The following is a 72089-nucleotide window of genomic DNA, read 5'->3' as shown; positions in this document are numbered from 1 at the left end:
AAGAGGTTAAGAATGAATGTCCTTACAGTATGAAAATAGTTCAATTAAACAGTATTTCAGTTGTTCAGTCAGTACAGTCATATGTGGTACACCCATTAGCATAACAGTACAGTAAGCAGTAGGTCTTAAAAGACCGAACAGTAATGATGGCCATCAGTCAGTAAACAGTAGTAGTTCCAACAAGGGAACCGACAGAGATTTCTGTCACAGTAACAGTAAACAGTAGGTGCTAAGGATGCCACAATACAGTTCAGAATATAGGACATACATTCATTCAGTTAACAGTATCAGTTCAGAAAACAGTATAGTTCAGTTGCTCAGAAGATAATCATTTGTGAACATATCTTTACACAATCGTTACTCACAGAGTTCTGGGTTACAGAAAGCTAGAGCGTGCCTCCCCAGTCGCCAACCCTACACAGTTAATAGATTGAACACACTAAGCTACACAGCTGGGAAAGATAGTAACTTAACCCCTAATGCCTCGGTGTGTTCTACATCTATATCCTCAGTAAGATGCCTTAAACTAGGCCTAAGAATGCCTAGAATGGGATGGGGATGCAAAGATGTACTCAAAAAGCAGTTTCAGAAGTTTCAGAAAAACAGAGTCCCGCTCGAGCGCAGGTTTACCCGCTCGAGCGGACATGCAACAAAGGTACACGCTTGAGCGTCAATTCTCCCGCTCGAGCGTACTATAAAAGTACTGGATGGGTGAAATCTCCGCTCGACGGGCGCTCGACGCCCGCTCGATCGTGAGACACATGCCTCCGCTCGAGCGCCCAATCCTACGCTCGAGCGGATTGTAAAACAGTGCAGAGAAATACTGGATGCTTGGATTCCACGCTCGAGCGTCACTATCCCCGCTCGAGCGGAAGTGCAAAATCTGGGAATTCCAGATTGCACCTCCAAGCCAAAACCAGGTTCAAATGCATCAAAACCGATCCTCTTGGGCTGAATTTCCTGGAAAACTCTTATAAACTCATAGTAAAACATGATTCAAAGCTCAATTTGAGAAATCAAAGCCCAAGGGTGTTTAATTCAACTCAATTTCAACCAATTTTCATGAACAATGAGAGTATGGAAACATGCATGAATTCAAACCAATTCAAAGCTTCAATTTCATGCTCCAGTGAGCCAAATCTTTCAAAAACATGATGAGTTCATGGTCTTTTGTAAAAATATGGGCATGCATGCACAATTTGATGATAGATAACTTCAAAACTTCAAAATAAAGGCATGCATGCATGAGCTAGGCTCCAATTCAACATATATGGACCAATTCAAGGCTCAAATCACTAGAGGCTCAAAAACTAAGCATGAACAAGTTTAAATACAGTAATAGAAGGTTAAATTCTCTTACCTAAGTCTAGTATTCAAGGCAAGGAAGCTCAACTATGCAAATCTCCTACAAATTCTTCAAGTTTCTAAGCAAATTGTGAAGAACTCAAGCTTTCTCTCCCTCTCTCCCTCTTAAGTCGGCAAGAGCAAGGAAATGGCTGAACAAAATGTTGCCTACGTGTCTAATCAGGCTCAAATATATTGTATTGAGTGGGCCACTAAGGGTTAGTTTAGTAAATAGGGCCAACTTAAGCAATTGATCAATATTTAATCTAATTTAATCATACCTAATCAAGTTTTCAGACAAATACACCATAAAATCACATTAATTATGAGGATCATAAAACATCAATCAATTCCTGGTTCGGCCGCCGATAAGGCCTTCAATTAGCAGTTTAAACATAAAACGTGAACAGATCAAGTAAACAATCAAACAGATAGAATACAGATTAACACACATACTCAGTCAATTCAGTTCCAGTTTTCAGTCAGTCAGTTCAGTACTTTAATCAGTTCAATTATCAGTCATAATCAGTTCAGTTTGACGGTAATCAATGTTTATCGGTAAGCAGTGATGAGGGTTATTACACCTGTCGACCTTGACGTCAAAGAAGACAACTGCAACGAAGAGACTCGTGATAAGAATCACGAAGGAAAGAACGTCAGCCAGGAGGGCGGCGTACCGAAGAAATTAGATCAGAGCGGGTATTATAACGAGGACGACCTCCAAGTATGGAAAGAAAGATGCCTACGGAGGGACGATGAGGTAAAGACCATGGTGAACAAATTGGCGGACCTACAAACAATGGTCAATTTCATGATGTAGAATAACGTCATGCAGCCACCGTTCCCACTACAAGATATGCCGATTCTAGCGGCAAAGGAGGATGCCAGAAAAGAGGGACAGAAAACAGTCCCTACAGTCCCCCAGCACACCAGGACTGAAAAACACTATCACCGACCTTCAAGGGAGGTCGGGCGAGGAGAGTCAAGAAGGGAAGAATTGAGGAGGACGCATTGCACCAAGGAAGCCGACCTCAAAGAACATCAGCATGTTCAAGGGCAGGAGTTGTGCTTCGACGCAACCAATGGAAGGAAGTCCAAAAGGACCCATAATGAAACTGGGAATAGTGCACCGAAAAGGCTGAAGTCAGGAGATAATTGAGCTCCCGGACGAACCAAAGAGGATCTAGGGGATCACCTGCAGAGGAAGCAACAAGATGCCGAGGTAACCTCCCCGGTCAAGCCGAGAACGCCGTTCTCAGTACAATTGGACAAATTCGAAGCCCCGAAGAGGTTTAACATGCCGAGATTCCAGATCTACGACAGTAAGTTGGATCCCAACTTTCACGTCGGTTTGTACCTGAACTTAATGGCATTGTACACCGGGAACAAGCCGTTGCTCTGCAAGGTGTTCCCCTCATCCTTCGGAGAAATTGCATCAAACTGGTTTCACAAGTTGCCGAAAGGAACTGTGAAAACCTGGGAAGGCCTGGCCGAGATATTTGTGGCCAGGTTCGTGACAAACAAGCTACAACCATTGAGGGTAGACGCCTTAATAGCCCTGAAGATCGGCGAGGATGAAAGCCTTAGGGCCTATGCCAAAAGGTATTATGAGGTATTCAACCGAATACTAGGATGCAACCAAGAGGTGGCGGTCGTGTCGTTTAAAAACGGCTTGAAGGATGACTGCCTACTTCGAAAATCACTGGCAAAGACATTGTCGAAAAGCATGGAGGAGCTGATGGCCAGGATAGAAAAGTATGCCAGAACCGAGAAGGACACGCCAGGGCCAAAGGCGTCCAAACAAGAGAAGAGAAATAGTTCGCCGAAGCGAAGCCGAGATAACAATGGATACGAGAAGACAAGAGCTTAGCCCAAGTGAGCAGATCCCGAATTCTAGATCTCGAATCCCAGATCCCAGAAGACAAGATCTCGGCCTAAATGATTAAGTCCGAGAAGAGAAGAGCTTGGCCTGAGTTAAAGAATTTTTATATAAGGTCCACAAAGGAGTATGTGGAAGCCATGCAGGGGGCAGATCCCTTGCCCATAGAGCAATATCGTAGGGATTCTTTTGGCCTTACATGCAAAAGGAAGCTGAAGCCTATGTAAAAAAAACATGAAAATGCTTTGAAATCCACTTGCAACGTGCGATAGAACAACAATTCGGCCGGGGCCATACCAGCAACAACTTGTTAGGGCTTACAACAAGAAGGCCAGCCCAAGAGAGTTCAAAGTTAGGGACCTCAGCTTGAGAAAGGTTGCCGGCAATGGGGCATAACGGCTGAAGCAATAATAAAGTGCTAGTTTGATTTTTGAAATCTGTGCAATAGGACCGATCAGTCCTATGACGATGTATCTGATTGAAACATGACGAATGACCTAGACTTATTATATAGCAGAGTAGAAACTTTACTTGCATATAATAAAGTTGAACTAAGTTGTGTTAACCTGGACTTGTCATATCGGCAAAATCAGACATAGATTGGAGCTAAGTGCCTTAGTAAAGAGACCAAGGTTAATAACCTCGGCCAATCTTTGTTCAAATCTTATATCGGCGACAAGGTCAAAGCCACGTGCCTAATGAGAACCCAAGTGGAACTTAAGTTCACATTAGGGGGCAAAAGGTTGAAGAATTATGCTTGGGAGTTGGAATTTCACAAGCTAAGATTGGTTTAGTTTTTGAAATTAAAATTTACAAGTTGAAGTTAAACCGAGGACGTGTTTAACACTTGTTGAAATTGAAATTTACAAGTTGAAGTTAAATCGATGTCATGTTTAACGCTTGTTGAAATTTAAGTTTACAAGTTGAAGTTAAACTGAGGACGTGTTTAACACTTGTTGAAAATAAAATTTGCAAGTTGAAGTTAAACCGAGGACGTGTTTAACACTTGTTGAAATTTAAGTTTACAAGTTGAAGTTAAACTGAGGACGTGTTTAACATTTATTGAAATTGAAATTTACAAGTTGAAGTTAAAACCGATGTCACGTTTAACGCTTGTTGAAATTTAAGTTTACAAGTTGAAGTTAAACTGAGGACGTGTGTAGACGTGCCCTTGGGCCTCGTGCTACAGTTCAGACTCGATTTGTGTCGATTCTTAATCTGATCTCACAATGTGCAATGTGAGATTGATAAATCACCAAAGAGTCCAAATCCGGCAAATAGTTTTGGAAAACAGATTTTTGTAAAGAAGTGCCAAACATGGACTGCTTTGCCAGATACAGAGTCGCCACCCAAATATTTTATTTTGGGAGAATTTAGGAAACCCTGACTCGTTGCCTAAGGCCACGTGTCCGTCATCACCAAAGTTGCCTCGGCTCGGGAACTTTGGTACAATTGGGGAAGGTCAGCTATGAGCATCCCCGCTCGCCCGATCAAAGATCGGCCTCTACTAACCATGATATCGAGTTTTGAAAACGTTATGTGGTCTTATTCCGGTTTATTAGCCTAGAATTACTATGTGATGCGCACAGCATAACAAGTATAGACTGAGTCGCCTGAATTGGGACAAAGCATCGCATATCCGTTTGTTTGGAAATCGGTTTGAAATTTGCTACTCGCAAGTAGGCTAAAACATGGATTTCGACGAGTTGTTCCAACTCAAACAATCTAACCTTCACCCACAGGCATTCAGGCAGATATATCGCATAAGCATATAGCCTCATGGTAAGCATGCTAATATGGCAACACTCACACACATGCAAGATGCTAAAGCATAAGAGCTTACCTAGTACTCCAAGCCAAAACAGAAACTAGTTAGTAATCAAATGCATGATCCTAGTTCATGTTAAGATGACTAATGCAACACATACATAATGCAACTAGAATGGGCTCGGCTAATCTAAGAATGACATGTGAAATGCGACAACTTGATACACATATTCAAGTTGGAATGGAAATACTATGTAGTTAGTATGATGCGCCGAGCCCGGTGCGTGCAAGACTGATGAATGATGCACGCATGCATAGCATAAGATATGCTAAATTAAACATGCCCTAAACTAACCATCGAAAGCTAGTAAATAAAAGGGAAGAAAGACGTGGGGTTGGAAGACATACACACACTCACGCACACTTAATACACAATTGCCCTCTCTTGGAGGGTCCGAATAAATAATACAGATTTAACTAATTAACTAGCTGACTAACTAACTAATTAATTACAAAACTTTTAATTAATCAACAAATTAATTACAGAAAGAAGGTGGCCGCAGCCCCGCCTCGGAATGCGTGGATGATGCATGCTCAATCCGCCTTGCCTGAAAACCCGATACCATGCCACTGTTGCCTCTGTTTACATTGCCTCACCCTCTGAAAATTATGAAAGTCCCCAGAACTGCCTTGAGCTTCCTTCTGAGTGCTGTGGAGTGCCACCGGCCAGAACAAAAGGTCACCGGCCATGGGAACAGGCTTATCGACCAAAGATGGTGTCATCGGCTGGACACTGCTGGCCGGTCGGCACTAGAGATGGCCGGTCGGCCATTTATTCCTGCAGAATCCTGCAGTTGACAGCAGCAGAGGGCAAGCAGTGTATGGCATGGAATTTTCAAGCAAATGTGTGCATGACCACTCTTCCAATCATGTTATGGATTCAAGGGAGTGTGGCCCTTGGTACTCGAGCCACCAATCACGCATTCCAATGCATGATGGCCTAAGATACCAAGTTTGCCAATCAATGTAAATGCATGCAACAAAACAAATGAGTGCCAATGCCCTGTCATGTTGAGATCAAGGGCATTGGCAACCGAGGATTGAAATGTGTTTCGTCACTTCAAGTACGAACACTTCTCAATCCTCATACTTGGTTTGACACCCCAAACCAAGCAAAATGTAATGCGACGTATGCCATATACAATGAAAAGTAATGCACCTAACGCAATGCCATGCTACCCATTCATGCAAGCTAAACATGAACATATCAAGCATGCAACAAGACTATGTGATGCAACTAACTAAACAATATGCAAACATGCAAACAAGACATAATGCAAGCATGCAACTAATGGAATGCAACATGTAACATGCTAAGTATGCAACTATATACAAGGGTGGTCTTAAACTGAAATGGGAGGCCTCAGCCACACCCCAAAACAGTGACCAAAAGTGCCAAAAATGATGGACAAGTGCTCATGCAAACATGCACACCAATGAGCCAAAAACCCAAGCATGGAAGGCTACTCTCAAGAACACTCAAAGGTGATATACATGGACATTAAACGCTCATGTTAAACTCTGAAAAGCATGCTAAAAATGATGCCAAAACATGCTAGGGGATGAGTGTAAGATAGAAGGCATTCAAGGGCACGAAAGAGGGCATTACTCAACACCTACCGCAAGCAAACATGGCATGAACTTTTCAATACAAAACAAAGTTTTAGCATGCAAAAAGGACCTCCAAAACCCATTGATATGGCAGCTAAGGGACACAAACCAAGAGGCATGCATTTAAGACCTATTTCAAGGCATAAAAGAACAACACTTCAAGGCATGAAAGAGATGATGAATGCAAGCATACAAGCATGGATTAGGGACTGAAATGGCATGAGAAATGATTCCAAATCACTAAAACAACCCGACTCAAGCATGCTCATGACTCACACACTAAAGGCTCACACAAAATACAAAGAGGTTATACCAAGCATGGCAAATATGATCAAATCAGTGCCTAACAGACCTCAAGCATGATGAAATATGACCAAGAACTTCACAAAGTTAGGCAAGAACATGCATGCATGATGGTCTTAAAGGCAAGATGCATTTCTAGGCAAAGAGGAAGAATGCAAAGCAAGTATATTATGCATGCAAAGGGGCATAAATCCGACCAAAAATAGAGATGTAATATGACCCAATAACACCCAAAAACCTCTGAAATGATGCCAAAAGCAACTAAGCATACATGCTACCCTTATGAGTCAAAAATGCAAATAAAAGAGAGACAAAGGGAGAGGGGTGTCCCTCCCCTATGCAAGACCTCAAACCCTCTTCATCACCACTGAAAATCCACTGGATTTCAGTGGTGAGAAGGCCAAAACACAATAGTATTCAAAGCTTAACAAAGAGAGCACAAAAAGAGCCAAACAAGGCCTAAGAGGGGGAGGTCGACCCCAAACAACAAAATGACCTTAATGAAAGATCTTAAGCATGCAAATACAAGACTTTTTCAAGTTATACACAAAGTCTAAAACAACATGCAAAGTGGGTTAAAAACTAATGCAAGATTGGAGAATATAAAGCAAATAGTGTTACCCTTGAAGAACACTTGAAGAACAGCAACCTCAGCCTCTTCCTTATGATTAAAACTAGCTCAAAACTCCAAGAACAACCTCTCAACACCTCCCAAGTCGAAGTATGGTGTAATAGTAGGTGTTCTAGTGCAAAACTAAGAACAAACTACACTTTTGGCTCTCTAACACACACAAATGAAGAGAGAGAGTGAGATATAGAGAGAGAAGGCGTATATATCAGATATATATGTATTCGGTCTGGTTTTTTTGTTCAACCTCACAAAGGAGAGGGAAGGTCTCCTTATATAGAGCAAGATGGAGGCTTAAGCTTCCAAGAGAAGCTATCAAAAGGGGTCAATGCTTCATAAAGAAGCTAAGGCAAAGGGGCCAAGGCTTCCTTAGAAAGCTGAGATAGGTGTCCAAGCTTCTTGAGGAAGCTAAGACAAAGGTCCAAGCTTCCCCAAGAAGCTAGACCAAAAGGGTGCAAAGGGTGCAAATTCCTTCACACGGCTGTATGGAGGACAAGTCCGTGCACTCCAGCTGGCACAGCTGGTATGCACCATGCCTCAAAAAGGCAAAAAGGAGGTATCGGCCAGAAAAGGAGTCAATCGACCAAATAAATGGTTGATCGACTCACACAAAGAGCCGATACACCAACATAAGTGCCGACTGACCAAACATTTGGTCGGTAGCAAAATGGCAAGGCCGGTGGCATCATGCCATGGCCGGTGGGTTTCAGGGACGGCTAGCATGCCTCTTCCCACCCTCAGAAGTACAAAATACAAGTCCTTGGTGCAAAACCAAGCACAAAACAGGCAAGTTAAGAGATCTTGAGGCAAGGCGCGCGACCGAGACCTCCAGGAACTCAAAACGAACACGAACATGGATGATCATCGAGTGTTCAAACGATGACGTCCAAGTCTTGAGGACGGTCAAAAATGGGGTGTCTACAATGTGTTTAACACTTGTTGAAAATAAAATTTACAAGTTGAAGTTAAACCGAGGACGTGTTTAACACTTGTTGAAATTTAAGTTTACAAGTTGAAGTTAAACCGAGGACGTGTTTAACACTTGTTGAAATTAAAATTTACAAGTTGAAGTTAAACCGAGGACGTGTTTAACACTTGTTGAAATTGAAATTTACAAGTTGAAGTTAAACCGAGGTCACGTTTAACGCTTGTTGAAATTTAAGTTTACAAGTTGAAGTTAACCGAGGTTATGTTAAAAGAAGATTGGTTTAATACTTGTTGAAATTTTGAGAAAAATTTACAAGTTAAGAAAAGGTTATGTTGAAAGAAATATCTACATACTTGCCGAGATTACCATGTTGCCAAGACTTGGAAGAAATTTGAAGACAGAAGTCTTGCTAAAAGTGAAGTATCGAGTTGTAAATAACACTTGTGAAAATATTGTAAAACATATTTTCAAGTGTTAAGCCGAGGCTGAGATAAACCGATTAGTGGGTACAACCGAGGTGTTACACCCCGAGGAGATTGCACAGCTAAGGTGTATTTTGAAGACATGCAAATTATTTTAAGTATAGAAGCATACAAAAGTAAAAAGAAGACATATACAACCACGTTGAAAGAAGAAATTAAAAAATGTATTCAGAAAATGAAAGAAGGCACTTCAGCTTAACATTGAAGAGTGACTGTTTAGATTACAAAAAGGCCGGTGTGAAGTACGCTAGTGTCAGACGGTGGTAGTAAGCAAAGAAGTGCAACGAAAGCCTCATCGGAGAGAGAGAGTGAAACTGGTTGCAGAAAGCTTCGCAAAAGCAACAATGGAGGATTTAAGAGAGAAAGTTTGAACAAAAATAAAGATGCAGAAGCAAAAAGACGGAGAGAGAGTTGATTTTGATCAAAAGCATGAAATGGCGGCAAAATGGCAATTATGGTGCCATGGACGACGTGCTTGTCAGACGACGCATGGAAAAGTGATGCGACTTGATGGCGCGTATCAGGTACGGTCTGGTAGGGGAAAGACATGTGGTAAAAACGGTTGAAATATTGTGCGTGCTAGCTCATACGCGTGCTGGAACTCTTGGAGTTCTTGATTCAATGAAGCAAATACCTCGGCTAGGAGGATGGTTTCGGCTAAGAAACTTGAACGAACTTGGTCGTTGGTTCTAAGGCATAGATGAAAGCAGACTATAGGTCTTGGTCATATTGAGTCGACGAGTTCTGACTTCGGTAATAGATGATGAAGCGAGCTTAGCTGACGTGCTAAATGGAAGAAATGATATAGGTTCCATCACCTCAGGATGCCAAGGTAATAGAACCTAGGGGGCAGTTGTGGGAACATAATTTTTGAATGACAACACGTGGCCGAGGTGACACCGAAGTGTCAGTCGAGGTGTCACGTGTCCTGGTCATGATGCCGAGATGATCTCAGCTAGGCCAAGGTTATCTGCGAGGATACCGAAATCCGAGATAAGCAGATAAAGGACAAGAGTCCTAGATTTGGAGAAGACTTCAGTTTGGGTAAAGATAAGACTCTTAGAGAGTTTATCCTAATCCTAGTGGGAGTCCAAGATTAGCAGTAATCCTAAGTCCATTGAAGCTAGGCTTCTATTGGGATTACGTAAGTGTTGGCTATAAAAGAGAGGGACCCCCATGGGTCTAAGGTATGTTTTTTATGCTCTGTCTAGTGAGTTAAGCACTGTACGGGGAGCAAATATTCAGACAAGCCCGTACTCCTTTTTTCCAGGCTCCTGTCTGTCCGATCGACCTGCGAGCATAACAGCGGTGAGCTACCCGGCGGTGTGTGGCCGGAAAACCCTTCTGACGATCAAGTTAGCACACACACACACACAGGGATAGATAGAGATGAGAGAGTTGAGTGTAAGTGTATATCTCACCAAATGTTCATCTATCTCTGTATAGGGGGCGCAGATTCGCTTATATACCTTCTGCGCCCCAAATCTACTCCCATTAGTCTGTCGACACGTGGTGCTGCTATCCCATCTGTCAGCACAAATCTAGCTGATCATCACCTAACCAAACTGCCAGCCCCCACTACCGGGATCTTGGCAATCGGGCTGCATTATCTTGGCTGCCAACGGCCGTGTTGCACAACAAGCTTGAGTGCTCCGCTCGCCGAGCTCAACGACGACCGAGCTCGGTTGCATTCTGACATAGTCGAGTTGAAACTGGTCGAGCTAATAAACCGAAGACCTTTCCAGCCGGGCTGGAAGCGCAAACCATAGGAACAGGACCGACTTCCATTATCTCGGCCAAATTACCCAATTAGCTCGGTTCTCACATAAACAAGCCAAGTAGCTTGGTCCTAGCATGGTCTTGGGCCATTACCGAGCACAACCTTCTCCGGCTAAGCCCAAGCTACCACGGCCCACAACATGTTCGGCCCATAATCTGCCCGGTCATTACCACAGCCCAATCCAGCTCATAAATTTCCCTCTCAATTGCCCCTTAATTCCGTCCGCGCAAGCGTGACTGGGATTACCTATTCTGACCGGGGTAACTCTTCTTCGGTCCTCAGTTTGCAAGACGGTGACTGGGCTAGTTGACATGCATGTCTTCAAAACTTGCCCAGTCGACACCTCGATTTGCCATCCCGTCTCTTCAGTACTGACGCCGCCGTCAATAGGGACACGTGTCGTGCCTGGATTGGCCTCGAGCAGCCAACCATCACATCCCTTCATATTCAAATTTGGGCGACTTTTTCACCTCCATAAACATGCCATATCCTTCTTCATTCTCCTCTTACTGACCTTTCTTCCTCCTCGTCGATCCACAGCTCCTGTGCCCTTCCTTTCTTGCCATTCCTGAGTTCGTGTCCGAAGGAGAAGCTTCTGCCCTTAACTGGTAAGTCCTTTGGGCCCTTTTTTGCTATTTTCACTTGGTATTTCACATTCTAGGGCACAAAATCCATAGGTTTTAGGATATATCCCTCACTTGCCCCTATTCTCTTCGTTGTTCTTCAATCCCAGTGACGAACACATGAACACATGAAGATCTGGAGCGGACCGGGCTCCAGGTCTTCTTTTGATCCCAAAAAACATTGAGACCGAGCAACTTACAAGTTTGCCAAAACCTTAGTAGAAACCGAGGTAGACAGAGGACTAGGCCGCTCAACCGGGCTAACAACTGGTCTGTTTAAGCGACCGAGCTCCTTGGTTTACCTTTGCGTCCGAGGTGGTCTGGCACTCTTCATGACCGAGCTAAAGTCAAGCTCGTTTTGCGCGACCGCGCTTCCACTTACACTTGCCATCCTTTTCCTGCAGAGTCCAAGGGGACCACAGACCAAATACCGAGGCTTTCAAAGACCGAGCAGCCATCAAACACCAGTCTGTGCCAAACCACTTCAGCCGAGCTAAACCAACCAGCGACACATGGGGCGCTACCACTTCCTTGTTGACACTCCGGCCGCCTTGGCCGTATTCTGGGAAGAGTATGGTATCCCGACTGACGTTCAATTAGAGCTCGGCGCCTTAGACATTAACCCTTGGGGTAGATTAGACCAATGCCCCTTCACCGTGCTATCCATCATTGAAGGAGGCCTCCGCTTCCCGGTCAACCCATTGATGACCGAATTCTTGCGTCGCACCGGGCTAGCACCCACACAAGTCTCAACAAACACATACCGAATAATCAACAGGATCCATGAGCTGAACAACCGGCTTGGAACCAACTTAGGTTTAGCCGAGATACTCCGCCAATATACCTTTAGGCACACAAGCGGTGGTCTCGCCTATTACTTAAAGATTAGACCGGGCAAAGAAAAGATAGTGACTGGCACCCCGGACAAGGACTTGCACGACGACGACTTTTTCTGGGTGTCCGGCAACTATGAAACAGCCGACGTACCGGGCTGGTTCATTAGCAAGAACTTCGGTTCCATATGTAAGCCGTGCTAACTTGCTCGGTCGATTGCCTTTCTTCACTATTCTATACTTATATTTTTCTTCTTTTCTTTGCAGCGATCGAAGCCTTGCTAGCTAACTATCACTACCCCAATGAAGCAGCCATCAGGATCGTGCTCTGTTACCGCAACCGGGACTGGCACGACCTCCTTGGTTACACACCTACATACCGGTATTCAGCTCCACGCTGGAGTAAGGTCACAGACTTTCTCCGCGCTCCATCTGATCCTCCAGATCCTATACTTCCTGACATTCCATTCATCCGTCTGACCGAAGCAGAAGAGATGGCCAAGAGAAGCTGTATCAAGAACCTGATCACCACCACCTCCACCGAGATACCGAGCGTCACAACCCGCTCTCCTGCTGCCGGGCAAGCCAGCGGAACCGTGGTTGCGTTGGCGTCTCCCGCCGCCAGCCAATTAAGCCAAGACACCGGCCGGGCTGGCAAAAGGCCTCGTGCAGACCCTTCTGCCGAGCTAGTAGCAAAGCTCAATACCGAGCAACCGGCCGTCACTATTGATCCAACACCTGCATGGAGGCCGCAGCTCAAACACCGGGGCAAGGAGATCCCGGCAACAGCTTCTGTCAAAGGCGACAAGGAGCATCTGCTCGCCTTCGACCTCACAAAAGCTCTCCTTCTACCGAGCGACGTGGTTGGCAGCGACCATGTGCCAGACACCCGGTTGGTGAAATCCTCGGTCAAGTCCATGACCAGGGTAAGTATCCTAAACTTTTACTCAAAATTTTGCAAGTGTTAGTTCTGTTTCCTTTCTAATCAAACTCTCTTCTTGCAGGCCATCCAGAAACAGCACTTGGTCATGGAGCACATTCACCGACTCCGGCAGAAGGCAATTGACTTTGCCAGCCAAGTTCAAAGCCTCCAAGCCGAGCTCGGGAGAGCCCAATCTTCACTGTAAATAGCCAACACTGACAACATCCGGCTGCTCGGCCAGCTTAGCTCTGCCGAGAAAGAGAGAGACGCGCTCCACGCCGAGCTTGATGTGCTGAAACAATCAAGGGAGAAGGAGCTGGAGGATGCCAATAATGCCGGCTTCAAGGAGGCCGAGGTGAACTACACAAAGCAGGTCCATGCCACCCAAGACATCTACTTTAAGGCGGGCTGGAAGACTGCTTGTGAACAGCTCGGCCAAGGACCTAGGACCGACGTGTTTGCCTCTCCGCCAGCTGTCTTCTTGCCGACGTATCTCGTGCCATATGCCAACGACGTCTTCAGCGCGTTGCAGGCTGAAGCCGAAGAAGAAGGCGCAGAAGAGAATCGCCAAGAGCAGCCGGCCAAACGGAAACCGGTGTCCAAGACCAAACACCAACGGTCAACCTAGAGGCAAGCGGGGATGAATTCACTGACCTTTCCCCCTAGCTTAGTTTTCTTTTGTCTTCTTTCTTTTGTGTCTGAACGTGTAACCGGCTATCTGCCCCCTCTTGTAGTTATTTTGCACATCAATGAAAAATTTCAATTTCCATCAAGTGTTTGCACGGTCTTCAAGCTAAATAACTTCAACCGAACAAAATACCTCGGCAAAACTAATCATCTTGTTTAACTTATTTAACCAGAAAAGACATCCCAGTTTCAATCATAAAGTTGAGTAAATCATCAACTGTTTTAACCGGAACAATACATCTCGATTTAAATATAAAAGTTGAGCAAATCATCAACTCAGTCAGTCGGAATAAAGCTCCATGAAAGTGGAATAAATAATCAACCTAGTCAACCGGAGTAAACATCTCGGTTGAAATCTCAAAGTTGAGCAAAACATAAACTCATTCAACCGGAGTAAATATCTCGGTTGAGAATCTCAAAGTTGAGCAAAACATCAACTCATTCAACCGGAGTAAACATCTCGGTTGAGAATCTCAAAGTTGAGCAAAACATCAACTCGTTCAACCAGAGTAAACATCTCGGTTGAGAATCTCAAAGTTGAGCAAAGCATCAACTCATTCAACCGGAGTAAACATCTCGGTTGAGAATCTCAAAGTTGAGCAAGACATCAACTCATTCAATCGGAGTAAACATCTCGGTTGAGAATCTTAAAGTTGAGCAAGACATCAACTCGTTCAATTGGAGTAAACATCTCGGCTGAGAATCTCAAAGTCGAGCAAAATATCAACTCATTCAACCGGAGTAAAACATCTCGGTTGAAATCTCAAAGTTGAGCAAGACATCAACTCGTTCAACCGAAGTAAAACATCTTGGTTGAGAATCTCAAAGTTGAGCAAAACATCAACTCCTTCAACTGGAGTAAACATCTCGATTGAGAATCTCAAAGTTGAGCAAGACATCAACTCATTCAACCGGAGTAAAAATCTCGGTTGAGAATTTCAATATTAAAAAGCAACAATCAGAATGCTAAGGCAAAGATGAGACACTTCTATATATTGACAAAAAGAATATTACATTCTGAAGTGTAAGGCAAAAAATTTCTTTGCACAAAAAGAAAACAAAAGCTAAAAATAGTACAGCTTGAGGTTGGCCGCATTCCATGGCCGGGGTATTCCTCTTCCCTCCAGTCCTCCAAGTGGTTTGCCCCCTTGCTTGCCAGACCGGTGATCTTGTAGGGTCCTTTCCAGTTTGCCCCTAGCTTGCCTTCACCTGGCACCACGGTATTGCCCATGACCTTCCTTAAGACCCAGTCACCTACTTTGAACGGTCTGGGGTGCACTGTTTTGTTGTATTTTCTTGAAAGCTCTTGTTGGTAGGTGGCCACATGGATGGGAGCCTTTTCCCGGCGTTCTTCCACTAGGTCCAATTCCAGGGCAATGGCTTCAGCGTTCAGCTCGGGCTCAAAACTTTCACTTCTGAGGGTGGGTATACCAACTTCCAAAGGGATGACCGCCTCCATGCCATATGCCAAGGCAAAAGGAGTTTCCCCGGTTGATTGGCGCGGGGTAGTTCGATATGCCCAAAGGACACTTGGGAGTTCCTCGGCCCATTTGCCTTTGGCTTTCTCAAGCCTTTTCTTCAACCCATCAAGAATGGTCTTATTTGATGCTTTGGCTTGACCATTAGATTGCGGGTAAGCCGGGGTAGAATTGTAGAATTCAATCTTCAAGTCTTCACAAAATCCTCTGAACAGGCGGCCGTCAAATTGGGTGCCATTATCCGAGATTAGAATTTTGGGGACGCCAAGCCGCGTTACCATATTCTGCCAGACAAACCGTTTGACGTCTTTCTCCTTGATTGTCGCCAAAGGCTCAGCTTCAACCCATTTGGTGAAGTAGTCTGTGGCCGCGATGAAGAACTTCCGGTTGCCTGGCGCCGTTGGGAGTGGCCCCACTATATCTAGCCCCCATATCGCAAAGGGCCAAGGGCTGGTGAGGGGAAGAAGTTCCCTGGCCGGCTGGTGGATTTGGTGGGCAAACTTCTGGCACTTCTCACATTTGCGAACATACTTCTGCGCGTTTGCTTGCATGCACGGCCACCAATATCCTTGCGATATAGCCCGGTAGGCCAGAGATCTGCCCCCTATTTGACTGCCACAGATGCCTTCGTGAATTTCGTACAGGAAGGCTTCCACGCTGTTTGGGTGCACACACTTTAAATAGGGTCCAGTGAAAGACTTCTTGTATAAAGCACCTGATGGAGAGAGCCAAAACCGCTCTGACTTCACCCGGACTTTATGTGCTTCCTTTTTGTCGGCTGGAAGGGTTCGTTCTCTGAGAAAGAGGATAATAGGGTCCATCTAAGAAGGACCTAACTCGGTGCAGAGTACTTCTATCTGCCCGGTTTCCTCAATGCTGGGCCTTGGTAGGAACTCAATCAGGAGAGGGCTGGGAGATGTGTTGTCGACCATGGAAGCAAGGCCGGCTAATTCGTCTGCGCGGCCGTTTTCTTCACGGCCAATCTGTTGGACCCTTATCGCCTGGAATCGCTTGATGTGGTCTCTGACCAGAGCTTGGTACTTCGTCATTCTATCATCCTTTGCTTCATAAACCCCAGAAATTTGGTTAACCACAAGCTGGGAATCACTGTAAACCATTAGCTCGGATGCTTGCATCTGAAGCGCGCTCTTAAGCCCTGCTAAAAGTGCCTCGTACTCAGCCTCATTGTTTGATGCAGGGAATCCAAGGGTGATAGAGTGTTCGATGGTCAGTCCGTCTGGCGAAATCAGAACGATGCCCAGCCCGACACTGTGGCAGTTAGAAGCCCCATCAACAAAAAGTTTCCACATTTCCCCCACAAAGAGCTTCCAACATTCTGAAGGGTCCTGGGAGGCTTGAAGATTGATGTTACTACGGTAGATCGGCTATTCGGCTTCAGGTTCAATACTGATCGGTTCCACTTCCTCTCCTCCTTGGTGATGCGGCACCAAACAGAACAGGTTGGTCAGTGATACCCAACTCCGTCGTCGCATCGCCGGGCGGAAGTGTCGTACTAGCTGAAGGTTCTTCGGCGGGGGCGCGCAATGTCCGCGTCGCCAACATCGCCAAGCTGTGTTATTTCGGCCGAGCCTGCATTCACCTCCTCATCTGCCGTGACAATATCCACCGGGCATACCGGATGAGTTCCAAGTGAGAATTCAGTAACGAAGTCGGACAATGTCTGGGCTTTTATGGCAGTGCGTGGCTGAAACTTGACGTCAAACTGTCCCAATTCGACCGCCCACTTGAGAATTCGACCGGAGAAATCCGCCCGTTCGAACAAAGCTTTGAGGGGGAACTCGGTCAAAACGATGATGGTATGAGCATGGAAATAGTGCGCCAACTTCCTAGAGGCCAATGCAAGTTTTTCCAGCAGCAAGTATCTCGACTGTGCTGGTAGCAAGGTTTTACTGACGTAGAAGATGGGGAGGTGCTTGATTCCTTCCGACCGGACAAGCACCGCACTGACTGCGTGCTGAGAAACGGCCAGATAAAGGTAGAGTTCTTCGCCGGGTTTCGGTGTGACCAACAGGGGCGCTGAAGACAGATACTCCTTGAGCTCGGCCAAAGCTCGGTCACATTCTTCATCCCATGAGAACTTTGATTTCAGAGCTTGAAAGAAAGGGCGGCAGCGATCTGATGACCGACTTATAAATCGGTTAAGCGTGGCGGCCATTTCGGCCAGATGCTGCACATCCTTAGTCGAGCTAGGCTGCTTTAATTCTTGTACGGCTCTGATCTGTGTGGGGTCTGCTTCGATGCCTCGGTTTGTGACTAGGAAACCTAAGAATTTTTCGGATCCCACGCCAAAAACACACTTAGACGCATTCAGGCGTAGCTTGTGTTGCTTGAGAATGACGAACATCTCGGCCAAGTCGGACAAGTGGTCTACTTGATGCTGGCTCTTAACCACCATATCATCTATATAAGCCTCCATTGTCCGGCCTAGCAGAGGAGCGAACATCTTGGTCACCATCCTTTGAAAAGTTGCCGCGGCGTTCTTCAAACCAAAAGGCATGACTCGGTAGTAGAAGAGTCCCCTCGGTGTAGTGAAGGAGGTGATCTCGCGGTCGGGGCCATGCATGGCAATCTGATGATAACCGCGGTAGGCATCTAAGAAACTGAGCTTGTTATGTCCAGCCGTTAAGTCCACAAGCTGGTCTATTCTAGGCAGTGGAAAGTTGTCTTTAGGGCAAGCTCGGTTGACGGTCTTGTAGTCGACACAAACTCGCCACTTCCATTCTTCTTGGGTACAACAACTGTATTTGAAATCCACCGAGGGTAGTGTACTTCCTGAATAGCTCGTGCCTCAAACAAGTTCTTCACCTCTTCCACAACTACCTCGGCGTGATGCAACGCCGATCTCCTCGTTCTCTGAATGACCGGCTTTGCACAGGGGAAAACATTCAGATGATGCCAAATGAAACTTGGATTGATGCTGGGAATGTCGTAAGGCGACCATGTGAAGACTTCGATATTTGCCATCAAGAATTCCACCATATCGGTCCTTTCTTAGGCGGTAAGGCTTGAACCGAGCAAGAAGAACTTGTTTGGACTTTCTGTGTCAATCCGAACTTCCACCAATTCTTCAACGGCCTTGTCTTCAACCTTGGTGCCCACATCGTCAAGGACTCCTCGTTCTTCCGGTCCCTCAATCATTTAGACGAAGCCTTTGGCAGCTCAGCTCCCGTTGACTGCCACGAAGCATTGCTTCGACATGACTTGATCGCCCCAAACTTCCTCGATTGCCCCCATAGCCGAAGGGAATCTCATCACCTGGTGGTAGGTCGACGCTATAGCCTGCATAGCGTGAAGCCATCCCCTTCCAAGGATCAGGTTGTATGTGGATGGCACTTGCAATACCCAGAACTCCACTTGCTTGACCACGGATCCCGCTTTGACCGACAGAATAATCTTTCCCAAAGGCCACTTCGGTTGTGAGTTGAAACCAACCAGTGGTGAAGTTGCCGGAGGCAAGTCTGTATCCCGGAGCTTGAGCTGTTTGAATGTGTCGTAATACATGATCTTGACCGAGCTTCCCTGATCAATCAAGATGCGCTTGACATCGAATTCTTTGACGCGGAGTGTGACCACTAAGGCATTGTTGTGCGGCGTCTGAATGCGCTCTAGGTCCCTTGTGGAGAAATTGATCACGTCTTTTTCTTAGGTCTTGCCCCTTTTGATCGCGGGCTGGACCGACAAAAATTCCTTCATGTGCTCCGCTTTCTTGATCATACCTCAGAGTTCACATACACGCGCCGGTTCCACAATGCCGTGGATCACATTAACAATGCCCTGAGGGGGTGCCTCTAAGTCATCCGGTCTACGCAGATCAACCGGAGCAGGATACGGGGCTTTAACACCCCCATCAATGTAAAGGTCCAAGTGTCCGGCTGCGACTAGCTCCTCCAAGTGTTGCTTAAGAGGCAAACAATCCTCTGTCCGGTGTCCGCGCTTCCGGTGAAATGTGCAGCGGTACCGTGGATTGAAACCCTTCTGCGCATCGCCTAACTTAGCAGGAAACCGGACATAATCCTCGTCACGGATTTCACTAAGTATGCGATAAATTGGAATCTTAAAGACCGTGGTGATGTCTGTCCTGGCTTTCAACCTTATGTTCACATCAGCTACGTCGTCGTGGGGGTATTCATCTCGATCATTCCGTCGACCCCTACCCCGGTTTCGACGATTTGAACCTCGGTCAGATTCCTCGGCGCGATCATTTGAACGGTTGGTCTCCTGTCCGACCGCGTGCACCTTGCCAGCCGACCTCTTGTCTGTTGCTATCGGAGTTGCCTTCGCGGTAGACGCTGTCGCATCATCTTCTACTCAGATTTGCTCGTTGATGCGCTGCATTAATTGGCCCATGGATGTCGGCTGGTGGATAGTAAGCGAGTCCCGCAGTCTATGTCCGACCGGGAGACCACGCTTATATTGAGTGATTGCCAAGTTGACCGGGCAATCCAAGATCTCATTGAAAGTTTCCCAGTATCTGGAGTTGTATGCCTTGAGTGTGTCGCTCGGCTCCATCTTGACACTGAGAATGTGGTCAACTTCCTTTAGCGTTTTGGTGTTGGTCTTGAAACGTGTCACGAAGGCTTCCGCCAACTGTTGCCACCTTTCGATGCTTCCCTCCGGCAACCTCTCGAACCACTTTAAGCCCAACTCGTCCAAACTCGACGGGAAAATAAGGCACATAGGAGTGTCATTTCGCCTATGTCTGGCCATGACCCGTCGGAAGTGGCTTACAGGCATCTACGGATCGGTTTTTCCGTCGTAGAGCGTGAACTTTGGCTGGTGAAAGCCCGTCAGGAGCGGTGTTGTTTCTATCTCCAGGGAGAAAGGAGTGGCGTTCAGCCTCGCCAAGTCTGTGTCTAAAAAGAGAGGCGTAGCTAGGCGGGGTGGAGGCATTCCGACCTCTTCACTGGCGTGAACCCCATAGGATAGCCGCTGTAACGCGGGCACCCTCTGAGCCTCCCGCCGGCGAGCCCGTTCCTTCAAGACTATCCGCAAATCCTCTAAACGAGCGGAATAAGAATACCTCGATGTCGTCGCCGGACGTGAGGGTTGATAGGTGCTATCTTGCGCGCTGGACTTCTCTACGTGCGCATCGGAATCTCCCACCTTGTAACTTCTGGTGATTGAGATGGACGGAGTACACCGCTGGCTCTGACTGCCCGAACGGCGGGGTTAGGTGCGCTCACTGTGGTCTCCCACTCCAGCTACACCATTTCCTTTGACATGCCGCTTAAGATCCTCTATCTTCGCCACCATTCGCCGGATGACGGCGTCTTGGTCCCTTAGCTTGTGTTCCAGTCGTCTGGCGTGCGATTCTCTCCGCCGCCGGTGACCGTCTGGACTCCGTGAATGACCAAAGCTTCTTCTGCGCTTATCCCGCGCGTCTCTTGAATGTCCTCCTGGAGAAGTCTCTAGGTCCGCCATAGGAGGGATGGTGGGATGTCATTCTCTCCGTCTGTCTGACTCAGGGGTAACTCCGTCGACGGCAAACAACGGAATCTCGTCGTTGTTCGCCATGGACGGCGATCAGATGAGCCTGGAAGACAAGGTTTTTTCTGTCAAGTTCCCACAAACGGCGCCAATTGTACGGGGAGCAAATATTCAAGCAAGCCCGTACTCCTTTATTCCAAGCTCCTGTCTGTCCGATCGACCTGCGAGCATAACGGCGGTGAGTTACCCGGCGGTGTGTGGCCGGAAAACTCCTCCGACGATCAAGTTAGCACACACACACAGGGATAGATAGAGAGGAGAGAGTTGAGTGTAAGTGTATATCTCACCAAATGTTCATCTGTCTTTGTATAGGGGGCGTAGACTCGCTTATATACCTTCTGCGTCCCAAATCTACTCCCATTAGTCTCTCGACACGTGGTGCTGCTATCCCATCTGTCAGCGCAAATCTAGCTGATCATCACCTAGCCAAACTGCCAGCCCCCACTACCGGGATCTCGGCAACCGGGCTGCATCATCTCGGCTACCAACGGCCGTGTTGCACAACAAGCTAGAGTGCTCCGCTCGCCGAGCTCAACGACGACCGAGCTCGGTTGCATTCCGGTATAGCCGAGCTGAAACTGGTCGAGCTGATAAACCGAAGACCTTTCCAGCCAGGCTGGAAGCGCGAACCATGGGAACAGGACCGGCTTCCATTATCTCGGCCAAATTACCCAATTAGCTCGGTTCCCACATAAACAAGCCAAGTAGCTTGGTCCTAGCATGGTCCTGGGCCATTACCGAGCACAACCCTCTCCGGCTAAGCCCAAGCTAGCACGGCCCATAACATGTTCGGCCCATAATCTGCCCGGTCATTACCACGGCCCAATCCAGCTCATAAATTTCCCTCTCAAGCACTATTGGTTATCTTTGAGAGATATTTTACTGACTTGATCATCGGAGTGCCCCCGGGTGGACGAACCACCGCCGAAATCTCTTCTTTCTGTTGCAGGTCGTTCGAGCTTAATCTATTCTGCCGGTGCTCTCTAGCTAAGTACTAATTTGGCAATGTGGTCGAAAATTGACACACACATGATGATTTAACCAATTTACAAACTTTCTTTTCTTTTCCTGAAACAGAATCCTTCTGGTTGTTACATGTAAATGTCTTCATCTAACCTACCATTTAAGAAATCGGTTTTCACATCCATTTGATGAATTTCTAGATTGTATAAAGATGCAATATCAATTAGCATTTTAATAAATGTTATTCTAGTAACCGGTGAGTATGTATCAAAGTAATCAAGATCTTCTTTTTTGTCTAAAACCTTTGACCACAAGTCTTGCCTTGTATTTGTCAATTGATCCATCCGCTTTCTTTTTTCTTTTGAAAATCTACTTGTACCCAAGAGGTTTACAACCTGGTGGTAAGTCCATTAATTCCCAAGTGTGATTTTACAAGATGGATTCAACTCACTGTTTACAACTTCTTTCCATGAACGAGCCTCAACACTGGACATAGCTTCTTTAAATGTTAAAGGCTCATTTTCTAACAAAAAAGTTAGAAAATCTAGACCAAAAGATTTTGAGGTTCTAGCACGTTTACTACGCGTAAGTTCCTCTTCTTCATTTTGATCTTGCTCTAGTTCTTGATCTTGTTCTTGATCATTACTAGTAATAGCACAAAAGATCTTTTCTTATTACTAGTCTCTTGTCCAATCTTATTCGGAAACATATGTTTAAAGAAAGATGCATTTCGAGATTCAATAATAGTATTTACATGCGTTTCGGAATGTTCTGATCTATAAATCAAAAACCGATATGTACTACTATTCTTTGTATAACCAATGAAAATACAATCAACAGTTTTAGAACCTATCGTAGTCTTTTTAGGACTAGGAATAGTCACTTTAGCTAAACACTCCCACACTTTTAAGTATTTGTAGGATGGTATTCTCTCATGCCACATTTCATAAGGTGTTTGATTTACTTTCTTTCGGGGTACTTTATTAAGTATATAATTAGCAGAAAGTATTGCTTTCCTCCACAAGTTTTGAGATAATCCAGAACTTATTAACATGGCCTTCATCATTTCTTTTAAAGTCCTATTTTTCCTTTCAGTAATTACATTTTGCTGAGGTGAGTAAGGAGTGATGGTTTGATGAATTATTCTATGTTCTTTACAAAACTCACCAAAATGTGATTCATATTTACCACATCTATCACTTCTAAGTTTTTTAATTTTCTTACCAAGTTGATTTTCAACTTAATTCTTATGTTGAATGAAAGTTTCCAAAGTTTCATCATTGGTTCGAATTAAATAAACATAACTATATTTAGTATAGTCATCTATGAAAGTGATAAAATATTTTTTCCCACCTTTAGTTTGAATTGATTTAAAATCACAAATGTCACTATGAATTAATTCAAGTAGTTCCGTATTTCTTTCAATTGAATGAAAAAGAGTTTTGGATAATTTTGCCTCAACGCAAATTTCACATTTATGATTTGAATGAATGTCATATTTAGGTAAATATTCCATATTAATTAATCTACGCAAAGATCCATAATTAACATGTCCAAGTCTACAAGGCCATAAATTTAAAGACTCAAGCAAGCAAGAAGAAGAAGATGCATTTTTATTAATAACAAAGGATACAATAGTCATTACATTTATTTTGAAAAGGCCATCAGACATGTAACATTTTCCTACATACATCCCGTTTTTGGTAAGTACAAATTTGTCACTTTCAAAAACTAGCCTAAACCCATTTTTACTCAACAAAGATCCAGAAACAGGATTCTTGCGAATGTTCGGTACGTGTAGCACATTGTTGAGAGTGAGTTTATTTCCAAATGTCATTTTCAAAATAATCTTTTTTTGTCCTTCAACTTTAGAAGTCGAAGAATTGCCCATAAAAAGTTGTTCGCCATTGTCCATTACTGAATAAGATGTGAACATCTTTTTGTCGGCACAGATATGGCGAGTAGCACCAGTGTCCACCCACCATTCTTTAGGATTTCCGACAAGGTTTGCCTTGGAAACAGCTGCAGAAAAATTTATGTCATCTGCACCATTGAAAATATTGTCCACTTCGGTCATATGGGCTTGAGCATGTTTCTTTCTTGTTCTTCTTTTGCTTTTGCCCTTGCTACGACAATCTTTTGCCCAATGTCCCTCTTTGTCACAGATATAACACTTGCCATTAATCTTGTACTTTTTAGTTTCTCCTCCTTTAGAGCCTTGTGAGGAACTTTCTCTAGAAACCTTCCGTTTCTTGGCTTTTGGAGCATGTTCCACCACATTTGAGAGCATGTTCCACCACATTTGTCTTTGACTCCATTGGATGCTTACTAGCCCGCTTTTCAGAAATTGCGGTTGTCTTCCTCAATTCTCAAACGCGCAATCAATTTTTCTAAAGACATTTCTTTGCGCTTGTGTTTGAGACAGTTCTTAAATTCCTTCCAGCCTTGCGGTAATTTCTCAATTAAGGCTGCAACTTGGAAGGATTCACTGAGAGACATGCCTTCTGTGTGAATGTCATGCAGAATGAGTTGGAGATCTTGAACTTGGCTGATCACAGTCTTAAAATCAACCATCACAAAGTCTAGGAATTTGCCAACCACAAATTTCTTTGAGCCAACATCTTCTGTTTTGTACTTTTTTTCCAATGACTCCCAAAGTTCATTTGCTGTCTTAATAGGACTGTAGATGTTGTATAATGTGTTGTCAAGTCCGTTCAAGTGTAGTTCCGACAAAAGAAATCAGCATGTTTTCAAGCATCGACTGCAACAATCACTTGCCAGTCAGTTTTATCCTCATTCAGAGTAGGAGCATTCTCACGAAGAAAACGAGCCAGGTTCAGAGTTGTAAGATAGAACAGCATTTTCTGTTACCATCTATTAAAATCAGTTCCTGAGAACTTCTTTGGCTTCTCATCGTGATTAACTGGCACAATCATAACAGAAAGAGGGGTTGGCGCAATTACAACCACCATACTCATACTTGTTTGAGCATTAGTTTGACCAGTTTCAGTAGCCATGAATTCTAAATTATAACACAAAATTATAATTAGAATTTTATATTACACAGAAAATTTAAACCAAAACTACTGAATTAAATTTTGAAAAAATAAAAGAAACAAGAATTGTAAATTTTATTTTCAATTAATTTGAAAATAAAATAAAATTTTATTTAACCAAATTAATTTCACACAGAAAATTAAATTTATGTAACACTTCAATAATTAAAATATTGAAGCAGAATTTTAATTAATGAACACTCAAAAATAATTTCTGAAAACAAAAATTAATTTCTAACAAAATTTCACAAATAAATATTCTGAATTGTTAATGACACTAGTATATTACTACTAGTTTTAAAAAAAAAAATAGACAGTATATTATTACTATCTGTCAAACAGTATATTATTACTATTTATTTTCCAATCAGAATATTATTTTGTAAAACCATGTAAAATAATTTTTGTAAAAAGAAGAAAGAGAAAAGGAAACAAACGAAAAATTCTGTAAACAGAATAATTCGAATCTGTCTTAAGATTGTTGGATCAATCTTCTGTGTAAAAAATGAATTGAAACCAAATCAAACAAAGAAAATAAATAACTTACTGAATTTATTTTACCTAACCAAATGAATAATGAAAAGATCAAGTCGAGTGCGTGACATGTTGTCCTTAAGACAGATTTGCCCTGCTTCGGTGCTTACAGACTACTGACGTCTATCTCCCAGGATACTAGCATTCCAAACAATTTGTTCGGCGAACAAAACCTGTGTTTTAAACTCTCTGAATTTTTTCTTAAAATAATATGAAGAATAATTGATGCAAGAAAGCAAAATCTGGATAGCAAAATGAATTTTCTTTGGTTCCAAAACTTGCTAGAAATGGCTGTATTTATAGGCAAATAGTGGTTGTTCAGATTTGTCCAAACAAATATAAAAGGAATGAACAGGTGCAGTTTCAAAATTCAAATAGATAACTGCTTCAACTACAACAAATCTGCTGGCAGTTTTAACAGATAACTGTACAACAGTTAAATTTGTTCTGGGCAATTTGAATCTGTCTAGGTGCAACAGATTTAAGACCTGTTTGGACTGTTTTAATCTGTTGTGGAATTGATCTGAAAGAGGCACAATTTCTTGGACACAAAATTTGAATTCAAATTTAATTTGAAATACAAATAAATTTTATTCAAAAAATTAATGTTAGAACTGACCCGACTCACAACCCACACCTGTGCATGACTCGACTAGGCCGGATGGTGGCGACGCGTGTGGTGGTTTGAGCCAAGGTTCATTTGTCCAAAACTCTTCCCTTCTACAAACTTGGGGTGCGCTTTGGAGTCCAACCGAAGTGTTGTCACCTTGAACTTATATACATATATAAGTTCTCTTCAAGTTTCAATGTGAGGCAAGCCTTACAAGGAAACCCACATTTAATTCTTTAAATGTTCATTCCATGAACCCGAAAACAACGTCAAGTTCCCATTCACTCATAAATGGTTTTGACGAACTGTATTCACCGTGTAATTTGCCATGAGGCAAGAAATACGTCACTCCTTCAGACCAACAAAAGACGTTTGAGGCCCACTCAAAATTAGTCTCAAAATTGACCCAAAATAAGCTTATAAAAAATCAATATCCCAACAAATATTACATTTTCCCACTCGCTGAAATTATCAATCAAGCATTACATATATACAAGAAATTAAACCTGAACAGAGTGATATATTTGAAATAGAAACTCACTCGTGAATTTCAACATAAAATAAAACCCATTTCACAATTTTTTTAGTGTTCTTTTTAAAAAAAATTTATTTGAGTTTAATCCTACAAAAAAGTTTCAATTTTTTTTTTAAAAAAAAAAGTCTAGAAAAAAAAGAAAAAAAATGAATTGAACAGAGTGATATATTTGAAATAAAAACTCTCGTGAATTTCGATAGAAAATAAAACCCATTTCACAATTTTTTTAGTGTTCTTTTTAAAATTTTTTATTTATGTTTTTGAGTTTATTAGGACAAAAAAGTTTCAATTTTTTTTTTAAATCTATAAAAGAAAAAAAAAAGAACGGATTATTTTACAATTTTTTTTTAATTTATAATTTTTGCATTAATCAATTTTTTTTATTTACTTATAAACTTTTACATTCGTCACTCATATTTAATGACATAGCTAACATCATTGTGAATAATTTGAGCTAATGACAAACAAAATAAAAAAAAAATATATTGATATTATATAAAAAAGGAAAAACAACTATTCATAAAATTGAGACATGTCCACACCATTGACAAATCAAGCATAAACCATGATATAGTTGCAGTAAAAACTGAAAAAACTAGTGTAAATCCTTATTCATTAAATCAACACACACACACACACACACAAAAAAAAAAGAAAAAAAAGGTAAAATCTGGGTAGCAAAGAACAGTGGCTTTTAACTCAGCCAGAGATCTCAATAGACTTATCCGTTTGGGAATGGTTAATTTGGCTATTTTAGCCATAAAAAGTAAAATATCGCATTCAACCCATAATCATTACACTCTTCTCTCACAAAAAAAAGTCAAAAAAGCCAAAAAATCAAAAAGTCCTTCCCAAATTAGACTTTTTAGCCCAGATTAAAATAGCCAAAAAAGTCAAAAAGTCAACAAGTCAACCCACTTCCCAAACCAACCTTAACCTCAGGCTTTTTCACTTCTTTGGGCACAGTCATAGTCAGAACACCGTTCTCCATCGTAGCCTTGACCTGATCGACCTTTGCATTTTCCAGCAACCTGAAGCGGCGTCGGAACTTGACGCTGCTGCGCTCGATGCAGTGCCACTTGTCGTTCTTCTCCTCGTGCTTTTTGCTCCTCTCCCCGCTGATCTGCAAAACTCTTCCTTCTTCAACTTCCACCTTCACTTCTTCCTTCTTCATCCCTGGAAGATCGGCTTTGAAGATGTTAGCTTCTGGAGTCTCTTTCCAGTCAATGCGAGTGTTGGCAAAGGCGGAGGTCTTGCGGGCAGAGTTGGGGACGTTGGCGAGAGTGGTGGAGAAGGGGTCCCAGATGTCGAGAGAGAATGGGTCGAAGATGTTGCTTCGTCGGCCTCCGAAGATGCTTGGAATCATCGCCATTTTTGATAATTATTTTTTCTTCAAGTGAAGAATCAGTTATCGAGATTGAGAAGATTGATTATATCAGAACTTTGTATGCTAAGATTGAGTTCAATTTTGGTTCGGTTCGATTGAAGAGTTGAGGAGGAGCAAGGGAATTATATAGGAGGAAGAGGATGAGTCTAGTAATTTCTGGAGAAGAGTTCTCTGTAACTTTCTACAACCTTCCACAACTAGTCTCTCTCCTGATTTCTGTAACCAATTGCAAAAACATTGGGCCCACCTTACCTCTATTAAATGGGTATACTTTCATGCCAAAGGGAAGAGAAAACTCTCACCCTCTCCCTCTCACTAAATAGAAAAAGAGAAAAAATTTATTTCTAAAAAGAAAAATCTTAAAAAGTTTCGCAATTTAGAAAGTTCACCCAACCTCAAAAAAAAAAAAAAGAAAAAAAAAAGTAATGGACAAAAGAAAAAGTGGCAAACAACATGCTTCCCACACTCACAATTTACCAAAAATGTGTTTGAATAGTTTGCTCAGTTTTTTAGTACAAATTCTAGTTGGTTCAATAATGTCCTAGGCAAGTGAATTTTTGATTTTTTTGAGTTAAAATTTATAAAAAATAAAATATACTAAAATATTTAATAAGATAAAATGTTACATTAAATCTATAATTATTTTACTTTTTCTCTCATAAACATCACATTCAATCACAAAAAAATCAAATATTCTTTCCAAATACAAAAATTTTAATATATTAAAATAATCAAAAATTAAAATAACTTACTAAAATAACAACTTCTCAAACGAGGCCAATTGCAAATTGCAATTAGTAATTCAATAATTAAAGATGATTAAATCAATTCGATTTTTTGATTAAGATTCTATCTCGCCTACTAAAATATATTGACACGTATATTTCTATTCATGGAATTTGTTGTTCTGCTATGAGGGCGGATACTTATTTATTTTTCAAAAATGCTTTAGACCACTAATTAGTGGTGGCTCTACTAGTGTGGTAGTGGGTCCCACCCACTGCCACAGTGTATTTGTGCCTTGTTTTTTTTTTTTTTTTTTTTCAATTGCCACCTCACTAGTGGCAGGATTAGTGATGGCAAATTAGTGGTCTATAGCATTGCTCTTTATTTTTTTTCACATAACCAATATGTTCATGGAATCAGAATAATTAGTTGGATTCGATTTTGGACTAAACAAAATTAGCAATAGTTTTTGATAATATAATTTTGTTTTGGGTTGGGCATCAATAGCATTGGGCCTAATCAAAACTTGAGATCCTACTAACAGGCTTAAAGCCAATTAGGAGGCTCAAGAATATAATCGAATCTTATAGGATTCTCTGTATCCTTCCTACCTCATCTGCTAAGCATGCTCTCTCTCTCTCTCTCTCTCTTTCTCTCTCTATGTATATATACTCTGCTCATTTGCTTCCACTTAGGAATGGCAACGAGGCGGGTCCGGGAATCGCACTCCCCATCTCCGATCCCTAATGGTAAACATCTTCCCGGCCCCGGCCCCGGCCCCGACCCCGGCCTCGATCCCTGACGGGGAACCTATCACCATCCCCGTCCCTGCCCCCTAACGGGGAGCGGGTTTCCCCGATCTCGAAAATTCCCCGGACCAAAAAAAAAAAAAAAACAAAACCCAAACAACGGCAGCAACAATTCAACATCCTCAACATCATCAACAACAAACATTATTAACATCCGATCAAAAAAAAAAAAAACAAACAAACATCATCAGCATCATCGACCAACATCAACAACAACATCATCAACATCACAGTTTGTATTAATAACATCATCAATAGTTTATATTAGATCTAAGTAGAGAGAGAGAGAGAGAGAGAGAGATCTGCTCAGATCGACTCTGGCATCGTGGCACAGAGACAGATCGATTCGATGCTCTGGTATCACGGCAAAGAGAGAGATCAGATTCGGTGCTCTGGCATCGTGGCATCACGGCGGCGACTCTGATTCGGTGCTCTCTCTGAGTGAGTGAAAGAGAGAGAGAGAGAGAGAGAGAGAGAAAGATCAGAGACGGTGAGGAAGAGAGAGATCAGAGGTGAAGAAGAAAGAGAGAGAAGATATGAAATGAAAAAATGAAATGAATGAGAGAGAGAGAAACTAATCAAAAAGTATATATATATATATATACGTACTAGTTCGGGAACAAACGAGGCTGGGGTCGGGCTTGGACACTGTAGACACCCCATTTTTGACCGTCCTCAAGACTTGGACATCATTGTTTGAACACTCGATGATCATCTATGTTCGTGTTCGTCTTGAGTTCTTGGAGGTCTCGGTCGCGCGCCTTGCTTCAATATCTCTCGACTTATTTGTTTTGTGCTTGGTTGGACTAAGGACTTGTGGTCTTTGTACCTGAGGGCGGGAAATGGCTTGTTGGCTATCCCCACACATCACCAGCCATGGCCTGAGGCCACCGGCCCTGTTTTATTGCTATCGGTCAAAAGTGATGGCCGGTCGGCAATGTATTTAGTCGGCCGGCCCTTTGTGTTGGTCGATCGGCCTTTTCTGCTGGCTGAACCCTGTTCATCTACTTTATGCAGATATTTAGTGCCAGGTGGCACAGACCCTGCCCTCCATACATGTGTATGGAGGATTTGCACCCTTTGTTTTAGCTTCTTGAGGAAGCTTGAACCTTTTGAACCCTTATTTTAAGCTTCTTGAGGAAGCTTGAACCTTTTGAACCTTTGTTTTAGCTTCTTGAGGAAGCTTGAACCGTTTGAACCTTTTTAGCTTCTCCAAGAAGCTTGAACCTCTTTAGCTTCTCCAAGAGGCTTGAACCTCTTGATTCTCTATAAGAGAGGGCCTCCCTCTCCTTTAGAGAGGTTCCAAAAATTTGTTTAAGGCAAGAAGCATATATCTCTCTTTGTCTCTATAATTTAGGCTTAGAAAGTGTTTGTTCTTGGCCTTTAGCACCACACCTCATAGCCATATACCTCCACCATTGACCTAAGGTTCTTGGAGGGTCTTGAAAGGTCTCAAAGAGCTAGTTTTTGGTCCAAGAAGCTGCTGGTCTTGTTGAGCTTCAAGAGTAATCTCTTTTCCCTCTTTATTCCCCATTTTTGCACAAGCTTTTAGCCTATCTTGCATGCTGTTTTGAGCTTAGTGTATAACTGATAAAAGTTCTGTTTTTGCATGCTTTTGAAGTTTGTTTAAGATCACTTTTGTGTTTGGGGTTGTTTCTCCCCTCCTAGGCCTTGTTTGGCCTCATTTTTGTGCCTTTTTTGTGAGCTCCGGGACCACCTTGTATTGGTCTTCTCATCACTGTGTTTTGAGGTTCTAAGAAGGAGAGGGTCATCCCCTCTCCTTATTGTCTTCAATACTTGCCATATTTGCCTTATATGTGAGCACCTTTGTTAAGTTCATGTTGGCCATGTCTTAGCTGGTATTTGTGGCTATTTTTCTGTCATATGCCACTGTTTTTGCCTATCTTGGTCAATCCATGCTTGGTTTATACACTTGTAGTGTAAATTTTGCAAACTAGTCTTGTTTGCTTCATGTTTGAGCATGTCCTTCTAGCTCATGTTGGCCTCATTTCAGTGGGTTTTTGGTCATATTTTGGCATGCCATGAATATATTTTTGGCTGGTTTGGTGGTCCCTCACATGCTTCATAGGCTTGTAGTGTAACTCATGCTTACTAGCTTACATTGCATGTTGTTTTGGCCCTCCATTCTAGCACATTTTGACCTTTCTCTAAACTAATTTTGTTCATGATTTGGGCTGCCTCAGCTCTGTTTTGTGGCCTCATGGTCAAAAAATGCTTGCCATGCATACTTGTTGTGTAATAGCATTGACTATCTTTGAGTTTTGAGCACTTTTGCATGCCTAACTTGAAGTATTTGCATGTGTTGGCATCATTGAGCATGATATTTCAGAGCTTATAAGGGTGCTACACTTCCATATTTTTCATGTTTTAAGTGCTCCTTAGAGTTGTGCTTGTATGCCCCATTTATGAGCCATTGCATGAGCTTCATGTAAATGCATTCCGAGCCACCATCCCAACACATTTTGCCACTGATTTTGGTCTGCATAGGGACTGTTTGGGGTTGGTTTCATCATTTGAGCACCGCTTTGCATGTCTATAGTGTATTGCATTTCACTAGCTTTGGTGTTTAAGTCTTTAATAATGCATTACATGAGTGTTTGCATGCTTCAGAGTCATTTTTGGAGTCATTTAGTATGCCATTTCAGAGCTGGAATGTATGCCATTGTATGCCATGTTTCATCTTTGCCATGCTCTTGGGGAGTTGCATCTTGTGCTTTAGGCTCGGGACCATTGCATTGTGCATGTTTGCATGAGTTTCAGTGCCTTGTTTTCATCATCTTGGCCACTGATTTTGGCATGCTTGAGAGCTACCCATGTTAGTATAAGTCCATCTCACCATGTTGTTGCATGCTTGTTTCATTTTGCATGTTGTTGCATGCTATGCATGTCCACATGTTTAGGTTGTATACCTATTGCATATTGCTTGTTAACATGCGCATGTTGCATTAGATTTGTTGCACACTTGGGTTATTTACATGTTTGCTTGCTTGCCTAGGTTGCATTGCATTGTGTGTGCATCCCTTGCCTCTTGATCAATCATGATAGAGGTTGGGGCCCTTTATGTATTTTGTGCATTTCATTCCATATTGAGTTGCACACTTTGTCACGACCCGCTCCCCGTACCCAAAGGTTAAGCATCGTGATGGCCAGTAACTGAAGTTATCTACGGCCAATTGATAAACAAATTGATAAACGCAAGTAGAAGAAATATTTAAATAAGGGTACCAAAATAATCATTGGAGCTTCTATTTTTATTACAAAATATATTGACCAAAAAGGCCGATATTTACATATAAATAATATCATAAAAATACTGTGTGTGTCTATTCCGCAACCCGATTTTCCAAAAAGTTATTTATGAAGTGCATTGATTCTTGAAAATTGGTAAACAACTGTAAGCACATGGCAGAGTGAGAAATATTATACCAAGAGCATAAGGGACACGAAATAACCATGGATAGTTATATAGCCAAAACATTTACATAAACAAATCATTTGAGTAGCAGAAATCATTTAAATAGCAGAAACTGAAATACAGATATTATATAAATAGATAACTATAACCACGGTACAGAACAAAGGTCACAGAAGTGACAGTCAGAACAAAGGTACGGATTCAAGAGGTGGTCCACAATAGTGTAGCACTTAGCTCCGCACAACACTTTGGTCCGCACAGAACAGAGGTCAATGGATTCATGACAAACAGAGGACCACAAAGTGGTCAAACAGAAGCCAATGGTTATTTAAGTCCCCCAAGGCGTGGGACTCCCGTGGTGGTACTTACAAAACATAATTGTTTATAAGGTCATAGTCAAATATTCTTTAAAATATAAACAAACAAATCCATAGATTTCCTTTTTAGCAAATAGGGTTCAGAAGATAAACCACGTAACTGAAACCTTTATAAAACATAACTTTTATTAAAAGCATAACTTGTATAAAACAGATTTTGGTAAGTTAAAACATACGTAAAATACATTTTGGTGACTCAAGATATAATATAACTCACCTTAACTTTAATAACTTACTCTTTCTTTCCACTATCAAAAATCCTTTTAACTTTCAACAGCGCTGCATACCCCCAGTGGGGGTCGCGCCCCCAGTGACGTGGCGCGCCCCCACTGGCTGAAAACTTAAAAAAAAAAAAAAAAAAAACAGTTTTTTTTTTTACACCAATCCGGGGCCGACACCTCACTGGGGGTCGACCCCCAGTGGGGGTATGAAGCATAAATCTTTAACTTTTGCCATTTTTCCCTTCCTTTCCTTCCTTCATTCCTTTCTTCTTTTCTCTCTCTTTTCTTCTTTCTTTCTTTCCTTTATTTTCTTCCTTTTCCTTTCTTTCCTTCTTCTCCCTTTTCCTTCGGCCGAGATCAGCGCCTCCTATTTATAAGGAGGTCAGGCCATTGGTTGGCCAACACGTGGCCAGGCCATAATATCCATCGGATTCGTTAATAAATTTATAGATTCATTCTTATCCTTAATAAATATTTAAGATAATTACTCTTTGACCCAATATTTTAATATAATTATATAAATTAATTAATTCCTAATTAAATTACACTTTATCGTATATCAACATAAAATTAATTATTTATTTTACTACCACACCCATTATTATTATTATTATTATTATTATTATTATTATTATTATTATTATTATTATTATTATTATTATTTATATTTTGACCCCTAAACTTCTACTAATTATATTATTTTACAAAATTACGCATAATAATATATAATAAATTATATATTTTCCGAGCTGAGATTAAATAATATTAGTATAAATTCTACAGAATAATTAAAAATCTAGGTTGTTACACACTTGGCTTCTTTGGCCATCATGCGTTGAAATGCGTGATTGGTGGCCCGAGGGTCGAGAACCATGCTCCTCTAAGTCTCAAACATGCTGAGGAGGGTGGTGGTGCATAAATTGCTTTGAAAATGCATTGCCATGTCTTGTCTGTCCTCTGTTGCAGCAAACAAGTATTCTGCAGGAAGAAATGGCCGGTCGGCAACTTTCAGTGCCGGCCGACTATCAATACCCAGCCGGTGATCTAATTTTTGGTCGATGACCATAATCCCATGGCCGGTGGTGCTCCCTCTTGGTCGGTGGTCTCCCACAGCTCTCAGGGAGTAGTCCAGAAGTAACCTTGAGACTTGTGCAGTCCTCAGAGGTGCAGAGCAGTGTAAACAGAGGCAACATGTGACATGGCGATGGATTTCCGAGCAGAGCCGAGCATGCGTGCATTTATCTCTCTTCCCGAGGTTGCTTTACCGCTTTATTAGCTTAGTTAATTTGCCTAATTAGTTAAGTGGTCTATAATAATTAATTAGCTAGAGTAGTTAATTATTTATTTGGATTGTACTACTCTTTCGGACCCTCTGAGAGAGGGCAATGTTGTAATAAGTGTGCGTGAGTGTGTGCATGTCTTCTAACCCCCACTTCTTTCTCCCTTTTACTTACCTGCTTTCAATGGTTAGTTTTAGGGCACGTTTCAATTAGCATACTTATGATAGCATGTTTGCATCATTCATCTGTATTGCATGCATCGGGCTCGGCGCATCATGCTAACTGCATTGTATTTCAATTCCAAGTTGAATATATGTATTGGATTGTCGCACCTCATATGCCATTCTTAGGATAGCCGAGCCTATCTTAGTTGCATTTTGCATGCGTTGCATTGGCCATCTTAACATGAACTAGGATCATGAGTGATTACTAACTAGTTTCTTGTTTTGGCTCGGAGTACACTGTAAGTGTTTATGCTTTAGCATTTTGCATGTGTGTAAGTGTTAACATGACAACATGCTTACCATGAGGCCATTTGCTTATGTGATATAACTGCCTGAATGCCTGTGGGTGAAGGTTGGATTACTTGAATTGGATCAATTCATTGAAATCCGTGTTTTAGCCTACTCGAGAGTGGCAAACCTCAAACTATTTTCCAAACAAAATGGATATGCGATGCTTTGTTCCAAATTAGGCGATCTAGTCTATACTTGTGTGTTGTGCACATCACATAATAAATTCTAGCTAATTAACCGGAATAAGAACACATATGTTTTTAAAACTCGATATTATGCTTAGTACAGGCCGATCTTCGGATCGGGCGAGCGGGGGTGCTCGTAGATGACCTTCCCCAATCGTACCCAAGTTCTCGAGCCGAGGCAACTTTAGTGATGACGGACACGTGGCCTTAGGCAACGAGTCAGGGTTTCCTAAATTTTCTAAAAATAAAACATTTAGGTGGCGACTCTGTATCTGGCAAAGCAGTCCATGTTTGACACTTCTTTCTAAAAATCTGTTTTTCAAAACGATTTGCCGGATTTGGACTCTTTGGTGATTTATCAATCTCACATCGCACATTGTGAGATCAAATTAAGAACCGTGACAATTTGAGTCCGAACTGTAGTGAGCCCAAATGAACAAAACGAGATTCCCTCCCGGGACGTTCGGGGATGTCTACAGACACTTACCACCGTCCCTGACCCGAAATTGATCGGGGATTGATTTTTGAATACCATCCCCATCCCATCGGGGGTATTTTTCGCGAAAAAATCGTTCAAATCGGGATGGGGGGATTGGGTCCCCGTCGGGTAAGTTTAAAATTGTCATCCCTACTTTCATTGCATCATTGAAAATCATTCTAAGTTTAAAATTGCCATCCCTACTTTCATTGCATCATTGAAAATCATTCAAAGCTTCGATAAACCTCTCAGATTCATCATTTGCCAATTTCTCAAACAATCAACCGATTTAGAAAATGGCGACGATTCCAAGGATCTTCGGCGACCGATGAAGCAATGCCTTCGATCCATTCTCTCTTGACATCTGGGATCCCATCGAGGGGTTACCCTTCAACAGCGCTCTCACCAACGCCCCCAACTTCGCCGCTCAAGAAACCTTTGCAATTGCAAATGCTCGAATCGATTGGAAAGAGACTCCAGAGGCTCACATCTTCAAGGTCGATCTTCTGGGGCTGAAGAAGAAAGAAGTAAAGGTGGAAGTTGAAGAAGGAAGAGTTTTGCAAATCAGCGGAGAGAGGAGCAAAGAGCATGAGGAGAAGAATGATAAATGGCACCACATCGAGCGTAGCAGCGGCAAGTTTCTACGCCGCTTCAGGTTGCCGGAAAATGCTAAGGTCGATCAGGTCAAAGCTACGATGGAGAACATTGTTCTGACTATGATTGTGCCCAAAAAAGATGTGACGACCTCAAAATGTTAATCGTAATTATAAGTGATTAATGATGTATTGAATTTTAATTATGACATGTGCCAAGTGATTAATTGTGAATTATCTAATTTGATTTGTTGTAAATATCTATTTAAATTGAGAAACTATATGTTGTGAGATTGCCTTTGAAATTGAAATTGACAGCCTTAATGGATTCAGAAATCGAAATTGAGTACATGGATATGTTAATGGGAATTTTTAGAGCCATTTGGAAAGTTTAATTGAAAATTTATTTCGTCTGATTCGTTAAGGTGTGTTTGGGTGGTTTAATTGCAACTTTACACTACAAATTGAAGGTTATAGAGGCTTCAGAAGCTAGAACGGATACATAATTATAATCAACATGATTTTTAAGACTTAATATGAAGTTTTACAAAAATCTGCTTCAGAATGAATTAATTTGATTATATTAATTTAATTATGTGTTTAAATTTAATTGTGATATTGTGAACATATGTGTATGGATATGAAAATTGAAAGCCTAAACGACATTCGAAATCAAAATTGGTTACATGAATAAATTATTTGGAATTTTTAGAACACTATGATAAGCTTAATTAGAATTGATTCAGTTTACTGAAACTATCTGTGATCAGATTGAGCCTTAATTGAAACTATTCTGAGTAAATTGAGTTTTATGATAACTTTGATTAATTGTATTTGCCCAAGATGTTGCATGATTAGTATCTAATTCAGCTCTATTCATGATTTAAAATTTGATTAAGTGTAGTAAGTGTTTGGGCATTTTGTGATGGTGAGTGTAGGAGATTAAATTCTAGTGGGTGTACTGAGATCTGGGTCTGTGTGTGTAGAGAAACCAGTGTGGGTGTGTGTATGTGACTACACGTGATGTGCAATTCAAATGGGAGAGTGTGTGTATATGATCTGATGCTTAGAATGAAGGTTTTATTCCTTTGGTTCATTGTGTTGAGAATATGGAGAGAAAGGGGGAGAGAACTCATCTAGAGAGAGAGAGCTCAAGATTTTGAAGAGGAAGAAGAAGGGAGCTAGGAAGAGACCATCTTATAATCTGAAATCAAGCTCTAGGTAAGTGTTTATTTATGAATTAGACTCATCATATCTTAAGGAAATTATGGAGTTAATGTAAGAGAGAGCTCATAGATGATGAATATGGAAGATTAGCTCACCTGCATGAACATTTATGTGTTCTAGTGTTGACTTCATGGAAGTAATTTGGTCTCTTGCATATGTTTTGTCATAGAAAATCAAGACATTGTTGAATTCCTTTATGCATGGATGATTTCATGAAGATTTATTTATATATTTTGCAATTCATGCATGGGTTTTCAAGATTGAAGGAAAATGTCATGGATTTTGAGGATTTAAATTTAATCAAGAAGATATCATGCATGAGTTTTCCAACTTGAAGAGGAAACCTCCATGAAGTCAAAGATTAAAGTTCAAGATTATGAATTTGATGTTTTAATTTAAGGGTTTGAACTCTTTTCATGGAATTTGAGTTTCAATTTAAAGTTATGAGTTTGTTGGAAGCTATCAATGGTAAATTCAACATGTTTATGGGAGGTTTTGGGCCTTGATTTGCTTGAACATGAAGTTGAAATTCCGAATTTATATGTTTATGAGTCTCTAATTCAGTAATTTAAACATGATTGAATAATTAATTTAATGTGTATGAGCCTAATTTAAGTTTAATTGTGTAATTAGTGAACTTAATAAGGGTTTGTATATGATTAGAGTCTTTATATTTAATTAGTTTGGTTAATACATGACTAAACATGTTTTAATTAGAGGTTAAAAGAAATTAATAATCTAATTAATTCATAATTCTTGTCATCCATATTTAAAAGCTTTAACTTTAAGTGAACTAAATATGTTTAAGATGATTGTGTATCGTGTTATGCATATTTGTGATTGTAGGTCACGAGTCAAGGACTGCTTGACCAACCGTTCTGGAAGTCCACTATGAGTAATGTTATTGTAAAGATATGTTCATATGAATTATGTTCCAAATGTGATTTGATAAGTTATGATTTCTGAAATGATATTTGTTTATGTGAACAAATGTCCTATGTTTGAAATCTATTATGGCATCCATAGATAGTCCCAAGTCATGGGGAACAGTATGTTAATGCGGGTCCATGACATATATGTGATTATGAGATCTCGTTAACCACTTCATTGTGGTGATATGTATTTAATCGGTATCCGGAACCGATTACTCTAGTCAGAAGACGATATGTGATATGTTCTGTGAGATGTACCATTATGTTATGTTTTGATATGAGACTTGTATGAATGATTGTGTCATTATTGGTTTTACGAATATGATAAATTTGGAATTCGTTCACTAACCCCTTTACTTTAATGTTATTCACTAGGCTTTAGTTCACTGTTTATATATATATATATATAGAGGTGAGCATTCTGGAGTACGAGTCTAGAAGGAGTCTTTAGCCGAGCTATCGTTTCGAAGCCTACCGCATGGTTTTGAGTGCCTCAGAGTTGAGGCTAGGCCTAGAAGGCCGTTGTCAAGCTTTTGATTGAAAAGCACACTTTTGTCATGTGCATATGTTATGTATAAGATGTTAAGTTATAAGTTATGTACTGAATATGGGTAAATTAACGTTTTTGTATGTAAATATTTGTTCATATAGATGCACAGCTCATTGAACCATTGGTGTTTTTGAAAATTGTTTCTGTTAGCCCCCATTATTTATGATTGTACAGGAAGGCCTTTAGTAATCTTAGATTACTCGCCGGTTACGACGCCAAACTTATAGGAGCGGGTTTGGATAAAGATAGAAGAAGTGAAAAAGCTTGAGATTAAGTCCATTGAGATCTGTGCTTGAATTGCACTACTGAGTTTTGGAGTGCTAGGCCTTGTTTGGTTTGCTTTTGAGAAATAAATTTTGGAGAAAACTTTTTATAATTTTAAATGGTTTAGTGATTTTAGAATTTTTTTTTCTAAAATCACTTTCCATTTCCTACTACTCTTCCCACTCAAAATTTTAATTGGTTTAGTGAATGAAAGTGAGCATTTTCCATCTAGTCTTCCCACTCAAAATGACTCATTCAAAATGCTTTTTTGTTTATTTTACTATAAATAGAGATAAGAGGGGAATGAATAAGGAAAAGGGAAATTATATCACGCAGAAAGTAAAATTTGAACTTAGGCATTACATTTGGTGAAAGAGTACCCTATCCACTCTTAATTTTGTCCAAAATTATTTGATATTGTAAATTTCAAAATTGTTTTAGCTTCTCTATGGTTATTTTTTAGATTTACATAATCTATATACACTTACAAAATATAAAATTTTATTTTTTTAAATTCACTAAATATAAAAAAATAAAAAATATAACATTTTTATTTTTTTATATATATTTATTATTTTTAAAATTTTATTTATAGATATTTATATTTTAAATATATTTAAATTAAATTTATCTATAAAAATAAAATAAATTGACAAAAATACATTAAAAGTCCAATAAAGATAATAAATCAAGTAACACATAAAAATTTAGGAACTCAAAAGCTATTTTAAAAAACCCAAAATCAAAAAAAGTCTTGGATGGGTATATGTTTGCTTGTATTTTCATTTTTATTTGCTATTATTATTTTTTTAAAATAAATAAATTTTTTTTCGCAAACTGTTTTGAAATTATTTTTTATTTTTGTTTTCAAAACTCAAACACCAAAAATGAAAAACCCCAAAACGGTTCAAACCTTGTCATTATTAAACAACTCTCTTCGGGTCAATCATCTGGGCCACAACCCATATGGTTAGAAAGAGAAACTTTTCAAGCTTGGATAAACAGTACCTCAGGTCAGAAGTGTTGGTTCAAATTCTGCATATGTGCGAATTTATGACTTACCGCTACATACTTAAATGATACTGCTATGTGGCAAACAACTAAGAGCATCTCCAATGGAACTGCCAAATGAACTACCAAAATTATAATTTGGCAAGAGTGACGAAGAATGGGTCTTTAATGGCCTGCTATTCTTCTTCCCAAATATAACAGATGTCATTTCTATTGTTAAATTTGACAGGAAGAATAACATGTGCCAAACATGTCACATCATCAAAGATCGATAGATTTTTTGGCTCCAAATCAGTAGAAAAAACAGAATGCATTCACCAAGAAAACCTCCCAAAATCTTTGATTTTTTTTTTCATGCAAAATTCATAATTTTTTATCACAGAATGTTCACCATTTATAATTTGAGAAGGTATATTTTTATATAAAGATTATTACTGTTTATAATTTTTAATTTGTTCTTCAATCAAAACCCAAAATTTTTAAAATTTGTATTCTGCATTAAAAACCCAATTCCAAACAAAATCACTTATGCTGTGTTTGATTGGGGATTTAAAGAGGGATTTGGAAAGGAAAATGGAAAAGGTAAGTGAAATATGAATAAGCATGCCTATATTTCATATAATTGCACACACCTTTTACCTTTTTCCTTTTCTTTTCCAAATCCCTTCGTAAATCCCCAACCAAACATAGCGTTAGACAATCACAAATAAGCAAAAAAAACGAACAATTACTTGACAATGTAACAACAGATCAAAATACTAAATAATCATAGAGAATTGAGAAGGCACATATAAAGTGACTTGTTCGTCATCATCGTCACTGTCGGGTCGGGAAAGTGTTAAGATGGTCAAAGATATCCCAACATTTATGGGATAAGTTTGTATTGTGATTACTATAATATATTGTTGTAGTTAGCTGTAGTATTCAAATTCCTATTACATTTAGATTACGTAGAATAGATTAGCATGGTTGGAGGAATTCTATTGTATAAAAGTATACATTCTAATTCAATGAATTTAATTCAGAAGAAAAACATTCTATTCCTTTCTTTACATGGTATCAGAGCAGGGAAAAACAAGCACTCTGTTCTTTGCTCTCTTTCACTATTTCCCATCATCATGGCAAACGAGCAATCTTCGAATGGAGGCAAGCCCGATGCCACCAATCCATATTTCCTTCACCATTCCGATCATCCCGGCATGGTGCTTGTTTCCAAGCCGCTCAATGGGGATAATTATTCAACATGGTGTAGAGCCATGACCATCTCTTTGAATGCCAAATCCAAATTGGGTTTCATAGATGGAACTATCACAGCGCCAGATGCCAAGACCGAACCAAATGACTATGCATCATGGAAAAAATGCAACGATATGATCCTATCTTGGATTCTCAATTCACTCACACCAGATCTTACCGATAGCGTTATTTTTTCAAACGCTGCCCAGGAGGTATGGGAAGACCTTCAGGATCGCTTGTCTCAAAGCAATGCCCCACGTATTTTTCAGATTGAAAGGGACATCGCTTGTCTCACTCAAGATCAAATGACTGTTGCAGCTTACTACACCAGGCTTAAAAAATTGTGGGATGAACTGGGATCCTATAATGATACTGTTTGCTCTTGTGGGGCAGACCATAAATGACGTCGATTGATGCAATTTCTCATGGGACTCAATGAGTCTTATAGTGCAATCCGAGGGCAGGTCCTCTTAATGAATCCGCTTCCTGATGTTGCCACGGCTTACTCTTCTATTGTCCAAGAAGAGAAGCAACGAAGCCTAGGCACTGCACGTGAAATCACGGAGACCTCAGCTATGGTTGTTCGAAGGGATGAACCAGTAGCTCTGGCTCTTCGACATGGCCAAAGTTTTTCCTCTCGCTCCAACTCATCTAATCGAAAACCTTTGCATTGCTCTTACTGTGATCGAGACCATCATGTGCGAGACACATGTTGGAAATTGAATGGGTATCCCCCAGGACACCCAAAACATGCATCAAACAGGTCCAATCAAGGAGGCACTCATTCTAAACACAACAAAAATCATCAATCTTCGGTCAACAATGTCAAGGAGGGTCACAAGATGCCGGAAATACAGTCGGTGACCAATGGCTTATCTGATTTGCAAATCAAGCAAATATTATCTATTGTGCACGGTCAAAACACATCTCAATCTGCCACTCTTAAGGCTAATGCTGCCAGTGCTTCTTCAGGTTTGTCATAAGTGTTGTTGCACCTCCAACGATTAATTATCGATAGTGGTGCCACAGACCATATTACTTCTACTCCAGCTCTACTTGTCAACAGTAAAGAGAACACTCTTTTGCCACCCGTTGTCATGCCAAGTGGAGAACATGCTCCGATCACATCTACTGGAACTTTACCCTTGAATTCATTTATTTCTTTGAAAAATGTGCTTGGTGTTCCATCTTTTAAGGTAGATTTAATGTCTGTGAGTAAAATTGCAAGAGACCTCAACTGTTCCGTAACTTTTTCCCCTCATTGGTGTGTTTTGCAGGACTTGATGACAAGGAAGACGATTGGTTTGGTTGAACAACGAGATGGACTTTATTACTTGGTTGCGTTAGCATCGGAGCAGCCACACCATAACAATCAATCCACAACCGCCATTACTAGCCGTTCATCCTGCTCTCAAGGCAACGCCTCTACTGATTTGCGGCATCGCCGATTGGGGCATTTATCTTCCTCTAGATTAAATTTTGTGGCAAAAAATTTGTTACATTTTCCTTTCAAGTCTAATAATGGTGTGATATTTGTGCACTTGCCAAACAAAGTCGGCTTCCTTTTTTTCCTAGTTCAATTTCCTCTGTGAGACCTTTTAAATTAATTCATTGTGACATTTGGGGCCCTTACAGAATTGCTTCTCTTTCTGGTGCTAAATATTTTTTAACTATTGTGGATGACTATTCTAGATTCACATGGGTTTTTCTTATGCAGCACAAAAATGAAACCCAGCCTTTACTTACCAATTTTTTTACTTGGGTCCACACCCAATTCGATGCCTCTATCGTTACCATTCGGGTTGATAATGGTGGGGAATTCTTTTCTATGCGCGAATTTTATAAACAACAAGGCACAATTTATCAAACTTCTTGTACATCTACACCTCAACAAAACAGGGTGGTCGAGCGTAAACATCGCTATATCCTTGCGTCCGCTCGCGCCCTTCGTTTTCAAGCCCATCTCCCTTTATCTTTTTGGGCCAACTGTGTTTTCACTGCTGTCCATATAATTAATCGTTTGCCCACACCACTCCTTTCTCGCCAAACTCCTTTTGAACGGCTTTATGGCAAGATTCCTTCTTATTCTCATATTCGGGTTTTTGGGTGTCTTGCATATGCTACTGAAGTGCATGTTTCTCATAAATTCGCTCCACGTGCCAAACGTTGTATTTTTCCTGGTTATCCGGTTGGTCAAAAAGCTTACAAACTCTATGACCTTGCCACTCATCAGGTGTTCACTAGTCGCGATGTTGTTTTTCATGAAACTATATTTCCCTATGAGTCCCCTCCATCCTCTTCCCCAAATTCTGCCCCTGTCCTTCCTCTCTCGGTGCCTGATGCTACTCTTTCCCCACCGGACCCCATTCCTACCCCCGTCCCACCCATTCCAGTCCTCAACCCAGTCTCTTTCATTTCCCCTCCTAGCCCTGTTCTACCACCTTCCGCCAGTCCTTCTCCCCCACCAGCTTTACGTCGTTCTCAACGACATCTTGTTCCTTCTACGGCTTTACGCGATTATGTTTGCAACCAAGTGACGTCTCCCAACCAATTGTCGCCTTCGTCATCTCGTTCTACACCAGGTACACGCTATCCTCTTTGCAATTATATTTCTTATCATCGTTTTTCACCACCCTATCGCTCGTTTCTTGCTACTATCAGTCAAGATTTTGAGCCTACATCCTATGCCGAAGCCGCTCCTCATTCCCACTGATAAGCTGTCATGCAATCTGAATTGGCTGCTTTAGAGGCCAATCACACTTGGTCTCTCACTTCTCTCCCTCCTGGAAAGCAACCCATTGGTTGTCGTTGGGTTTATAAAATCAAACGTCACTCGGATGGTACTATTGAGCGTTACAAAGCTCGTTTGGTTACGAAAGGCTACACCCAGATGGAAGGTATCGATTACCATGACATTTTTTCTCCCACTGCCAAAATGATTACTGTTCATTGTTTATTAGCTTTGGCCGCTGCCCAGAATTGGTCTCTTCACCAACTTGATGTCCAAAATGCATTTCTTCATGGTGATCTCCATGAAGAAATTTATATGTCTTTGCCTCCTGGTCTTCCGCGACAGGGGGAGAACTTAGTGTGTCGCCTCACCAAGTCGTTATATGGCTTAAAGCAAGCTTCTCGTCAATGGTTTGCCAAGTTCTCTCAAGCTATTCAGGCTGCCAGTTTTGTTCAATCTAAAGCATATTACTCATTGTTCATGTGTCGGAAAGGCATATCCTTTACAGCTTTATTGATATATGTTGATGACATTCTTATTACGGGTAATGATCTCACAGCCATTTCTGCTCTTAAACAATTTTTGCATAGTCGTTTCCGAATTAAAGATTTGGGTGAATTAAAGTATTTTTTGGGCATTGAAGTCTCGCGGTCAAAGAAAGGTATTTCTATCTCACAACGAAAATACACTTTGGAAATTCTAAAGGATGGTGGTTTTTTGGGCGCTAAACCTATGAACTTTCCCATGGAGCAAAACATTAAGCTCTCAGATGAAGGTGAATTACCTCGAGATCCATCGCAATATAGGCGACTTGTTGGACGCCTAATTTATTTGACCATTACCCGGCCAGATATCACCTATTCGGTACATGTCTTAAGCAGATTCATGCATGCACCACGCAAGCCACATATGGAAGCTGCCTTGCGCGTTTTGCGTTATTTGAAAAGTAATCCAGGATAGGGTTTGTTCTTTCCTTCTCAGAACAATTTATCTTTGCAAGCCTTTTCTGACTCAGATTGGGCTGGTTGTCCAACTTCTCGTAGATCCACCACGGGTTATTGCGTTTTCTTGGGATCTTCTCTTATTTCATGGCGGACAAAAAGGCAGAAAACTGTGTCTCTCTCCTCAACAGAAGCTGAATATAGAGCCATGACGGGTACCTGCTGTGAATTATCTTGGCTGCGATCATTATTGAAAGATTTGAGAATATTACATCCGAAACCAGCATTGTTATATTGCGACAACAAAGCAGCTTTACACATAGCAGTCAATCCTGTTTTTCATGAAAGAACTAGACATATAGAGATGGATTGTCACTTTATTCGCGATAAAATACAAGACGGTTCGGTTGAGACCAAATATGTTGCTTCGGCAAATCAACTTGCGGATGTGTTCACCAAGCCATTGGGAAAGGAAGCTTTCTCAACTATGATACGCAAGTTGGGAGTTCTAGACATACACTCTCCAACTTGAGGGAGAGTGTTAAGATGGTCAAAGATATCCCAACTTTTATGGGATAAGTTTGTATTGTGATTACTATAATATATTGTTGTAGTTAGCTGTAGTATTCAGATTCCTATTACATTTAGATTACCTAGAATAGATTAGCATGATTGGAGGAATTCTATTGTATAAAAGTATACCTTCTAATTCAATGAATTTAATTCAGAAGAAAAACATTCTATTCCTTTCTTTACAGAGAGGGACCAAGACATGAAGATTGGAACGAACTAGTTCCTTTGGATCGACTCCTCCAAACAACGAACGATGAGGTCGATGAGGACGATGATGATGAGTCGGCAACATTGGGCTTGCTACTGCTCAATCCCATCTTAGTTTCTACTATAGATGAAGATGGAACACCGTGCACACACACAGAAAAAGAGAGAGAAGCTCTTAACAACACTGGTTTGGATGCAAGAGAGAGAGGGGATGTCTTGGAATGCATAAAGGAAATGCTTCTAGATGCTTCATCTCAACCATTGGATTGTGGTTAGGTGAATGGTGGCGATGGTGTCTAGGAAATGAAAAAGAGCCGCTGGGTAATGTCATTTATTTTGTAATATATTTTTTAATTCTGCAATGTCATTTTTCTGTCAAAGTAATTTTTATTATTTTTTTTAAGTATAATTTTTATTTTGCAATGTAATGTGGTGGTTCATATAATTTTAATGTAATTAATATATATATTTTTGAATTTTGTAATTGTATGTTTTTTTGGATGGGGTGAATTATATAAAAAAAAAAGATTCAATTTTTTTAATTTTCTTTTAATTTTTTATATTTGTCTAGTTGAGTACAATGTAAATATTTAATTTTTTCTAGAAAAAGTTCGAAAAAGGTCACAAAAGATAAAAATAAACATTAAAAAAATTACTAAAAAACTTATATCAAAATAACACCTAAAAATTAGAAGGAAAGTTGGTTGAAATTTACCAAAATGACATGTAACCATTGGAACACTATTGTTATAATTTAGCAATTTATTATTATTTATTGCCAAATTATAACAATATTTGCCATTAAAAATGCTCTGAGTGTGATCCCTGGAACCTCGGCTTCTTGTAGGGTCTAACTCAAAGAATTACTCTGTAGTTATGCCTAATAAACCAAAAAAGGATGATAAAAAAGCATAAATGCTGAAAATATCAATATTTATTAATAACCTCCAAAGATTTTCATTATTAGCATTTAGCAGGATCAATTCCAAACAGCTGGTTGATTTTTCTATTCCATTTAATTCTATGAAAAGGTGCAAAAAAGAGGAAGAAAATGGGTGGGTTTGGTTTGGTTTGGTTTGGTTTGATTTTGGGAAATAAATTTTCAAAAATTTTTTTAGAGAGAGAGTTTAGAATTTTTTTAGATTTGTTTGATTATATATTTTGAAAATAGTTTTGGAGTATGAGAGTTTAGGATGATTTGATATTTTTTTATAATTGAGTAGATGTATATGAGAGAAAACGTGATTGAGAACGAGAGAGGAGAGAGAAAAAGTAATTGATTAATGTATGAGAAAAAAAAATTAATTGACGTATGTGAGAAAAAAACTCCATTTTTTTTTCCATCGTCGGTCTTTCGAGACCCAGCCAATGAGGCCACCTTATTTTTTGTATTCAATGAGGCCACCTTGTTAGTATTCAAATTTAACTTATTATTAATTAATGGTTGTATTTTTCTTTTATTCAAATCTAATAGTTAAGATTAATTCCTTAATTTTATTTATACAGTAGAAAAATTTTATTGTATGTGTTTAGTTTGTGTGTTTTGAATTAAATTTTTTGAAAATTGATGTATTGTTTGGTTTATTTTTGAAAAAAAAATTTTGAAAAAAAATTTCTAAAATTTTGTGAGTGTTTGGGAAATTGCTATTTTTGTAGGTTGTTTTAGTTTTTGACTATTTTAGTAAGCTAAATTTTTTGTGTTTGGGAAGATGATTGAATTTTTTTGTAATTGGATGTGATGTTTGTGAGAGAAAAAGTGAAATGATTATGACTTTGATGTGACATTTTGTCTTATTGGCTATTTTAGCTTATTTTGTCTTTAGTACTATTTTAGCCAAAAAAGCTAAAAAATCTTCTTCCCAAACACCTTTCAGTGTGTTTGGTTTGAGTTTTTTGAAAACTGAGTTTTTTGGTTTTCGTATTTTTTTTGTTTTTAGTGAATATTTTTAAAATTTTAAACATTTTTTTTACTTTTTTAGATGCACTTACTTAGATGTATCTAAAAAATAAAAAATTTGTGAAAAAATATTTTTAAAAATTAATAAATACATAAAAATATAAAAAATGTACTGAATTCTTTTATTTTTTTGTGTTTTTGGTATTTAGTGAATTTTTAAAAGATTTTTTTCAATTTTTTCTTTTACTTTTTAGGTATATTTATGTTAGGTATGTCTAAAAATTAAAAAAATTGCTCAAAATATTAAAAAAAATCAGTAAAAACAAAAAAAAAACGAAAAATAAGAAAGTAAAATTTTCTGAAAAGTGTTTTTGAAAAATGATAACCAAGCAAGGTGTTTGGAATTTTTTTTCTTCTAAAATCATTTTCTCTCTCCTATATATCAATCAATCATTTTTTTCTCTCTCCTCTCTCATTCTTTATCACTTTTGGTCTTACTATCTACTTAATTATAATAAAATATCAAATCATCCCAAACTTTTATACTCTAAAACTATTTCTAAAATATACAACCAAACAAATTAAAAAAATTTCTAAAGTCTTTTCCCAATTTTTTTTTTTAAAAATTCATCTCCCAAAACCAAACCAAACACACCCTGAGTTTTTTGTTTTTGTATTTTTTTATTTGTAGTGAATATTTTTAAAATTTTAAGTATTTTTTTTTTTACTTTTTTAGATGCACCTTATTTAGATTAAAAAATAAAAAAATTTGTAAAAAAATATTTTAAAAATTAATAAATATATAAAAATATGAAAAATATACTGAATTCTCATTTTTTTATTATATATTTTTGGTATTTAGTAAATTTTAAAAAAAAATTCACAAAAATTATACTTTTATGTATATTTATGTTAAGTGTGTCTAAAAATTTAAAAAATTATTTAAAATATTAAAAAAATTCAATAAAAATAAAAAAAACACAAAAAAATAAGAAAATAGATTTTTTTAAAAAAATATTTTTGAAAAACCAAAAATAAGCAAAGTGATTGCTTCTAGAACTCTTGATTCTCATCATATGGGAAGGAAGTTGAACTTCCTTTCTCTGAACTTCTTTATTTCATAGGATTCGTTTGGAATGTGCATTAGTTTTTTAATTTTTGACTATTTTAATTTAGGGCTAAAAAGTTTTATTTGAGATAGACTTTTTTACTTTTTTGACTTTTGTAAGAAAAAAAAAATAATTATTATAATTTGAATATAACATTTTATCTTATTACTTTTTAACCTATTTTATCTTTTTGTGATTAAAATAACTAACAAGTCAAATTTTTTGATATGCTAAACGAAGGCATAATCGATTTCAAACTATCCTGAATAATAGTATGATAGTACAAAATATCTCATCCCCATAATACTACGTTTCTCATCAGACAAATCGACACAAAAATGGTGAAAAAATTATTCAATCCCTCAAGAGCATTACCCAGATCAATTATTGATCATCAATCCAATGCCTAAAGGAACCTGAATCCTCCATGCCCACGAATTAGGTTCGTTTGGTATATACTCTCTTAAAAGCACAACCTGCTAAACATTGTCAGAGCACTCTCTATTCCATTGTAATAATTCTTGAAACAAGTGGAAAAGGAATATATGAAGTCTGTTCTGTTCCTCTACGCATTTCTGTGATGGATTAATCGCCATGAAAATGAGCAAAATCTTTGAATCAAGATCTTTGCATCATGTTTGGCCCAAATATTGCAAGTGTCTTCGTATTAAAAAAATTTGAGAATGGCATAACTTTACCCTATGATATATAATTCAATAATGTTAACAGAAATTAACAAAACAAAAATGCCTTAATATTCCATCTCCCCACCCCTGAAATTACCAATCAAGTATTACATATATTCAAGAAATTAAACCTGAACAGAGAGTGATATCTTTCAAATAAAAACTTGCAGGTGAATTGCAACCTAATACCCGTTTCACATATTTTTAGTGTCTATTTTTTTAATATTTTATGTTTTTGAGTACTATTCATACAAAAAAGTTTTTAGAGAGATATATTTGAAACAAAAATATTAAAGGCGCCAAAAATTCTATGTAATTTTATGTTTTTGAGTACTATTCGTACAAAAAAGTTTTTAGAGTGATATATTTGACACAAAAATATTAAAGACTCCAAAAATTCTATTAAATATTTAACCAAATATCTTACATAAGTAAGTCTCTCACTCATGTAAAATCCTGTAAAATCCACATTCATGTGAAACATTTAATCAAATATTTAATAAATTTTTTAAAATTCTTAACATTACTCTATTTGAAATAAAAACCTGCAGATGAATTTCAACATAAAACCTATTGCACATTTTAGTTTCTATTTTTAAAAAAAAATTATATTTTTGAGTACCATTCGTACAAAAAAGTTCTAAAAAAATCTACAAAAGTAAAAAGATTTGGTTTTTTTACAATTTTGTATATAATTTTTAGATTCGCCACGCATATTTAATAACAAAGCTAACATTATTGTAAATTATTGAATTTATTGCTTAAAAATTTTATAGCTTAAATTCTAAGATTTTTGAATCAATAAATTTTATTTAGTAAAATTAAGAATATTATAATTTTTTTTCAATTTTTAAAACTAAAAATATTACCACATATTCTAAATAGTTATGTTGTTTCACTGATTGAGAAAAAGACAAAACATAAGATTAAACATTTTTATCCGTTTATTTATTTGTTTAATTTAATTATCTAACAAAATCAAGAATATTATCAATTTTTTTATTTTTAAATTTTTTTCAATTTTGCATATCAATGTTCTATGATTCTTTATAGACACAAAATTTTTACATTTACAAAAAAAAAAAAAAAAAAATCAAAATTTTTAAATTTTTTTTAAAAAAAAACACATATTTTTTTTAATAATTTTTTTTTCAATTTAAAAGTTTATGTTTTAAAGTTTTAAAAATTAAAATAAATATTAAATTATCATATTTTTTTTGAGAGACTTATTTATAAATCATTTTTCAAATACTTATGTTAGGTTAAATCCTATGTAATTTCTTATAGAGTCTCAAGTCCTATTTAGCCTCCGTTTGGGAAGTGGGTTGGCTTTTTGGCTTTTTGGCTATTTTAGCCTGGCCTATTTTAGCCTGGTTTGGGAAGGGCTTTTGGCTTTTTGGCTTTTTTTGACTTTTTTTGTGAGAGGGGATTGTAATGATTATGGGTTGGATTTGATGTTTTGTTTTTTGTGGCTAAAATAGCCTATTTTGTTTTTTGTGGCTATTTTAGCCCAAACCAAGTTCCCAAACAAAGGCTAAGATAGAAATGTATTCCACAAAATCTTACATAAACGTAACGTGACGTGACACTTACATAAACGTAACGTAACGTAACGTGACACTTACATAAACGTAATGTAACGTGTCACGTTACGTTTCGCAAACTTAATTAGTTTTTATTTTTTAAATTGAATGTAAAAATGTTGCTAGTTTATGTTGGTGTCACATTATGTTTCATATAAATATGATCTATGGTAACATTTAATTTATTATATAAGAAATTAAATGTTACCATAGATCATAGGTGTCATGTTACGTTTATGTAGGTGTCACATTACGTTACGTTTATGTAGATATGATCTATGATAACATTCAATTTCTTATATAGAAAATTGATGTTGCCATAGATCATAGGTGTCACGTTACGTTTATATAGATATCACGTTACGTACAGCTCTCACGTTATGTACAGCTGTCACGTTACGTTTATGTAGGTGTCACGTTACATTACGTTTATATAGATATGATTTATGATAACATTCAATTTCCTATATATGGATTTATTATTATTTATGATATTAACAACTAATATTGAGGATAAATGTGTCAACAAACTTCCCACAGGACTTATGAAAGGATAAATTTTTTAATAGGACCATATGTAACATAAATTTTCCTAATAAAACTTATAAATAATTTTTCTTATTTTTTTTAAATAATTATTTATTATTATTTGAAGAACAATTTCGACAATTAAAAATTTAATAAAACTTAAAAAATTTAATTAAAACTTAATAAAATATAAATTCATAAATTAACACTTAAATGTCCCTAAATTATTTGAGGTGCCAGGGCTAATCCAAATAGAGATGGAGGAGGAAAAAAGATCATTGAACATTACTGTGAAGAGATAGTAGCAATAAAAGAAAAATAACTATTTTGTTAATAAAATTGAGACATTTACAGCATAGCATTGAAAACACAAATAAAAACTAAAACGGAAGTGATGGAGACCCCTCTCCCCAACCCCCCCCCCACGGGGTTGGTGATCGAAGAAAAAAAAAAAAAAAAAAAAAATTGGCCAATGACAGGCTGTAGGGGTCGTGGGAGTGTCCTTCTATGGGGATCCAAATCGTTTTTCAAACTAAAAAACCTGTTGGTAGAATTTTTTATTCATATTAAATCAACCCAACAAAAAATAGAAAAACTTTGGTATGCAACGAATGGTGGCGTTAACTCAGCCAGAGATTTGAACATACTTAACCTCAGGCTTTTTCACTTCTTCTTTGGGCACAGTCATAGTTAGAACACCATTCTCTATCATAGCCTTGACCTGATCGACCTTCGCATTTTCCGGCAACTTGAAGCGGTGGAGGAACTTGCCGTTGCTGCGCTCGACGCGGTGCCATTTGTCGTTCTTTTCCTCATGCTCTTTGCTCCTCTCTCCGCTGATCTGCAAAACTCTTCCTTCTTCAACTTCCACCTTCACTTCTTCCTTCTTCAGCCCTGGAAGATCGGCTTTGAAGATGTGAGCCTCTGGAGTCTCTTTCCAATCAATGCGAGTGTTGGCAAAAGCGGAGGTCTCGCGGGTGGAGTTGGGGATGTTGGCGAGAGTGGTGAAGAAGGGGAAGCCCTCGAAGGGGTCCCAAATGGAAAGAGAGAATGGGTCGGAGATGTTGCTTCATCGGCCTCCAAAGATGCTTGGAATCATCGCCATTTCTGATAGTTGTTTTTTCTTTAAGTGAAAAGTCGGGAATGGAGATTGAGGAGATTGATTATATCGGAACTTTGTATGCTTGGATTAGGCTCGATTTCGATTAAAGAACGGAGGAGGAGCAAGGGATTTATATAGGAGTAAGAGGATGAGTCTGGTAATTTTTGGAGAAGAGTTCTCTGTAACTTTTTACAACCTTCCACAACTAGTCTCTCTTCTTATTTAGAAAAATGCTAGAAGTTTTAAATTTTTTACCAAATAAATGACCAAATATCTCACATGAGTGTGAGGTCTACAAAATTGCGAGCCCCACAGCCACATTTAGTCATTTATTTGGTAGAGAATTTGGTGTCTCTAACATTACCCTCTGATTTATGTAACCAATTGCAAATACATAGGGCCCACCTTATCTCTATTAAATAGTTTGTTCAGTTTTGACGTAGTTGGTTCAATAATGATCTGTTTGACAAGTGGATATTTGATTTTTTTGAGTTAAAATTTTTAAAAAATAAAAAAATTAAAATTATTAATAAAATAAAATGTGACATTAAATTTATAATTATTTTATTTTTATTTTACAAACATCACTTTCAATTATAAAATAATTTAATCATCATTTTAAATATAAAAATTTTAAATTATTAAAATAATTAAAAATTAAAATAACTTATTAAAAAAATAATTTCTCAAATAAGAAGAATTGCAAATTGCAATTAGCGATTCAATGGTTAAAGAGGATTAAATCAATTCGATTTTTTGATAAAAATTTTATCCCGTCTACTAAAATATATTGAATCGTATATTTCTATTCATGGAATTTGTTGTTCTACTATGAGGTGGATTTATATATATATATATATATATATATTTGTTTATGTAACCAATTTGGGGTTCATTTGGGATATTAGTTAATTTTTTAAATTTTGGATTTTTTAACTATTTTAGCCTGAGAAAAGTTTCGTTTGGGATAAGTTTTTTGATTTTTGTGAGAGAAAAAATAAAATAATTATGATTTGAATGTGCCATTTTGTCTTATTAGACTAAATTTTTTTTTTTCTTTTTGTGAATATTTTAGCCATAACACCCCATTTAGCTTATGCTAAACGAGGGCATGATATATTCATGGAATCAGAATAATTAGTTCGATTCGGTTTTGGACTAAACAAAATTAGCAACATTTTTTGATAATGACCTTATTTGGAAAGCTGATTATTTTAGTATGCTATTTTAGGTTTTTTTTTTTTACTATTTTAGTAAGTTAAATTTTTTGTATTTGAAAAAATAATTAAATTTTTTTTGGGGGGTATGTTTTAACCTAAAAAGCCAATTAATAACCCTCCCAAACAAGCCCATAAAATTTTGATTTTGGGCTGGCATCAATAACGTTGGCCTAATCAAAACTTGAGATCCTACTAATAGGCTTAAAGCCTTAAACTAGGAGGTTCAAGAACATAATCAAATCTTAAACTAGGAGGTTCAAAAAATTCCTACCTCATCTCCTAAGCATGCTCTCTCTATATATACTCTGCCCCTTTGCTTTCATTGCATCATTGAAAATTTTTTAGAGCTTCGATAAACCTCTCAGATTCATCATTTGCTAACTTCTTAGATAATCAGCCGATTTAGAAAATGACGATGATTCCAAGGATCTTCGGTGGCCGAAGAAGCAATTTCTTCGATCCATTCTCTCTCGACATTTGGGATCCCTTCGAGGGCTCCCCCTTCAACAGCGCTCTCGCCAACGCCCCAACTTCGCCGCTCAAGAAACCTCTGCAATTGCAAACGCTCGAATCGATTGGAAGGAGATTGTAACAACCCTCGTACTGTTTACTGATTTATGACTGATTGATTACCGATAATCACCGATTACTGTTAAACGGAACTGATAATGACTGATAACTGACTGATAATTGAACTGCCTAAGGTACTGAACTGACTGACTGAAAACTGGAATCGAATTAACTGAGTATGTGTGTGTTAAATTGTATTCTATCTGTTTGACTGTTTGATTATCTGTTCCTGTGTATGTTTAAATTAGATTAAAATGAGTTAAATTGCAATAGTTGCCTTATTTACCAAACTAGCCTTGTAGTGGCCCACTACCTCAAACCTTTTGAGCCTTATTACACCTAATGCATTTGATTAAAACAACATTTCCTCAGCCTTCTTCTTGTTCTAGCCGACCATGAGAGGGAGAGAGTGAGAGAACTTGTCTTCCATCTTGAATCTTCTTGCTAATTGAAGAACTTGAAGGTTGAGTGCATATTTGAACCTCTAAACTTGCATTCAAGGAACCTAGGTATGAATTTCATCCTTTTGATTTTGTGTTTGAACTAGTTCTTACATGGTTCATGTCTAGTTGTAGAGCTAAGTCATGAATTGGTCCATTAATGGTGAATTGAAGCTCAATCTTTGCATGCATGTTAGTATTGTTGGATTTTGAGTTGAATTCATGGTAAAATTGTACATGCATGTTCATAATTAGGCTTGAGTCCACGAATTCATCATGTTCTTGAAGAAATGAGTCCTGAGTCCAGCTAAACAAGCTTTGAAGGTTGAATTTGGTTTGAATCCATGCATGTTTGCATGTTCATATTGTTCTTGGAAAATGGCTTGAAATTGGGTTTGAATTAAACACCCTTGGGCTTTGATTTCTCAAATTGAGTTTTGAATCATGTTATTCCATGTGTTTCTAAGAGTTTTCCAGAAATTTAGCCCAAGAGGTCGAGTTTTGATGCTTTTGAACTTGGTTTTGAGCTTGAAGGTGCAATCTAGAATTTCCAGATTTCGCACTTACGCTCGAGCGGGGAAAGTGACGCTCGAGCGTAGAATTCGAGCATCCAGCATCTCTGCACTGTTTTGCAGTCCGCTCGAGTGGAGGATTGGGCGCTCGAGTGGAGTCATGTCTCACGCTCGAGCGGGCGTCGAGCGGAGATTTCACCCATCCAGTACTTTTACAGTACGCTCGAGCGGGAAAGTTTACGCTCGAGCGTGTACCTTTGTTGCATTGACGCTCGAGCGGGGAAACCTGCGCTCGAGCGGGACTCTGTTTTTCTGAAAATGCTTTTAAATGTACATCTTTGCATCCTCATCCCATTCTAGGCATTCTTAGGCCTAGTTTAAGACATCTTAATGAGGATATCGATGTAGAACACACCAAGGCAAATTAGGGATTAAGTTATGATATTTCCCAACTGTGTAGCTTAGTGTGTTCAACCTGTGAACTGTGTAGGGTTGGCAACCGGGGAGACACGCTCTAGCATACTGTAGCCCAGAACTCTGTGAGTAACAATTGTGTAAAGATATGTTCAACTGATATCTTTTGAATACTGAACTGAACTGTTTACTGAACTAGTATTACTGAATGAATGTATGTCCTTTATTTCTGAACTGTACTGTGGCATCCTTAGCACCTACTGTTTACTGTTACTGTTACAGAGATCTCTGTCGGTTCCCTCGTGGAACCACTACTGTTTACTGATTGATGGCCATCATTACTGTTCGGTCTTTTAAGACCTACTGTTACTGTTATGCTAATGGATGTACCACATATGACTGTTTACTGTACTGAGCAGCTGAAATGCTGATTGAAATGAACTGTTTTCATTACTGTAAGGACATTCATTCTAAACCCCTTTACGCTTTATGTTATTCACTGGGCTTTAGCTCACTGCTCATATATATATGTAGGTGTTCAGGCACCAGACCGCAGCTAGGAGCGTCAGGGTTGCTCCAGTTTTGTCGAGCCAGCCTTTGTGCCTCACTGCGAGGTTCCGAGCCTATCTGCTAAGGCTTAGGGGTTTTAAGAATTCCCCCTTCCGTACTGTTTCACCGTTTGGTATAGGCTGACTGTTCACTGTACCGCTATCTAGGGTTGAGTCCCTAGTTTTGAATGAATGTAAATATTGTGCATACTGTTCTGTACTGTTATCAAGGGATTAGGTCCCTGTACTGTGTGACTGTAAATTTTGTATAGACTGTACTGTTTGGGTATGTATGAATGCATGAAAATCTTTTTGGCATACAGACTGTTACAGCTCATCGGACATTGTTTAATTACTGTATTGGCTTCCGCCAGGCCCTGTACTCTGTTTTACTGTATTACTGTTAAGCAGGCCTTCGGTAATCTCGGATTACTGGCCGGTTACGGTGCTAAACCCATAGGGCCGGGTTTGGGTCGTGACAGAGACTCCAGAGGCTCACATCTTCAAGGTTGATCTTCCGAGGCTGAAAAAGGAAGAAGTGAAGGTGGAAGTTGAAGAAGGACGAGTTTTGCAAATCAACGGGGAGAGAAGCAAAGAGCATGAGGAGAAGAATGACAAATGGCACTGTATCGAGCGTAGCAGCGGCAAGTTCCTCCGCCACTTCAGGTTACCGGAAAATGTGAAGGCCGATCGGGTCAAGGCTACGATGGAGAACAGTGTTCTGACTGTGACTGTGCCCAAAGAAGAAGTGAAAAAGCCTGAGGTTAAGTCCATTGAGATCTCTGGCTCTGCTTGAATTGCACTACTGAGTTTTGGAGTGCTAGTGTTTGGGTGCTTGAATTATATATGTACGGGAAGCAAATATTCAGGCAAGCCTGTACTCATTTCTTCCAAGCTCCTGTTTGTCCGATCGACCTGCGAGCACAACGGCGGTGAGCTACCCGGCGGTATGTGGCCAGAAAACCCATCTGACGATCAAGTTAGCACACACACAGGGATAGAGAGAGATGAGAGAGTTGAGTATAAGTGTATATCTCACCCAATGTTCATTTGTCTCAGCGTGGGGGGCGCAGACTCGCTTATATACCTTTGCGCCCCAAATCTACTCCCATTAGTCTCTCGACACGTGGTGCTACTATTCCATCTGTCAACACAAATCTAGCTGAACATCACCTAACTGCCAGTCCACACCACTGGGAGCTCGGTAGCTGGGCTGCAGCATCTCGGCTGTCAACGGCCGTGCTGCGCAGCTAGCTAGAGCGCTCCGCTCGCCAAGCTCAATGACGACCGAGCTCGGTTGCATTCCGGCTTAGTCGAGCTCAGGACAAGTCATGCTGGTTGGCCGTCGGCCTTCTTGCCGAGCTAACGCATGAACCGTGGAACCCAGTGAGGCAGCAGACATCTCGGCTGAACCTCACTTGACCGCTAGTACGACATCAATTATGCAACTATGCCATTACCGAGCAAGTAGCTCGGTTTCACAGCAACTGTGCTATTACCGAGCGAAAATCCTTTTTGGATGGGCCAAGGCTGCCACGGCCCAATTGTGTTTGGCCCACGATTTGTCCGGCCCTTACCACGGCCCAATCCAAATCATAAATCTCCCTCTCAATATAGTAAGTAAATGTTTGTTGTTTTGTTTGTAGTAGAGAGGACGTGTTATGCAATGGCTACTTGAGAGCTTGTTTGTGTATAGTGTTGAACTAGTACCTGGTTATTTACTATGTTTTGTTTGATATAAAAAATAAAAATGGAAGAAATATTGTTCTAATGATTTGATTGTTGATCTTGTTCTACAAATTTCAATTTATATTTCTGATTGCTCTATTTCATTTCAATTACATTAAACATGTCCATCTCAATTGCTTTAAAGTAGATGATCATTTTGCTCTAATGTCTTAAATTGATGTGATTTAGAACTCGTTTGAGAAGTAATTATTTTATAATTATTATTTTTTTTTATAGAAAAAGTTTAGAAAAATAGAAAGTGTAATATGATTAGATGTATTGAATTTTTTGTTTTGGATTATTTTAGCCGGAAAAAAACTTCATTACGATTTGTAAAGTAAGAAGCCTTCCTGGGCTCCTAACCCACTTCTTCCTGTAACCTTACTGGAAAATTTACTTCACCCTTTTAATGTCTTTAATTTGTTTACAAGAAAAGCTTATCCATGTATTTCTGCAGGGAGAATAAATTTGTAAAATTATTTCATGAGTAGAACTATAAATCTCTTTAGATGGGAAATTTAATTGTGCAAAACTCTTTATGGTATGAGTGTAATGAAAAACATAAATAAATAAATAAATTGGATCACATCATGAGATTAGTAAGAAAGTTTAGTATTTTTAAAATGAAAAATGAGAGAATAAAAATTTACTTTTTAAATTTATTTAGTGATATGTAAAATAATTGTCACATTGTTGTGTTTGAAAAATAAATTTAGTTTTTAGGTTAAAATAATAAAATTCTTTCCAGATTATTCTTTAGTTCCATTGCACAAAACAATTTGATGGCTGAATAGAAGTGAGCATTTTCCATCTACTCTTCCCACTTGAACAATCACAAATAAGCAAAAAACGAACGATTACTTAACAATGTAACAACAGATCAAAATACTAAATAATCATTGAGAATTGAGAAGGCACATATAAAGTGACTTGTTCGTCATCATTGTCACTGTCGGGAGATCCAGATGAGGGACCAAGACATGAAAATTGGAACACTCTAGTTCCACTACAAGAATACTGGGATTTAACGGCGTTTATTTAACGACGTTTAAAAAAATGCCTCCGTTTCTAACATTTAACGGCGTTTTTATAAACGTCGCATTTTTCATTTAATAATACGACACCGTTTTCATTTCACAAGTCGTTTTAAAAACGCCTTCGAATGTGTTTTTTTATATTTTATTTTTTTAATATATGAGAACATCAAGTAGCGTGTTCACTCTCTCTCGTCTCCCTCTTTCTGACTAAACCTTGATTTCACTCTCTCTCTCCCTCCCTCTCTCTCTCCCTTCTCTTCAAACCCCTTCGTATTTGTAGAACCGCAACTGAACCCCTTTGTATTTGCAGATCGATTCATGTATTCGTAGATCGATTAAAGTATTATTCACTCTCAGTCTTGCTCTTTCTCTCTCTCTAAACCGTTGATTTCACTCTCTCTCGCTTCAAACCCCTTTGTTTCAGAGACAACCCTTCATATTTGTAGAACCGTAGCTGAACCCCTTCGTATTTGCAGATCGATTCAAGTATTCATAGATCGATTCAAGCCTCTTCTCTAGCTCGTGTTCGTGTTCGCGTTCGCAGCTCTTCTTTATAGTAAGTGTTGATCAGTCTCATCTCTATCTTCTTACTGACGGAATCATTCGATTCAAGTATGCTAGGTTTCATCTACTTTATCATTCTTAGATCAGATTGAAGATCTATTGATTCGATTCAAGTATGGTAGGTTTCGATTGAAGATCTATATGTGTATTGTAGATGTTAAAATTGAACACAAAATACATACATACATATATATGAATAGATTGACAATTTTTTTTTTAAAACAGATCTCAATAAGAAACTCTGTAACCTTTTATATATTCATGTGGATTATATGTTGAATTATGTATCAAATGAGCACGGCCAAGTTCAAAAACTAGCTATGTTTGCTTAAAACAACGGATTGGAATTCACCGATGTGAGGGTTTCACTTAATAGTTTATTAAATTTGATTATTTCAGCCCTTTGATGTTTTATTAGAGTGCTTGTCTTCAACTAATAGATTTGTTTGATGATGAGAAATTTGTAGCAAGTTGTGATGCTGCATCATAGCCCTTTTAAGACTTCATTCATGAAGAAAAATAGAAGATATAGTCATATATATAGCATATTTTCAGATGACAGTGAAACCTATTTTCACTCATGTTACAGAACTTCCTGGGATTGCTGGTTGGTTGGTAAGTTATTGTCATGTTTCATGTGCAACGATTACTTGGACACGTCTCTCTCATATTTTTTTTAATTATCTTTGAATGATATATTCATATATATAGCATATAATAAATATATACAAAATTATATATTTTATGTGTGTCCTTCATGTGTCATGTCCTATATTTTTTGAAAATTGTTGTATTGGCATTTCGTGTCATATCACTTGTCTGTGTTCATGCTTCTTAGAATCTTAGGTAGGCAATAAGGGATAGAAACATGCCACAATGTCAAAAAAGTGCCTGAATGGTGTATTCGTCAAGTGATTCCTATAATGAACTTGAAGTGATTCCTATAATTGCAAGTTTTGCTCCAAAGTATTTTATTTTTTTAAGCTAAAAAGCCATTCCATCTATTATTTGAATATATTGAATTTTGTCTCTGTCTTTGCATTTGGTTTGTGGATACGTAGGTAGCTGCTAGATGGAACTCCACCACACCTGGAGATTCAAAGTAGAAAATATCAGTGTTTTATGCAAATCACTGATTGGAGATCATCATTTTCATTTAGAATCATCAAATTATAATGTTTAGCAGTTTCAGGAGCTGAAAACAATATTTTCCAGCACTGGATTCTAATGGCTTTATTTCACTCTTGATTTTTGAATTTAAGATATTTACCTTTTATTTCATTCTATTAGATTCAGAGTCTTTTCTGGAACCATTTCTTTACCTCCCTAGCAGTGTGTAGCTTTTTATACACCAGTTGTACATGGTTGTGCATCTGTTTTGATGTCTTTAAAGACAAACATTACTTTGATTATCTGGAAAATTAGATGCTCTAGGTTGTTATGCTTTATTTTGTACTTTTACTCGCTTACGATATTTCTTTAGCAGCCTGTGAGTTCCCTATTCTGGAGCCCCTTCTCACTTCAGCAACTTGTCCTTTATTTCACTTTGTCCCGATATGCATTTTGTTGCAGGTTTCATGAGTCTTATCTGAATTTAGAAACCCTTGCCTTGCTCTTCTCTAAGGCCAGTAAACATGAAGGAAGAAAATCTTGTTATTGCTAATGTTGGGAAGCCTACTGTTAGAATGACACGAGCTCGAGCTGCTGCTTGTCATGCATTTGGAGGGATTCCACCTTCAGAAGCACTGAAGCAGCAAGGTCAAAAGCAAGTTTTACGGACAAGTTCAAAAAGAGCAGCTTTAGATGAGATGAATAGCAGTGCTTCTGCTGCTGCACCTGTTCAGCATAAGAGGAGGACAGTGCTTAAGGATGTCACAAATGTTTGCTGTGAAAATTCCTATAAAAACTGCCCCATTGCAGCTAAAATTCCGGTTTGTACACTACCCTTTTGCTGAATTTATATAATTAATGTAAGAAATTGTTGTAAATTGAAAGAAAATTAAATAAGAAAGTATGTTTGTTCCTCATTAACAGATGTAAAAAATGGTTGCTTTAATGCGCAAAAAAAAAAATGAAATGTTGAATCGTTGATAGATATTTTGATTGCCCGAGCATATAAAAGCATTACCAAAAAATTGGGATAGTTGAGTTGAGCAGCATTTCTGAGTATAGAGAAGACTAAATTGGTTATTGAACTTCTGGTCATTGACAGCAATAACTAGAACAGAGTCAAAAGTTCATCGTGACCATGAACTTTCCCACTCAAATATCTGAATTTAATTGTTAGATTTGCTGGATGGCTTGGACTTTCTGCTACAAATGTTATTAATTTTTCTTTACTAAAATCGTTACATGACCTCTGTTAAACTTGAAGGCCCAAGATTTGAGGATTTAACCTCAAGTTGCTTTTGTATGCTAACAAGTGTTACACTTTTCTGAATTTTTATCTTTATTATTGCTTTTATAACTTCAGATATTCGGTTAAAATGAAAATGTTACCTATTCATCTATTTTCTTCTATTACAAAGAGATATATTTCATCCCTTCTATTTAATTTTTTCTACTGCATTTATTTTATGGTTTCTAAGCTCGTAAAACTAGGCACATATTTGTGTAATGTTTTCATCATTTGTCATTACAATAAATGAATGATTGGAGCACCATTGCATTTTGGCAACATGACCTGCACAAATTTGTAGCTTTTGGTGCACATGATTTCCCTACCCTGGTGGGAAGGGTATTCTTGATTCCATCACAGTTTTTCAAGGTGAACTCATTTCTAATACATTCAGGCATATCATTCTATGTTAGTTATTTCATATTCTCTCATTTGATGCTAGGGAAAAAAAATATAATTATGTTTTATTTAATTTTGGTTGGATACCAGTGTTTTTTTAGTTGTAGCTTATCTGCTGTTAAGATAACCTGCTCTGCTTATTGTTGTAAATATGTCTTAACTTGTTTTCTCTTGTTTTTTTGGTGACAGGCGAGAAATTTTCGTTTCCACTGTGGCCTTGTATATGTTTCAGAACCAGGGTATGTCTATCCTTATCATGTGAATTTAGATTGATGCTTGAATTCTATTCTTATTCAAATCTTGTTACATACTGCATTGGCTGTGCATATATTGGTTAAATTTCTGTGTTTAGTACAAGTCATTTGTGGCAACACGGGAGGCTGTTGTCACCATTTGATATCTAGAGCAGAGAGATCACCTTGAATTTTCTGTTACAATCTCTCATTGGAAATAGTTGTGTACTTACCAATTTCAGATATATGCTTTTTAGAGCTGGAGTTCCTCGGCATGCCATTATTAAAAAGTTTGGAGGTAAGGAAATATCACAACTTGAGGATCTGATTTCTATACTTAGCAATTTTGTTGAAGTTCTTGCTGCTCAGCAAAGCCCAGAGAACCCCAATTGGTTCCAGGTAGTATACAATCTAAACTCTAAACCTTCCAGTCTTATACTATGCAGCAGCTTTTCATTTCTGTGAGATTCCATTTAAAGTTGACAATTTGTTTGTATACCATTAGTGCTGGCATTTTCTGTGCATTTGATAGATGAGTTATGCACAAAATTACCAAGTTCGGATCATCCTGATAATTAAAATTAAATCATTCCTGATTTATCTTGCAAGTGTCCTTAAGAATTGGACTAGTTCGACGAACACCATTTATGTTATTGCAAGTGTCAACTATTATGGTTTGATGCAAATATTTGTCAATCTATTGAGTGATCAGTAGTTATTTATTTGGTTTAGACATGTATTTGGAATAGAGTAGTACTAGTAGAGTCAAAATCTGCTTTGTGGAACTAAAGATTGCAAATGGTTCTAGCTAATTTTTAGGAGTTAAGTTTGTGAATCTTTTGGTTCATCAACACAACTTGATGGTCTCTGAATAATGAATTTTCTGGATTCAAACATTAGGATTCAAATTGATTGTTTACAAGCTCTGTCAAATCATATGGTTTGGACCATGAATTGGAAAACACGTGTCCATGTTCCCACATATTTTTCTACTAACAGATGTGTTTGATAATTGAGGAATACTAGTTTCTTTTTGGTTTTTAGATCTTTTTAGATTTTAGACTATTACAAAGAGGTTTCTAATTGTTGCTACCAACAGCTAATGAGTAAAGCTTAAGTTTGTTTTGTTTACTAGTCACTTGGTATCTAAGACCAGTGAAGATTACAGATTCTGATTTGTGAAGTCACAATTATTATAAACTTATTACTATCTGATAGATGCATAAAAATTGTGCTCATCACTTTTATGCAGGACATCTCATACAATTTAATGACCCTAGACACATATCCAATATAAATAAATAAATAAAATGGATCATGAGCCACTTGCATGAACCTTATTGAAAACCCGAGGTATGTCGTGAAAAATAGCCACGGCATATCATATAGTTCTATTTCTTGATTCATACTCATGCCTGGAAAATAGTTTGTTTAGTACTAGCTGTTGCCTAGAGTGATTAGCCTCACAATCATTTCTTTAAATTCCATGATATATATTTAATTGGCTCTCCTCAATTACAGGATCCGTTATCTTCTTCTTGCTAGAATGTTACGATTAATTAGGCTCTTGATGCAAGTCCAGCAGTACCGTGCTTTTGTTGCCACGTTTTTTACCCTCATACCAAGTTTGATGCCATTTATGGGCATCATATTTTGCATTCTATGCATCTATTGCTCTCTTGGTTTACAGGTAAAACAAGTTCTATCTTCACCTGCTTCCATTTTGTTCTCTTGGCTTTTGTGTGTAGAGACAGTTTTTCATGTGGCCTTTGTCGTCCTAAATTTCTGCTTAGTTATGCTTAACATTTCTGACATCTTTCACTTTCAGAACAAAACATGGAACTCCTTATTCACCTAATTTGAATTCCAAGTCATGTCAAAAGCTTTCATGTGGTCTTCAATTTTATTTCTTTGTAGTTGACTGATTGTCTTTGTCTGCGGTATAAAATTTAACATAATTAGTCTTTCATGTGTCTTCTTTTGCTTGCAGATATTTGGTGGTCTAGTCAATTCTGGGAACCCCAAATTAGAAGGAACAGATCTTTCTGATAATGAGTATCCTATGCCATTAAGTTAAGAGTATTTTAATACACCTTATGGGACATGCGTTATTCAATCCATAGTTGTTTTTGATAGAATATTAATGATTTACCTACATTTACCAAAGACCTACATCTCCAAGAGCTGACATTGTTATTTTCCTGTTCATTGCACTTTCTAAGGTGTTGTCTATGAGTTAAATTTTAGTTTTGTGACTCAGTTTTCTTGACAAAGGAAGCTACCTACTTTTCAATTTCAATGACTACCCAAATGGAATGGTGACACTTTTCAATTTACTAATAATGGGAAACTGACAAGCCTGGATGCAAGTAACACTAATCTGTCACGATCATCTATATCTTCTCTTCATTCATACTGCTCTGTGCATGACTGAATAATATGTCAACTTGTCTTTGCAGTTCACTTGTGATTTATGTTTACCTAGTTAACTAGTGAAAATTATGCCCTTTGTGGCTTGTTCTTATTTGTTCCATATCCTTTCTAGCAACCAAAGGTTTTGGTGCCTTGTTTATCTTGAGCTAACAATTAATCAGGATGGTGCACCTTGCAGAATATACAAAATTGTGTTTCCCACAGGACTAAATAGTGTTGGAGATGCTCAATATGATTGACTTTGTACTTTTCTTTTGATAACAGAAAACAAAGTTTGGCTTGAGTTGCTTGCCTAATGGATTACTTGTGTCAATAGATATGTCTAGACCAACTACCTAGTCTAACGATGAAATAGAAAAGCAAAAATATTGCTGATACCGTAAATAAAACATGGTGGAAGCCAAGCTAATTCGGTGTTACACTGTTACTTTTCTATAAAAGATCAAATTAAATTCTCTGAAGCCTGCTTCTAATGCCTCTCTTTGACTAAAAATTGAGTAGACTCCTTTTGACAGCTTGACTTGGTTTGACTGTGTTGGGCTGGAAATCCTACCCATCTCATCATAAGAAAGGTGTGGTAAAAATGTTTTGTGCTCATCTCATCAGGTGGTTCTCTAGATGGATTTGAATGGAACTTCTTTATTCCGTGTTAACAATTATATTATAATTCATTTTCTGTAGCTCTGAATGAAGATGTTCAATTATTTGATACCTTTAACAAGTTATCATGATGTATCAGCAGATATCTTACAATATTCCAGATATGCCAACAAATGATATTACAAAAATCCGAAGCTCTCAGTTTTATTTGGATACCAGATTGGCCAAAAAATTGTTATGGATTCATTTGATGCTGTTTAATTCATGGGATGCCTAGTGGAATGCATGATATATTTTGATTTTGAGATGCGCAACTTTCACCACCTATGGCCTTTCTCTTCACAATATTGCCCATTGCAGTCTGTAAATTTGCTGCTTGAATATATGGAAAACATTGTTTTGTTCTGCTGGTATGTGCAGAGAGATCTGAGCAGTTGGACTGGGATACACGGCTAAATATCATCATGGGAGCTGCAAAAGGGCTGGCATACTTGCACCATGATTGTTCCCCACGAATTATATATCGTGACATAAAGTCAAGTAACATTTTGCTTGATGGGAATTTTGAGGCTCGAGTATCTGACTTTGGATTAGCCAAATTATTAGAAGATGAGGAATCTCACATTACGACTATTGTAGCTGGAACATTTGGGTATCTGGCTCCAGGTAAGGCAATTTAAATTACAGCTGACACTCAAATGCTCAAAACTTTATTATTGAGATTGTTAGTGGGGAATACTACTCTTGATGTTGGTTTCACTAAGACTGATGTGGGGCAGTCTGATAGGTGGGTTTGAGGTTACCCTGCCTAATTATATAATAAAATTGGGAAAGCAAACTAGATGACATGAGGATAAAATAGGACTCAAATAAAACCAAAATTCAACCATACGAGGTCCTAACTGGATATCCTGACTTGATATCAATAAATTTTCAAATTTTGCTGCTTCTTTAAATTCACTTTTTTTTTAATGGTCTGCATCAAAGTTGTCAGGAAGATGCATTAGTTACGATTTTGAAAAAGAAAAGAATAATGTGGGTGCCTTCTGGGTTTAAGATATTGAACAATGTTACCCCATATGATAAAATCTGCTGTTTCAGTTTTTGACTTTCAATTGAACTTGAGAAGCAGCAGGCATGTGGAGCACTGGCCCAAGTTTTTTCTATTTTGTAACGCTGTAGTATAGCTACTGTGATTTTGGTATAAGCATTCAAAGTAGTCTATTCTGAATTGAGTGTATTACTTCACTGGCAGAATAAATGCAAAGCGGTAGAGCAACAGAAAAGACTGATGTTTATAGTTTTGGGGTTCTGGTTCTTCAAGTAGTGAGTGGAAAGCGACCCACTGATGCAACATTTATTGAGAAGGGCTTCAACATTGTTAGCTGGGTACTTCTCTTCCCTACACGTCTTTACACTGCTTTCATTCAAATATGTATGACATGATTGTGGAGCTCACAAGGCGAATTAAGCCTCTTATTTTCCTTGATTAATGATTTCATATGAATCTTCAGAAGATCAGAGGTTCCAGCCTCCAGATCACCAATCTCTTGTTTTGAAGGAAAAAAAAACAGTATTCCAGAGATGATGTTAATTTAATAGATAATAGTGAGTTCACTTGGTACAGTTTATAGCACCTTGACATGACTGACTTTAAATGTCAGGACAAAATGTCAGGACAATCACCAAAGATCATCTTCAAAAGTATATATCGACACACACACATCCAGAATGGTAGGTGGTGTCATAAAGTTATGAGCATTTTGTCTGTTCATAATTTATTGCTAGTTCTATTTAGTTGTTAACATGTTGGCTTCACCTTCATTCATCTATCAATTATTCAATGCCGTCAATTTACTTTCTTGAAGTCCTAAATATTGGGTGTTCTACCTGGAGCTACTATTCTAGGTAATTGTTGCTTCTGGAGCTGTGAACCATGAGGACCTTGTTGAGCAAGTGAAGAAGTTGTTTACCAAATTGTCATTGGATCCAACCACAACTTCTGAATTAGTTGCCAAAGGGCCAGCAATTTTTTCAGGATTTTGTGTTAAAATCCTTTGGTTTTTTATTTCTCTTATTTTTTTTTCCTCGGATCTGACAGTGGGTGTTTTGGTTCACTTCTTATTTTTTGTATTAAATGGGGGAGTGGTGAGAGAGAGAGGAGGGTAATGTTATTTTGTGGCTTTGTATATAAAGGTAGTAATTTTTTGATTGAAAATTGTGAATTCAATTTTTGGATATGTTATTTTGTGGGAAAATTAATGTTATATTAAATTGAATGCGAAAGTGAATTAATGCTATATTTGTTATTTGAATGGGAGTTATTATTTCATATTAGTGTTATTTAGTTTTATTATTGGTGTTCTTTTAGTTCAATCACATAAAATTAGCACAATTTCAAAACCAAAAAAAAAAAGAAAGAAAAAAGAAATATAAGACGGCGTTTTTAAAATGCCACTATAACGGTTAGAATTTTTAAAATTAAAAAAAAACCTATGAAGGCGTTTTAAAAACGTCGCTAAAATCATAGTGACGTCACAGTATTGTTAGGGCAGGACATTTGGCGGCGTTTATACTAATACAGCGACGTTTTCAAAACGCCATAAAGTTATAGCGACGGCCGCGTCGTCGGCGTTTGGTACTAAACGTCACAAAAATAATTAGCGACGTTTTTGATACCTATAGCGGTGTTTTTTAAACGCCGCTAAAAGCCTACTTTCCAGTAGTGTTCCTTTGGATCGACTCCTCCGAACAATGAATGACGAGGTTGACGAGGATGATGATGATGAGTCGGCAGCACTGGACTTGCTACGGCTCGATCCTATCTTAGCCTCTATTATGGATGAAGATGGAACACCACACACACATACAAAGAGAAAGAGAGAGAAGCTCTCAACAGCACTGGTTTGGATGCAAGAGAGAAAGAGGATGTCTTGGAATGCATGCAGGGATGCTTCCAGATGTTTGATCTCAACTGTTGGATTGTGGTTAGGTAAACAGTGGCAATGGTGTCTTGGAAATGAAAAAGAGTCATTGGACAATGTCATTTATTTTGCAATGTATTTTTTAATTTTACAATATCATTTATTTGTTCATGTAATTTTTATTATTTCTTTTTAAATATAATTTTTATTTTGCAATGTAATGTAGTGGTTCATGTAATTTTAATGTAATTAATAATTTTTTTAATTTTTTTTTTTGTAGTCATATGTTTTTTTGATGGGGTGAATTATATAATTTTTTTTTTAATTTTTTCAATTTTTTTTTAAATTTTTTATATTTATCTAGTCAGGTACAATGTATATATATGTATATATATATATTTTTAGAAAAAGTTTGAAAAAGGTCACAAAAGACAAAAAATAAACAATAAAAAAATTATTAAAAAACTTATATCTAAACAATACCTACAAAATTGAAGGGAAGATTGGTTGAGAATTGCCAAAATAACATGTAAAAGCACCTCCAATGGTTTGCCATTGGAGCTGCTAAAGCTATATTATTGTAGCTTTGAGAAAAAAAAGTTCTCCAATAGTCACAAATATGCTGCTCTTAAAAATGGCAAATGCCACAGTTGTTGCCAAGTTTGACAACAACTTTGGCAAATAACAAATCTGCTAGCTCACCCAAAACTAATTGATTTTCTTCCTTCTCTCCCTCATTTTCTTATCGTTTTCTAGAAAAAAACTCAAACAAAAACATATCAATAATTTCATTTTGCAAAATTCAGGAAATTTTTTTAAACAAAACTCACCAATTTGTTTAAACAGTGTTGGCAATTGACATTTGAAAAAAAAAAAAAATCAACAATTTATTTTTAAACAGAATTTCAAGCAATCTCAACATATTCAATTTTTTTTTTTAAAAAAAATCTAAATTGAAATAGCGAATTAGCATAACCTGTAATGTCCTGGTGTCCCACATTGGGAATGGAGAGGGAGTTTCTGAGCTATAAAAGTAAAAATCTAGACTCTTATATAGCATCGAGACCTTTTCCTAGATGGTGAAATCTCTAGCAGAACTCCGCAATTAAACGTGCTTAGGCCAGAGTAATTCTAGGATGGGTGACTCATTGGAAAGAATAAATTCGTGCAAGCATGGCCCAAAACGGACAATATCGATGACATGTGAAGGGTTAGGGCGTTACAAATAGTATTCAGAGCCGACTCTTCAGAGTACTGAGTGTGGGCCCCTAGCGTCTCTCGGTGCATGTGGGCGGGCTTGTGAGCTGGCAAGCTACTGCACGGGGACGTGCAACCTTAAAGGGGGTGGATTGTAATATCCCGGTGTCCCATACCGGGAATGGAGAGGGAGTTCCTAGGCAATAAAAATAAAAACCTAGACCCTTATATAGCATCGAGGCCTTTTCCTAGGTGATGAAATCCCTAGCAGAACTCCGCAGTTAAGCGTGCTTAGGCTAGAGTAATTCTGGGATGAGTAACCCACTGTGAAGAACAAATCCGTACGAGTGTGACCCAAAGCGGACAATATCAGTGACATGTGAAGGGTTAGAGCGTTACATAACCAATTGAACCAACCTTCGGCGAAGAGAACCCTTTGATCGCCTTTGGAGGCGAGGTCGGAGTCGATGAAGCTCTGGTTCTCGAGACGGCCGGAGCCATAGACGTAGTCGATTCCTTGGGACTCGTAGAGCTTGCCGAGCAGACCTCCTATCCAGCGAGTACGGCCGTAGATCAGGAACTTCAAGGGCTTCTCCGATGAGCCGTTGGCTGGGAACCCCATACTCAAATCTAGAGAGAGAGATAGAGAGAGAGTGGAGAGATGTAGTTACAAGGACCTACTGTATATGAATATATATATATATATATAGAGAGAGAGAGAGAGAGAAAGAGAGAGATGGATTTATGGTGAGAAAAGAAAGATGTAGTAGCTTATTGTTCCTGTTATTTGGGCATAAAAAGAGATTAAAAAACGGCCGTTGGACTATTCCTATTTATTGTTTCAGAGGGTTCATCTCAGCCATTGGTATGTTTAAATTTTGTAGTGGTATGTTTTTTGGTGGGATGAATTATATTTATTTATTTTTTCAATTATTCAATTTTTTTTTTCATTTTTTATATTTGTCTAGTCGAGAATAATACAAATATATAATTTTTTTAAAAAATAGTTAAAAAAAAGTCACAAAAGACAAAAAAAAAATAAATAAATAAATACTAAAAAACCTATATCCCAAACAACACTTACAAACGTAGAGGAAAAGTTGATTGAGATTTGCTAAAATAGCATGTGACCATTAGAGCACCATTGCTATAATTTGACAAAATAGCACTATTAATTGCCAAATTATAGCAATGGCAATACTATTTTAACAAACACCATTGGAGATGCTTTAACCATTGGAGCACTATTGTTATAATTTGACAATTTACTATTATTATTCATTGTCAAATTGTAGTAATGACAAATGCTATTGGAGATAGGGGTGAGCATGGTCCGGATTGGACCGGATTGGGGTAAAACCAGGACCAATCCGTTATTTACGGTTCCTAAAAAATTGGAACCAATCCAATCCGTTTAAATCATGGAACCAATCCGAACCAATCCATTTAAATACGGATTGGATCGGTTTAGGACCACGGATTCACATAATTAAATAACAAAAATATATATATAACACTTGAATTTCATAAAAATATAAACATAGCGCTATATTAGTTCCATAATAGCAACATGTTTTTCTATAATAACGACATACTGTTCTAGAATTTAAACAACAATAAGAAAACTGGTTTCACCATAAGTATTTAGACCATTGCAAATTAAAACTTAAAACTAACAAACAAAAGTAATAAAAGAAGATATTATACGGTTTTAAGTTTGAGTTTAGATTTTACATAGAATAAGAAAATATACTATG

At 38.3% G+C, this 72089-nt stretch overlaps 2 protein-coding genes, 1 non-coding gene and 4 pseudogenes across 3 annotated transcripts; 5 read left to right on the top strand and 2 right to left on the bottom strand.

Moving 5' to 3' along the window:
- Positions 1-27259: 27259 nt before the first annotated feature.
- On the bottom strand, positions 27260-28109 carry LOC114296229 (17.8 kDa class I heat shock protein). The gene has a single exon (XM_028240517.2). It carries the CDS (start codon positions 27901-27903, stop codon positions 27433-27435), a length of 471 nt encoding a protein of 156 aa, XP_028096318.2. The 5' UTR covers positions 27904-28109; the 3' UTR covers positions 27260-27432.
- Positions 28110-36241: 8132 nt separating this feature from the next.
- Positions 36242-39543, top strand: LOC114296222 (18.1 kDa class I heat shock protein-like; annotated as a pseudogene).
- Positions 39544-41512: 1969 nt separating this feature from the next.
- Positions 41513-46486, top strand: LOC114296225 (uncharacterized; annotated as a pseudogene).
- A 6078-nt stretch (positions 46487-52564) lies between these two features.
- Positions 52565-53257, bottom strand: LOC114296230 (17.8 kDa class I heat shock protein-like; annotated as a pseudogene).
- Positions 53258-54744: 1487 nt separating this feature from the next.
- LOC114296226 (18.1 kDa class I heat shock protein-like) lies at positions 54745-57615 on the top strand (annotated as a pseudogene).
- Positions 57616-61816: 4201 nt separating this feature from the next.
- LOC145793271 (uncharacterized) lies at positions 61817-63710 on the top strand. Its single transcript, XM_082876060.1, has 3 exons — positions 61817-62079; positions 63135-63184; positions 63421-63710. The coding sequence occupies exons 1-3, from the start codon at positions 61834-61836 to the stop codon at positions 63641-63643; spliced, it is 519 nt and encodes a 172-aa protein (XP_082732186.1). The 5' UTR covers positions 61817-61833; the 3' UTR covers positions 63644-63710.
- A 766-nt stretch (positions 63711-64476) lies between these two features.
- Positions 64477-67598, top strand: LOC114296220 (uncharacterized). The gene is made up of 5 exons (XR_014333846.1): positions 64477-64868; positions 65169-65233; positions 65457-65547; positions 66632-66877; positions 67467-67598. It is a non-coding gene; the product is annotated as an uncharacterized LOC114296220 (transcript).
- Positions 67599-72089: the final 4491 nt, after the last annotated feature.

Source organism: Camellia sinensis, chromosome 1 (assembly GCF_055761805.1).
Source record: "Camellia sinensis isolate YWXY chromosome 1, ASM5576180v1, whole genome shotgun sequence".
Lineage (NCBI taxonomy): Eukaryota > Viridiplantae > Streptophyta > Magnoliopsida > Ericales > Theaceae > Camellia > Camellia sinensis.
This window is presented reverse-complemented; position numbering and strand designations above follow the sequence as displayed.

Excerpts from the sequence above, each read along its gene's own strand:
- LOC114296229 (XM_028240517.2), bottom strand. The coding sequence starts at position 27,903 with ATGGCGATGATTCCAAGCATCTTCGGAGGCCGACGAAGCAACATCTTC.
- LOC145793271 (XM_082876060.1), top strand. The coding sequence starts at position 61,834 with ATGACACGAGCTCGAGCTGCTGCTTGTCATGCATTTGGAGGGATTCCA. Across the intron at positions 62,080-63,134 it reads CCATTGCAGCTAAAATTCCG|GCGAGAAATTTTCGTTTCCA; the intron begins GTTTGTACACTA and ends TTTTGGTGACAG. Across the intron at positions 63,185-63,420 it reads GTATATGTTTCAGAACCAGG|ATATATGCTTTTTAGAGCTG; the intron begins GTATGTCTATCC and ends TACCAATTTCAG.